The sequence below is a fragment of the Galendromus occidentalis genome, unplaced genomic scaffold (genome assembly GCF_000255335.2).
Source record: "Galendromus occidentalis unplaced genomic scaffold, Mocc_1.1 scf7180000077476, whole genome shotgun sequence".
NCBI classification, from domain to species: Eukaryota; Metazoa; Arthropoda; class Arachnida; order Mesostigmata; family Phytoseiidae; genus Galendromus; species Galendromus occidentalis.
The window spans coordinates 135809-201772 of record NW_003805464.1 but is presented as its reverse complement, the minus strand read 5'-3'; the positions used below and the strand labels follow the sequence as shown (position 1 = coordinate 201772).

General features: G+C 52.1%; 6 protein-coding genes across 6 annotated transcripts; 4 read left to right on the top strand and 2 right to left on the bottom strand.

Moving 5' to 3' along the window:
- Nucleotides 1-6308: 6308 nt before the first annotated feature.
- Nucleotides 6309-7535, bottom strand: LOC100897403 (metalloendopeptidase OMA1, mitochondrial). The gene has a single exon (XM_003744996.3). The coding sequence runs from the start codon at nt 7533-7535 to the stop codon at nt 6309-6311; it is 1227 nt and encodes a 408-aa protein (XP_003745044.1).
- A 4224-nt stretch (nt 7536-11759) lies between these two features.
- On the top strand, nt 11760-24048 carry mask (multiple ankyrin repeats single KH domain). Its single transcript, XM_029111918.1, is given in 14 exon segments — nt 11760-11828; nt 15341-15523; nt 15689-15980; nt 16564-16875; nt 17031-17278; nt 17407-18421; nt 18542-19135; nt 19327-19787; nt 19976-21533; nt 21600-22597; nt 22599-22631; nt 22763-23168; nt 23402-23916; nt 24019-24048. Coding segments are annotated over 14 exon segments (6714 nt in total).
- Nucleotides 24049-26025: 1977 nt separating this feature from the next.
- LOC100903995 (uncharacterized) lies at nt 26026-27686 on the top strand. Its single transcript, XM_018640208.1, has 4 exons — nt 26026-26380; nt 26526-26733; nt 26841-26985; nt 27188-27686. Exons 1-4 carry the CDS (start codon nt 26107-26109, stop codon nt 27266-27268), a joined length of 708 nt encoding a protein of 235 aa, XP_018495724.1. The 5' UTR covers nt 26026-26106; the 3' UTR covers nt 27269-27686.
- Nucleotides 27687-29715: 2029 nt separating this feature from the next.
- Nucleotides 29716-37877, top strand: LOC100909369 (synaptopodin-2). The gene is made up of 13 exons (XM_029111917.1): nt 29716-29811; nt 30649-30797; nt 32083-32477; nt 32603-32787; nt 34794-34974; nt 35160-35342; nt 35529-35620; nt 35839-36006; nt 36491-36651; nt 36758-36876; nt 36979-37146; nt 37232-37476; nt 37725-37877. The coding sequence occupies exons 1-13, from the start codon at nt 29716-29718 to the stop codon at nt 37875-37877; spliced, it is 2295 nt and encodes a 764-aa protein (XP_028967750.1).
- Nucleotides 37878-41097: 3220 nt separating this feature from the next.
- LOC108864466 (probable low affinity copper uptake protein 2) lies at nt 41098-42348 on the top strand. Its single transcript, XM_018640176.1, has 3 exons — nt 41098-41230; nt 41481-41697; nt 41935-42348. Exons 1-3 carry the CDS (start codon nt 41098-41100, stop codon nt 42191-42193), a joined length of 609 nt encoding a protein of 202 aa, XP_018495692.1. The 3' UTR covers nt 42194-42348.
- Nucleotides 42349-42626: 278 nt separating this feature from the next.
- On the bottom strand, nt 42627-45740 carry LOC100909226 (organic cation transporter protein). Its single transcript, XM_003744993.2, has 9 exons — nt 45351-45740; nt 44997-45252; nt 44730-44898; nt 44462-44618; nt 44261-44346; nt 43835-44049; nt 43546-43727; nt 43254-43393; nt 42627-42757 (listed from the first exon to the last, which is right to left on the bottom strand). The coding sequence occupies exons 1-9, from the start codon at nt 45630-45632 to the stop codon at nt 42712-42714; spliced, it is 1533 nt and encodes a 510-aa protein (XP_003745041.1). The 5' UTR covers nt 45633-45740; the 3' UTR covers nt 42627-42711.
- Nucleotides 45741-65964: the final 20224 nt, after the last annotated feature.

The following is a 65964-nucleotide window of genomic DNA, read 5'->3' as shown; positions in this document are numbered from 1 at the left end:
GCGTTGGAAAGAAAATCAATGTTCGAATCGTAAGCTCTTCATTTCGTAGGAATCTGCACGGAGGGAATCACGGCGGTCACTGTCCGAAGGGGGAAGGGTCTCCCCGATGTGAAATCATTTTCATCCACAGAGCTCCTGTTGGTAGAGACGGGAGAAGAGTACACTCCCAGCAACTAGGAGATGCCGATCACCGGAGGAGAAGAGGGGCTCCGTAAAAAAAGCGTTTGGCAAGTTCAAGCTCATGAATGAGAATGGTTTCCTTCTACAGAAAGAGCCAAAATCCGTCTGGGAATCAATCGAGTTCCGCGAGGTTTCCCTACAAGGAACTCTCGGGGAAAAAATGAAATTATTCCGTATCTTAGGAAAAACATGATATCCCCGGTTATAGCGGAGAGCTCTGGGAATCCGATGGACAAGTCATTCGGCATAGACTTCATGAGAGCGGGAGCGAGGTGATTCGCTGAACGCTGTTGGACTCTGACTTCCTCCTCTAGTTCACTCTCCATAGCTTCTTTCTGACAACTTCATCGAGCCGTCTCATTACGATGAGACCAGGAGTCGCACGAAACACGGGAGGAGGTTTTGTTTTGAGGTGGGCACGTGTCCTGCTTTCCACACTCGCCTGCTCTCTCTATTCATCCTCTTTTTCTCGATCGACTGAACTATGCTATGACCAGCGAAGCAACTTAGCGAGCAACCGAAACCTCTCACTCCCACCGTGGAAAGGAAAAAAAGAATGGATCGAATGAATAGCTGCCTCTCTGTAGTTGTCCGAGCCGCCGACTCGACAGCCTTCCCGACTGGTTGAAGTGCAGACGGCGGGACATCTTCACTGCACCCGACATCTTCATTGACCGACCCATTCGGTCTTTTGCTTGTCCTATGTTGCAGGCTCCGAGACCCGGCCACGGAGCAGTGGTGAGTTTTCGGAGACACGACATTAGGAATCTTTTCTTTTTCAAGTTCGGAAAGCTATTCTAAGGCCTCCCTCACGTTCGTCAATTCACAGTCCGGAGGTGCCGGCAACGAGTCGGGCAGACCCCTCAGGGCGGATGTTCCTGCGAGGATTCATCGAGTGATTCGACGGAGAAGATACCCTTCCAATATTTATGGACTCGGATAATTGGGATCACGTTACAGATGTGCCCTCTCGGGCATGAGGAAAACTGTCGCCCCGTAGGGGTCCTACCTCTCGCAAACATCTCAGAGACCTCACGATGGCCAATCTCTGTCGGGGGGCAGGAGTGGGCGTCGCCCCATCTGCCCACCTATTCTCCGCTCTTCTGTGTCGATCTCTCCTCCCGTCCCCCCCCAAGCCCCTTAACAATGTCGGATAAGCTCCAGTGTACGCCGTATGTCTCTGGATGTGTATGTGCATGTCATTCTTTCGCGGAGACTCCGATGTTCGACGATCTGGAGGCTGGGCGACCGACCGGCACACATGCTCCGCTGCCTTGGGACAACTCTGGCACTCGTCTACGACAACCACCAGGGGACTTCTCCTCCTCTGCCAACCATCCGCCCGCCCGCCTGCTAACTCGTGTGTCTTTCAGCAGTTGTTCCCACCACTTGGTCCGACGACTGCCGCAGCGGAGCATCTCTCATCGCAGCGGGGGACAGAGTCAAGAGCTCCTCTCCTGCCGCTCTCCTCTTCAATATATTAACAAAATCTTCTGTCTTTTATCTACCCAACAATGAGTGGACTCGTGTCGCTTGCGTAAGCGTGAGCACTCACTCAGTCAGTCGCAACCGGCTGCAATCATGATTCTGCCGCTGTACAAACGATTCTGTGGCTGACTGCAGGATCGAGCAGTGGATGAGGATTCCCATCGATGCCACAACGGGTCTCTCCACACAGAAGCGGGAATACTGTCCGAGGGCTTTCGATCCTTCTAAAAGTTCGGAACTCATTTCGCATATACCACGGCGCATGGGGGCGGTGTGCTGCCCCATTCCCGGCAAATCTCTAGGGAGATATTTTCTCGTGGATTCTCTAGAAACTCGTGCCATTCCCTCGGAGAATCTTTGTTTCGGCACAGGAGAACAAGCTACTGCTTTCACGAAAAATCACCCGTCTTCTGCTCTGGAAGGGGGGAGCACAGACTCCGACGACTCCTTTGCCGATAGATGACAGATCCTGAGCCCTCTTCTCCTCAGCGAACTAACAAGGGTTCTCCCCCGCTCACAGGGCTGTTGCCATGGCAGCAGGGGGGCATAATCTCTCTTACCAGTGAGGCCGTACTTGCCCTGCCTGGCCGCCTGCCTGCTCGCTGCTGGGTAGCCTAACTCCGGTCTGCTCGCCTTGCCCCGACTGCGTTGCTGAGATCAGACAGCAGAACAGGGAGACGAACGGAAGGAGGAAGAAAGAGCCGAGGAACAACTGCCAACTCAAGGAACCCTCAAACAATCGCTTCCTCGGAACTTTCTCGTTTTCTCACTTTCGAGTCGAGCACACAGCGGTACGAAATGGTCGGGAACCCTCCAAAAGAGCTCGTTCCGGAGCGAGATTTACAATGTTGAATAGACTCCATTCTTCAATCGGGGATCGTATCCGTCGAGCGTGAGCCGTCCGTAAGGGACAATTATGAGGCGTGGTACCGGCATGATTTTTCTCCGTCATGGTTCCGAGGTAAACGGTCGAATAGGTGCTCCCATACCATGAACTCGGAGTTCGGGTTGATAATTTCTCAGGGTTGGGATGGGCGGACTTACTCGAAATCATTTCTACTCGCTGTCATTGAGCCTCGGTCCTGCAAGCGAATCAGTACCCTCAAATGAGCCTCATCGATAATTATCTCTATCGAAGATGGCGAAGCATCACCATTGTAGGAGAATGCAATCCCAAGCACATGAGCGGAAAGTAGAGCGACTAAATCACTCTTGCGGTGGCCAAAAGTGGGCGTTCGTTGAGAGTTGAGACTTAGTGTGTGATAGCCGGTCCCTCGATTTATACGGATACACCCACTGTAGGCGTGAGGACTTCTGATCCTCGAGGCGAGAACAAATCTATACGAGCACATCATTAGCCTCGCCCGAATTTCGCCCTGAATTTATACTGTCTGTCCATAAACAGCCATGCAGAGTCCGATACCGATATCTACACACATGCAGTCAAATCGGCCCTCCTCTGGGTTTCGGTTCTCGCGTTCGTCGATAGAGGAAAAAACGTAGGAATCACATCGGGGTGCTCCGCTCATTCGAGTCGGACGGAGTCGAAATGTCGTCGATGAGCCGATAAGACCGGCATCGAGAGCCGGGGAACGCTCGATGATGTTCGTGAATTGTGCTGATGCGTTCGACGATCCCAGCGTCCCGAGGGTCCCAGATTCCCAGCCAAAAAGATTCCCTCGATGGCCTCAGGTGATGATCATTAGCGGCGCAAGCCATTTTTTTCGGGAAGCTCGAATTTTCCGAATATCGCATCCGAATCAGGAAGTCAAAGCGCTCGGAGGCCCAGAGATTTCTTTTTCATGAGGCTATAGCCATTCGTACACTAGAAAGTATTTGTCGATTTGTTTGCGTTCAGATGTTGATGACAGCTATAAGCTGGAACAGTCCCAAGTCCCAATCATAAACGAGGATTCCTCCAATCCGGGTGCATGCTAGTGGTCTTTCTAAGCGCTTGTGCGCGATTCACGCTTTCTCGTTGGCCCGAGAAATTCAAGACGGCATCGTCGACAGCAGCAGCAGCAGTCTGAATACTCCAAAACCGATGGAATGTATGACCTGAAGGAAAAGCTAAGCTTCCCGATTCCAGAATCCTGAGGAGCTATAGCTTCTGGAACTTCCTGCCGGCGCCGCCACTGCTGATGATACTCCGATTATCATTGGAATATTTATTATAATCATTCCGCTTCGATGATTTCCATCTCTTCCGTGATCACTTCCGAATCGGTGGGAATCGTGGGTTCTGTGAGCGCCGTTGTGCCAACAGTGCTCTCGGCGGCTGAAGTCGCAGCCGTCGTCACCGGAGGACCGAAGCCTATTTGCCTGAAACGAGATGTTTCAGCCGCGAGAATCAAGATAATCGACCATCTTTGGGTGATTCCGCAAACTGGATAAGAAACCTCGACACTAACCTGCACCGTACGAGGGGCTTGCAGAGCCCATTGCGAAGAAAGGTCCTGCGGCCGAGGCGGACTTTGAGTTTACACCTGTGGGGACGTACCTTCGCGATTCTGATTCCATTGTCCTGTAAGCTGGTGTCCGCACAGGGAACCTCGACCTAATACGCGCCCAATGATAGGGGTGTTTGTTACTAGAAATCGAGATGAAAGACATGTTTCTTGACGGCGCCCTGAGATTTTTTCCGGGACCCGATCGCTGGTACTCACGAGAAGACGGTTTCCAACCCATTTGCTCCCCAGTATCCGAGCGAATTTCAGAGCTGCGGTCGTTCTCGCTGCAGGGCAGAATATCCGTTCGCGATCAGTCGGATGCGTATGGGTGAAAAGGAATGTCCCCGGAAGCTCGAAGAAGCCTCAAGGACTCGGTGACAGGGAATTTCATTCGACTCACCAGCTATATTCATCCATAATGCAGAGACTACGAGCAGCACAGCAAGGTTCATGTCCTTCCGGATAGTACAGACTGCGCTCGCGGGCCGATACGTCAGGGTTTCTGCCAATGGGAAAAGGGAATAAGCCAATCAGCTCTGGAAACGGCGACTGTTTGCGGCCACCCAACTACCATCATCGGCTGAAGGGTGCTTCGAAATGAAGCGCCCAGCTATCACGCAATCCCGAAATTTCAGAGCGGGCGCAACGAGGTTCGGAGCGGGCAACAACAAATCTGTCCAGTTGACTAGGAGCTCGATGTCCTCTAGATCGGCAGTGTCTGCGGTCACCAGACTATTTAATTCTTTCCTCGAAGAGGTCAAAAGCATGTTGAGCTCCGATGGCGCGAGCTATCGAGCAAGAGATAAGCTCCTGCGTGAGACTGGTCGCCGTATCGTCTGACTCCTTGAGATCAACCCTGGCTGGACTAAATGGCTAGGCTGCAGAACGATTAAGCCAGTCTGTTGGTTGCCAATCACCCTCTATTCTCACGGGCTCCTGTAATCTTTGGTTCATATGACTGGTAGCAGCTCACCTCTCTCACTCTGACCGATCCTTTTTCCCCCGGGTCGGGGGTCGACCGGACCATCCAGCTCCTTGGGGCAGAGATCGTAGAAGGATTTCTGAATTATGGAACTTGAGCAAGCGAAAGGGCGAGTCTGCTGTTATTTTCTCCCAGAACACCTACGAGGAAGGCAGCGCTCGAGTCGAAGACATGCCGTCGAAGCTCCGTTTCGCAGTTCGATCTGGGTAAACCTCAGGGCGAGTCCGGTGACGAAGAAATGACTCCGGGCTCAATTCATGCGTACCTAGTTGAGCCCGCCCTGATCCCTTCGAGGTTTCCAAGATTCGGAGACTGATCGGATTCGATTCGATGGCTACGCTCGATGGTCTTCGGACTGCCTACTGGCTTTTTTGGGGAAGCGGTGTTCCCTAAAAAGGGACGATTCTCGTCTTCATAGAAGCCAATGGTACGTGTGGCACGTGGCACGGTAGCGCGTCAATTAACGTTGAGGTGGGGTATGGGGAAAGAAGATCACAGGAGAAGCGCCGTGAGGTGACATGAAGGATCTGAACGACTCGTCGAGCGTTTCGGAAAGCCAGTTCGAGGTGTCCTCCTTGGTAGGACTGAAGATAAGTCGGCTCGTAGCGAGGGACGTCGATTCTCCTTCGGAGAGCGCCGCTCGCGTGGGCCGGAGATTCCTCGGAGACTTCAACGTTTCCGTGAGGCACTCGGATGATCCGCGTGTATGAGGGAGGGGGAGAACGCGTCAGCGGATGTGAAAAGCGGCGTGAAGCGAGTAAGTCCAAAAACAAGACATGCGAATGCTATGTGCGCACCTCAAACTTTATTGGAGGATTATCATGAAACGACCTAGTGAGTGGCTTATGTGCATGTCACATGAGCGTCAAGGGCTTGCTCACCATCGGTAAAATCTCCGAAACAGAAGAACGGCGAACACGGACGGGGGATATCACAAGCGAGTCGATCGACGGCTGAGTCCGACGGACATATCTGTTGATCCCTAATCCGAATCATTCATGCAGTATCTATTCCGATAGAATCTGTTTCCAGAGGACATTCCCACACGTCGAAGTTCCTTCATTCGCCCAATTGTGCTTGCTTGATGTTCTTTCGAGGCTCGATCGGCTCCCCTCTCCGGCTTGTGAATGAATCAACCAATCAAGCTTCGAACGCCGACTCCGTCTCACCAAACAAATCCTCTAAACTCTATTCGAAACCTAATGCTTTCACGGGCGACTGACCGGAATTAAAATAACACCTTCCCTGTTCGCTTCTCGCCACTTCTTCAGCGCTGTTATCTGATTTCTGAGATCTTCGACGGATAGTCGAGGATCCTTGCGAGGCAATGGTGGACATCGGCGATCGACTCGAGTGCTGAACGCAGTGTGCATCATCGCGTCGAGGGCTTCGGATCTTTTAGCGCTATCCGGGTGCGTTGACAAGAATTCTGGTAGCGGCTCTTCTCCCTGGAGTTCTCTCATGAGAGACATCTTCGCCCAAAAAGCACTGCTTTCACGAACGTCGAAACAGGCTTTAGCTGCTAGCTCCAGGCCAACGGAGTCCGCCTCGGTCTCGATCAGGCGCGAGTAGGGCAGCTCCAGAGTGAGAGCGCAAACTTTGTTGAATAGCCAGTGCGTAATTATGGCAACGATATCGGTTGGCATTATGGCCCAGATCGCCGCCAAGCCGATGATGACAAAAAGGTCCAAGAACGAGGTATACGACATCAATTCAGCGCCATGGTTGAGTACTGCGTGAGATATTTCGTGCGCTAAAACACAACCCAACTGATCGTCATTTTCGCAAACGCCCAACATCCCGAGGAAAACACAAATCTGTCCCGATGGACCAACGAACGCGTTCTCGGTCGGGCTATTGATCACGCAGACAGACCATTCCTTCGAAAAAATCTCCTCGATATCCTTGTTAGCGTCCAGGAGTCGTCTCGCGACCCTACTGACCCTTTTAACGTGCGGGTGCTTGCTAGGCAGGAGATGGTCTTTCACCAATTCGTATTGTGCGTCCCGGGTGACCTCATTCAGCTTCTTCTGTTGCTCTTCGTTGAATGCTATGAATCTCACGCGACCCGTGATCGGAGTTATCTGCAGATGGGTGTAGTAGTAGACTCCTAAGGCCACTCCGAAACCAGCGGTGGCCAGAGCGATCTTGGCTTTGTGCTCTCGGATTCTTCCCATGAAATGCCGTCGCTTGTCCGGGGGAAGAGACTTCCACCATAAGCGAAAACGACGACCACCGAACATGGCAAGCAGCTTCGCGGACTGCTTCACGATCATAATTGCGAAGGGATGGATGTGACGTTCGCTGGGAATTCTTATATCTAATGGTTGAAGGATGGGTCGACGCAAGTTGTTGTGCCGGAGTCCGGAAAACCCTCGACAAAGGATCGGATTCGTCGGAGCTTGTCTCAGGAGGGTCAGGGCGGGTGGTCGCATGTTTATAGCTGAAACAGCGACCGCGGCTGCTGCTCTCGAAAGCATCCTGAAAGTAGGAGTGGAATTCGGAATAGAATGGATAGCTTTGGAGAACAAACGCATCAGTGGCTGAGGCAAGGTACTCTACTACTATGGATGGTCCACCGGTTGTCATTTGAACCCCCAGATGATAATGATATGCCAATAGCAAAGTTTAATCAAGCACCGACACCAGTGTATAATTTTCTATTGAGACTGGTGTGTCATGTCGTCATGTCACATGGATAAGGGAATGTCTTGGCTCCCATGATTCCTAATCGCTATCGGTGAATCTCTCAGCAAGCAACTCGCACTGAACAAGCTACTCAGAGAAACCAGTTTTTCATCAGCTGCTGCAACCTTCGAAATTCGATTTCGACCGCTACCTTCAAGTTCAAAGGTCTCTACAGGTGAAGCACGATCGAACTTCTCTTCATCCGAAGACGATGTGGAGCGGAGACGTATGCCGGAGTCGGAGACCGAGAGATATCCAGCCCATAATCTCCAAGTTCACTTGAAAATTCACGGAACGGGTGAATTGATAGAAGTCCTCCTCCTCCGCCGGTTAGAATTTAGAATCAATTGGGCCGGGATCTACCCGAAAATTCCGGTATTGCCCATCATAGTTGGATTGTACCGGCGAGCTCTGCTATGAAAACGCGCGGCGCGCGAGCACCATATATACAGGGGGAGATGATCGGAGTTTTCTCAATTCGGAAGTCGATGGGAGAAGAGGGGTGGCACCTCGACCACCGTAGGTGAACGTGAATCTGATTTTCGAAATGCGACGGCTCTCGCGTTCATCCCGGTCTCGATAGCTTCTGGATTGGACCCTCAAGCCTCAAGCATAATACACATTACGGGAAAGTGAAGATTGTCGGTTGTGGCTCCTTGGTTGACGTCGTTGCAGTGATATTCGGACGGGACCCATTCAATGAACTCCTTCCTGGACCACCTCTCGCTAAGCGTTATCCTGTACTCTACCTCACGAAAAAAAAGACGTGAAAAAGGAATAGACTTCGGTCCCACGATATGCTAGGGACCCGTGCGCCTATCGGGGGCCGGCCGCCCAGGATTGCATCCTGGGCAAGTGGGACTGGGTTCCCGGCAGAACTCATACAGAGAGAGTCACAGAGAGTGTCGCCTCTCAGACCTCTCGAGCCCCTTGGGAAATAATCCTCTCGAAAGCATCCGCCGTTGCGAAAAGTCTCGTGAAGCACGCGGACAACATCGGAATGTATGATGTTCTGGTCGACGAAAGCTTTGATGGATCTACCTTGCTTCTGGTCCACATTGCGCGGAATCCCGATGGACTTCCAGCACCGGTGGCGTAGCGAGGGAGGGCGCAGGGTGCAGCAGGGCGCTCCGCCCCGGGTATCAGGTCTTCGGGGTCGGGGGCATTAGAACGCCGCATAGGAGTGCAATGAATTGAACTTCACTCCTATTGGATGAAGGCTCTTCTTGACTCCCCTCGCCGATTGTACAATTATCCATTCGAAATGGATAATTCCGGGAAAAAAAACAGGGAGCATCGAATCGAGGTGTGGGCCCGGAGCTCGAGGGATGCGCCCCGGGTACACCAAGGGAGGCTACGCCGCTGTCCAGTGCCGTCTCCTCGCAGGAGGGTTCACGAGGAGCGTCGGCGATCTGGGCACGGCGGGACAATCTGATCGATCAGTAGTCGTGAGCATCAAGTTGACCCTCGGTCTTCTGGGCATCTGCGAAGGAATTCTCTCTAGAGTCTGGAGTAATCGGAATATCTCCCACAGAGCCCCGGTAACACTTCGCCGCACTCCTATCGATCGCGAGCATCAATCTGACGCTCGACTCCTTCTCAGTCAAAATTAGGGGCCGCGGCATACATTTCACCATCATTCTAGTATTGACTCTCTGGAATCACCGCAGTTTTCTCGAAGACTTTGAATTGGAGGAAACTTCGGATCGAGGGTTGAGCTACCGCATCGCGCTACTTGGATCAGAATTTAGATCCTCATCTCGCGTGACGTACCACACTCGAGCCAAAGTTCAAAAATACCACTGCTTCATCTGGAAATGCAAGATATCATTCATGTATAGCGGCAAGGTGTATGAAGCCAGGAGATTGCACATACTCCTGTCCATCGGAGAGCGCTAGCTCTTCATACGTCGGAAAGCTGGATTTGACGGCGTGGGACGGAATATAATCCAGTTTAACCGCGATGAACCTGCGCTGCGGCCGATCCGACAGCAGGAGGTATCCGTATGTCGTTTAGGCAAATATCTTATTTCCTCAATCGGGATAATTATCTGGACTCGTCTGGGAAGAGGGGATAGACGTATGCTCCCGAATGGGCTCGCGCGCAAATTGGGGCGAACTCTCCCGAATGGAAAGTCCGCAGATGCCGTCAGGATACTGCGACAGTCGTCTGATCGAATCAAAACATATGTCCTATGCTCACTGGCAGATCTTCATCGAGTACAGCGGATTCTGGTAGTGCAACCTCCAGTTCCTGCGGGCTGAGGAGCTTATGGGATGAAAGAGCGGTAAGCGAGCCACCTGAAGATAACTGGATCCCTGATGAGCGAGCCGTATCCTTCACCCCGCATATGGAAATGAGCAGTTGTACACACATTTCATCTCATGACCATGGATTCCTACATTCTCTGCACGGTGTACCGCGTATCCAATGTCTTCGACGCGCGGACCCGAAATAGACGGTGGAAAATTCACGGGCTAGGTTGTCCGATGCTTCAGGATCGATGTCGTTATAGCACGAAGGAGTCTCAAGGGAAAGATTTCCCTACAGGCTCCCTCTTTATGGGGAAGGGTAGTTTCCGATCATCCATTGTGTCATCTTTCACTGAAGACTACGGAGCGAAAGAATCAATCGTCGATTGCCGGGCGAATCATGCGTACCGTATCAGACGTACCGCTCTCACGCGACCCTCAGCAATCGCGCGATCGGCGTGGGTCAAGAAATCATTTCTGACGTGCTCCCGGAATTGGATTCCTGCGGAGCGAACTTATGTATGTCCACTTGAGAGGCGCTGTGAGCAATTCGGAAAGGGAGACCTTGACGGAAACTTTCGACGGAAGGCTCGCGCTGGAGTCCGAATCCCATCGAGCATGGGGTGGATAGCGATAATTCCGAGAGTTATGATTCAATCGAGCGAAGTATACTGGTAAAATTTCTCTGATCGAGGAAGTTCCCCGCCCATACGGTGGTGTCGTTCGGCTGAGGGTGTGCGGCCGGAACGTCCGTTTGTAGGACTGTCGGAGCTCGAAAGTCGAGATGTCCTGCAGGAATGTCGGGATTTGTCAGCAGCAAAGGACTCTCGCTGGCGCGAACGAAACTGAATAAAAGTCTTGGGTGATTATGACCTTGTCGGAGCCCTCTGATTCGAAGGGAAACATTCCGTCTCGCAGAGACTCGCCGGAGATCACCACAGTCATCCCAACTTCGGGGATTTTCCCTCATTTAACAATGTTTTCAGCTAATTTCCACAGAGAAACTCTCAGAGCCTTCATACGATATGTAATATGACAAGATTCGTCGATATCATAAGACCCCTATGAATTATTTTGAAAGCGTCGCGCGCGCGTCTTCATCAAGCTTGGCTTGTCGAGTCGCGCCAGCGTTTGATTTTTCGATATAGCATTCAATAGAGTCTGGATAGTCTATATTACAACAAGTTTTGATTGATGACGTTGACGAAGGCGCCGCCGGTCAAAGTAAGTAGGCAGGGTAACTTCGTACGGAAACGCAGAAAAACTTGCAAAAGGGTTCACTGAACTTCGACCAGTGGAGACCCCCAGCGGAGCCGCTGAGAAACTGCGCAGTCCGAATGAATGCTTGCTTAGCGTTAGGGGAACTCGTTCGGTATTTAGTCAACACGTTCCGGAGGGATTCCGGAAAACCTCTAAGCTCCGGATAGACGCTATTGAAAAATCTGGCAGCACTACGAAACTCGATCGTACCTCTCGACTTGTCTTTTGCCCAGGAGAGACCCAAATCCGGAACGCCCCGTGCGTGGAACAGCGAGCGCATGTGTTAAGCGTGAACATATTTTGGATCGGTCGGGCATCTAGCATCGAGTAAATCGTGTATGGCGGCCCTATCCATGGTGTGGCCAGAATTGTTTGTGCGATATTTTTAGTGATTTTCGTTTATTAGTCGCCTGAAGATCAGTCGGCGACAGTCTCCTTCGGAGTATAGTCTATTCACAATGCAAGAACCCGCAATCAACGATCCGGATTGGGCTGAAGGCAGCTCGGATACCGAGGACGAAAGCGATGTAAGTCACCATCAAGCGAAACGCACCTCGGCCTGAAGTCCTGGAGGCCGTTACCGATCGCGTCGAGGAAAATATTCGTATTCGAACGGCGTCATTGGACTCGGCTCCTGGAAACTAGGCGCCGGAAGGTTCTGGCTTTTGTCAAAACGCCTTGGCCCCAGCAACCAACGACAGTCGTGATGCTGCGGCAGCAGCAGCAGCAGCAGCCGCTGCTCGCTGCTGTAGGCAACTTGATTGGCAGCACCACAGTAATGGCTGCTGATCTAGTAAGCGCTTTTCGATAGAACAGAGTGTGGCTGTTGGTCGAGGACTTCGTTTGGGACCGTCTTCCCACGGAGTTGGTCTCGGGAAACGACGGAGATCCCCGAGGGGTGCTCGGAATACCGCCTCGACAGCGGGCTGACCTCCTGCTGCAGCTTTACAGTGTTGATGGATCGTCATCGACAGACATGAATGTTGCAGATGTCCGCGTGACTTTCCAATGAGACAACGTGAGCGGGAGTTGCCAAACGCCGCTGCCAAGTATCTTGTGGGATATTTTTCTCATCATCGAGAGGGAGCTCGTTTCTCCCGAAGTCTCGATAAACGATGCTCGGCGTGCCAGCGAACGAAGAGGTTCTCGCTCGTTTCATATCAATTACAGTTACGCACGCGGCGGCACACCGGAACCGGGATGTTTAAAGATCTGGAATGTCATCCGGCAGTCCCCACCGACATCTCTGCCAGCCGCCGCGAGCTCCGGAATCGACGCTTGGGTTTGCGAGCGCGAGCTACTGCTGATGTGGAGTCGTGGCGTGCAAGCATGCCGCTGGCGAACGCCGACTCGAGACTCGATCGCGCTCCGTACTATCATTTTGATTCTCCGGCTCGGGTTGCTGGCATCTGATCGTCAATTGTACAGACTAGTGGGGAATTTTGAGTTTGGTGGTTTACGCTTCCGTTGACCGACGGGTCGCTTGCTAGTCGGGCGAACGGATCAGGCAGACGGCGCGCGTCAGTATTCGTTTCCTGCGCTCGTATAATTCTGCGTCACGAACACACGAATGCATTGAGTTGTAGTTGACGAAAACCCATTTTCCAGAATCGTTCATCCGCACTCCGACCGAAGGGTGGTCGGAGTGTTCCGTTTGGAAATTTTCCTCTCGATGTCGAAAAATCCCTCGGTCGTTGTGACTAACCAGCACTGATGGCAGACACGATCCGAACTTCTTGCGAACGTTCTTCGGAGTGAAAGAAAGACGTCGAAAGGGGAGCGTTGCGATTCTCCGAAGGATCGAATGCTCCGATCCCTCATTATCGACCACGGAATCCTCACGTTGTCGCGGCTCTGTTCCGCAGAATTCCGGCCCGTTACATACGTTCTGGATACGATGAAGGCTGCTCTCGAGGCTCCTCGCGTATGTACCTTGTTTTCTGCTATCGAACGGATTTGGCTCCGATCGAAATCGTAAAGGAAGCTGTGAAGAACTTTAACGATGCTCAGCCACTTTCTGGAGCTGTTCCTATTCAATAGTCGTCGACCAGAAGAAAATTGTCTGGCTCTGTATCCAGCATGGTTGATCGTTCGGTAGAGACGAATCTCGTTTGCTCTAGGGCTTCGAAAAGTGTCATATGAGTGATATCGAAAATATTCATTCATCTCCGAGGCATGGAACCACCGTTTGTAAATATCTCGGAAGCATCGCGGCTAGAGGCCCCCCTGATGGCGCGACCGGTGTCTATAGTGGAATGGATGTTGTTGTCGCGCGCGGAGAGTTGTTTTTCTCCTCGAGGAGATGATTGCCGGTCGCGCGGCGTTCTCTCTAAATATCGATCTGATTGACAGTGATGAATTGAGTTACACTTGTCCCGATCGGATCGATCTTGGCTCTTTGATTGCCTGTTGAACCCGTGCGCGAGTTTCGCTACGATCCTCGTTCGGTCGGTCGCTTTCTTGATCGCCCCGACAGCAATTCATTCGGAGTCATCTGCGCGGTTCGCACCTGCTCTTCTCGAATAAATTCCAAGTGAATGTCAGGAAACCGATGACTTCTTCTGACTCGATCGGTGCTACGGATTGGGAAGACCAAACAACCCTGTAACTTGCGTATAATTCGTCAAGGAATCAGAGTCATCCTTCGCGGAATGTCGGCCGCCGGTCAGTCGAAAGCCACTCTGGCCATGTTTTGGCTTGAAACGATCATTCGGGTGGAAGCTTGTCTGGGCTGAATGAGTATTGACGCCGGAAACATTCCCGCGAAGAGGTGAAGTTTGCCGCTGCTGGAGTAACCTACTTCTATCAATGGATTCCATCCGACCCGCTCGCCGCCAACGACATCCTAACGTCACAAACGCACAGACAAATACACTGGAATCTTACCCACGCTTGGATTGCATGGTGATCGCTCCTTTTTTCATTTCCTCCGCGCCCTGGGAAATGAGACGACGGGAATTTGATCCCAGTGATCATCTATTCGCGAATAAAATTCACCTATAATTCAGGCCCCTGGATTCCTATTCGTTTGTGATTTTTTCCCATGATCCCTTCACCGGATGCCTGCGTATGCCTCGAATCGTCCGGTCTTGGCAAGTGACTCCCTCCGATCTCTCATGCTGTAGAATCTCTCATGTTCCCCGTCTGGAGAACTGACGATCATCGTATATCGATTCGTCTCGAGATCCGGTGTTCAACATGCCCGTGATTCTTCTAGGAAAGTCGTTGTGAGTCTTACCGCGTGCGTCCAAACTATACGTTCGTTCTGCGAACGATCATTGAGCGGACCTGAGGCCTAGTATTTGCTATCCAAGCAGCAAGCCAGCCAGCCAGTCAATTGGTTTGGCAATCAATGATGAAACGGGTGAGAACCTGCGGAACATTGTCGGAGCCACTGCAGGTGCCTACACATAGAGTCAGTCGGTTCTTTGAGTTTTCTTCCTGAGCATCCATCCACACAGCCACTTTGTCCGTCAGTCAGTCGGTTAGTCGACTGCAGCGAAGACGGACAGACGTGCGGGCAAACGAGCAAACCAGGATCGAATAATTTGACATCGATGGGCCAGCCTCGCTCAATGGAATGAGCATCGACAAAGTTTTATAGTTCGGAAGATCCATGTCGCATCGGAACGATCAGTTAGTTTGTCTGCCCGTCCATCAATCGAAGATCGAGCTCCCTTGTGCAAGTCGATCGCTTTCGTCTGTTTTGACAGTCAATCAGAATGTCGATGAGGAAACGAGCGAGTTAGCAGCATTCGAAAGAAGGAGCGTTTCACACTCCTCGGAATCGTCGGATGACGATCCTGCGAAGCATTCACGCCAGAAGCGACGGCTCCGATCCCGATATCTCTCCATGTTGATGAGTTCTGATCGAAGCGCTGTGGGCGACACTTTGGAGGAAGTGTTTCTGAGTACAGCGCACGTGACATCGAGTCGGTCGAAGTGTGATCTGGCCGAAACACCAAGGCGGAAGTATTGAGATAGCTTTGAATGCGGAGGCAGAAAATTCTTCATGGAATCGTGTTTTGGTCAATTGCAGGGAGACGTCAGCTCCGCAGACACGATCCCCATCAGTATTCCTCCCAAGTTCCTTCTCTCGGAATCTTCCTCATCTCTAAACGATGAGTTACCTCCCGTCAGCATGGACCCTGACACGCAGGCGCGTCTCGAGGTCCTCCTGAGCGCAACAGGATTATCAAAGTTCTCTTTGGAAGCTAAACAGGTAAGCGTCTCTTGCGGACGAGCATTCGAGCTGAGATCCCATGCAGGAATCGTCGGATCCATCCAGGAATCCCTTACGGGAGAGCTCTGGCTCTTGTCGCCTTGTCTATTGATATATTCCGTCCTTCGAACGATCCCCGGAATGACTCGACCTGTTCGATTTCAGTTCAATGATCCTGAGGTTCTCCGGAAGCTCACAACCACCGTCAGTTCGGCCTTGGACGAGGCCGCAGCTGCACTGTCCCGGATGAAAGCTGAACAGGCCCAATCTGGGCACCAACAGCAGCAGCAGCAACATCCTCAGCACCAACAGCCGCAGCCACAGCCGTCGCAAAACGGTCCGAGTGGTGCAGCTGCCGCAGCTGCCTCCCGCGCGGTCGAGGCGAGCTCAGCCCCAGGAATCCCGTCTCAGCCCTCATCTCCACTGCAGCAGACGTCATCGAGTAGCCCTCAAAGCAGCCATAGTCAAACAAGTTGCGTATCGAGACGACGAAGATATACTCGTATAACCGAGCGCCCAATGCTCCCCTAGGGCTATACACGGGCGGGAAGCGGGAGGTCGAACGAATACGGGAAGGAACGCGAGCGGAGAATACCCCAAAAAAAAACAAAAAAAACAAAAAACGCGAAAAGCAGAAAAAGATGCTCGCGGAGCATCACGGAAAAAAAATCACTCATACCGCGAGACGTCCAGCGTGGCACGTCTCTTTCTCAATCTTGGTTTTTTTGTCATCATATCCATCATATCTTAATCTCCCCATACCTTACTCCTTACTTTAAACGACATCTACGATAGAGGTCGAATACGAGCAATTAGCGGAATAAACCCTGATCAAAATTGAAAAAAAAAGAGAGAGACTGAACGAGAGAGCGAAGAGAAAAGAGCCGGCATTCTTGAGAGCGGTGAACCGGCTCCGTCGCTCGAACTGCGTGGGGAGTGCGAATGGGACGGATGGCAGCCGAAGAGTGCTTGGGTCTGAATTTTGAAGCAGGGTAGGTAGATGTTTTCGATTCCTAACTGTTCTAAACCTTGCACTTCAGCAACACCGTCGAGTCCTTCGCGGAGCTTGGTGCACGCATGCATGGGCGGAGATACGATGGCGGTCAAGCGACTATTGGATATGGGTCGAGATGTGAATCAAATCACGGAGCAGGGCGAATCTCTTCTCAGCTTAGCTTGTGCGTCAGGATATTACGAATTGGCGCAGTTGTTGTTGGTGATGCGAGCGAACATTGAAGAAACCGGAATGAAAGACACTACGCCTCTGATGGAAGCAGCCAATTCGGGGCATTGTGAAATTGTGAGGTTGCTCTTGGCGCACGGTGCCGATGTTAATGCCAAGACGAACCAAAGTAAGTCCCGACTTCGCTCTTTCGCGACCTCCGCGATTTATCTCTCAGTGTCCTCGCGCTGGCTCCCGAAGAGCCGTAACCTCGAGGTCGGTGAATCGTTTCCCGGCGTCCGCGTGTCGAGTTCTGAAATCTCAAAAACATCCGTGGCGTTTCAGATAACACCGCGCTGATGTTCGCGTGTTGCAACGGTTTCGAAGACGTTGTACAGGTCCTCCTCGAAGCGGGTGCCAATCCCGAGACGCACAACGAAAGCGGTCATACCCCTCTGATGGAAGCGGCTTCCGACGGCAAAGTCGGGGTAGCGAGACTGCTGGTCGCACACGGCGCTCAGATAAACTCCCATTCCAACGAGTTCAAGGAGAGTGCGTTGACGCTCGCCAGCTATAAGGGTCACCTGGAAATGGTGAGTTTCCGGTCGGAGAATCTCCGTGAGACGCGGATGGATTTGCGCATTGTATTCTTGCGCTCTAGGGGGAGGTTTCCCGTTCAATTCCTCCGGATCGGGAAGAGCTCACGATTCCTTTCGTTCAGGTCCGTTTCTTGCTGGAGGCTGGCGCAGATCAGGAACACAAAACCGAAGAGATGCACACGGCTCTCATGGAGGCGTCGATGGACGGCCACGTGGACGTCGCTCGCTTGTTGCTCGATTTCGGTGCTCAGGTCAACATGCCCCAGGACTCGTTCGAGAGTCCTCTGACCCTCGCGGCGTGCGGCGGTCATGTCAAGCTCGCCCAGTTGTTGATCGAGCGCGGTGCCAACATCGAAGAAGTCAACGATGAAGGATACACGCCTCTCATGGAAGCTGCTCGTGAAGGGCACGAGGATGTCGTATCTCTGCTGTTGAAGCACGGCGCCGACGTCAACGTTCAAACGGCCGACACCGAGGAGACGGCGTTGATCTTGGCCTGCTGCGGGGGCTACCTGGGCGTGATCGATTTGCTCATCAAGGCCGGAGCTCATCTGGAACTGGGAGGATCGACAGCGTTGATGGAAGCCGCTCAAGAAGGTCATCTCGAAGTCGTTCGGGTCCTGATCGGTGCCGGTGCCAACGTGAGCGCCTGTACGGAGACTGGGAACACGGCGCTCGGTTACGCGTGCGAGAACGGCCACACCGACGTTGCGGATCTTCTGCTGCAGGCGGGAGCTGTTCTCGAGCACGAAAGCGAAGGAGGCCGAACTCCGTTGATGAAGGCCGCGTTGGCTGGAAACGATTGCACGGTGAAGTTCCTTCTGTCGAAGGGTGCCGACCCGAACAAGAAGACGCCGTCAAACGACCACACGGCGCTGTCGCTCGCGTGCGCCGGCGGTCACACCGAGGTCGTCCGGGTGCTTCTCGACGCCAACGCCAATCCATCGCATCGACTCAAAGACAACTCCTCGATGCTGATCGAAGCGGCCAAGGGGGGTTTCGCAGCAACCGTACAACTGCTACTCGAGTACCGAAAGAAAGGTTCGAGCCCACCACCTCCACCACCGCCCATGTTGCCCCAGGCGAGCGGCACCACCGGCGCGTCGCACGCCACCGGCCCCACCTCGATCATCGAAGGTGCCTGTCAACACCAGCAGCTCGCCCACGACGCCACGGCATCTGCGGCAGCGGCGGCAGCAGCAGCTGCGACGACGACGGCGGTGGCGACCTCAGCAGCTGCGATCCCGCCCCCGGCAGCCGGCGCCGCGCCAGCCGCAGCGTGCGCGGCTCCCGGCAACGTTGCCTTGACCACCACGGCGGTAGCCGACCACCTCAATCGGGATGCGGATTTCCGAGCTGGTTTCGAATGCTTCACCTCAATGATCGCTCAATCGGCGTCAGGCGATGAAGGTCACCTCCGAAGTAAACAACACATTCTGGATGAGTTGCATAAGGTAGAACGCGAACTGCAGGAGCAGGTGCAGAAAACTTGTAGTAAAACCAACAAGCAAGGCTTCCTCACCTCTCTCGTCAGTGACGTCGTCAGCGGAACCGCTAATTATGTGACTCAGGAGCCGGAAGCCGGCGGCAGCGGCGCCTCGAACGGCGCGCTTGCGAAATCCATCCAGGACGATGAAGTGACTTCTGCGATGGCCCCGAGTCCGAGCGATTTATTGGCCATCGATGTCGAGTGGCAAACCGACTCTAACCACGATACGGCACTCACCCTCGCATGCACCGGAGGTCACAAGGACCTCGTTGCGTTGTTACTCAACAAAGGTGGGAACATCGAACACCGAGACAAGAAAGGTTTCACGCCATTGATGCTTGCAGCCACCGCTGGTCATTTTGGTGCGTATCCGCGTTTTCCTCCGCTTGATAATCACCGATTATAATTATTTCTCATTTATTCTTCATCACTCGATCATCGTCGATGATCGATTAATGCTTCCTATCGATCTCCTCTCAGTTCAAGAGTCAATCTCTCGGGGGAGGGGGGTCGTCGCGCACATTCCGCTCTAACGAAAGCCTCTCGTCCTCAGCTATTGTTGAAATTCTCCTGGACAGCGGCGCCCAGATGGAGGCGCAGTCAGAGCGCACGAAAGACACTGCCTTATCATTGGCCTGCTCTGGAGGACGTCTCGAGGTCGTTGAGATCCTCCTTAACCATCAAGCCAACCGTGAGCACCGCAACGTTAGTGATTACACCCCGCTTTCGCTGGCTGCCAGCGGAGGCTACGTGAACATCATCGAACTCTTGTTGCACCATGGAGCTGAGATCAACTCCCGAACCGGATCGAAGCTCGGAATCAGCCCGCTGATGCTAGCTGCGATGAACGGTCACACATCGGCAGTCCGTCTGCTCCTCAACCAGGGTTCTGATATCAATGCCCAGATCGAAACCAACCGGAATACCGCTCTCACCCTTGCGTGTTTCCAAGGCCGTCATGAGGTCGTGTCGCTATTGCTCGACCGCAAAGCAAACGTAGAACACCGCGCTAAGGTTCGTATCCGAGATCGTCGCCGACCCGATCGATCACGAACGTCTTGTGTCGAGCCGCTTTCTTTTTTTTTCACTCATCTGGCATAATTCGATCATAAATTCTCCCGGATATAAATTTTCGCATTCCCCCGGACATAAATCCGCCCTTTCCTTGTGTCAAAGGTCTAACTCTTCTCCTTCCCCACCAGACTGGATTGACTCCGCTGATGGAGGCCGCGTCCGGAGGCTACGTCGATGTGGGAAAAGTCCTGCTGGAGAAAGGAGCGGACGTCAACGCTCCCCCAGTGCCTTCCTCTCGCGATACGGCGCTCACCATCGCCGCAGACAAGGGCCACTTGCGTTTCGTCGAACTTCTCCTCGAGCACGCAGCGTCCGTCGACGTTCGCAACAAGAAGGGCAACTCGCCTCTTTGGCTAGCGTGTAACGGTGGACACCTGGACGTCGTGCAGAAGTTGGTCGCAGCCAAAGCCGACATCGATTCGACCGACAACCGAAAAGTCTCCTGTCTCATGGCAGCCTTCCGTAAGGGCCATCAGAAAGTCGTCAAGTGGATGGTGAAACACGTCGCCCAGTTTCCCTCCGACCAGGAGATGACTCGCTACACTCAAACGCAGAACGACAAGGAACTGCTCAAGAAGTGCCAAGTGTGCATGGACATCATCCACCAGGCGAAGGAGCGTCAACAACTTGAAGCGGAACGGAACGCGGACTCGCTGCTCAAGGCGCTGGAAGAGGAGAAGACCCGCGAGGAACAGAGGAAGGCCGCTGCCGCCCGCAGGAGAGAGAAGAAGCGACAGAAGAAAAAGGCCAAGCAGGCGACCTCGAAGGACGACGACGAAGACGAAGAGGACGCGATCGCAGAAAACAACAGCTACAGTCCCCAACCGACCGAAACCCGACCCCCGACGATCGACGAGATCTCCAACGCCGGTGGCAGCCCGACGTGCATTGTACCCCAACGGAGGAGCAACCACGCCAACCCCACCCCTCCCAAGAGCCCGTCACCAACACCTGTCATCCGAGTCGTTGAGAAAGCACCACCAACGTCGACCCCACTGCCCGCAGGGCGTCCCGGAAGGAAGGAGCGGAAAATGCTCGAGCGGAATCGGAACGCGGAGCCGACTCCCGTTCAGAAGTCGTTCCCAGCACCATCGGTCGGAGCTATAGCACAACAGAACCTGAAATCGAATCCGAGCGCGGAATCGCAGGCATCGATCGTTTTCGGGACGGCACCACCACCTCCGGCCAGTGTATCGGTTCAGAAGAACCTTCGAGTTTCCGATTCGAACGGAGCTCCGCCGCTCCAACACCAGAAGGAGGAACAACCATTCGAGCCCGTATCTGTGAACCGACAACGCAACAGAGTCTCTCCGAAGTCCCAGTCGTCCGGCCAGGGAACCCGAGAGGAAGGTTGGAAAGAGGTGACCAGGCGAATCAAGAAAGTAGCCGTTCCCGCCTCCGCCATCTCGAGAGTCATAGGTCGCGGAGGATGCAACATCAACGCGATCCGAGAGGTTTCGGGCGCCTACATCGAAGTTGAGAAACAGAACTCCAAAGTTGGCCCCTGCGAGCGAACCGTCATCATCCGCGGATCGACCGAGTCCACCAAACAAGCAACGAATCTGATCGCCGGACTGTCCGACGACCCCGACGCCGATCTGCTCGACGTGGTGCACAAGTGCGGTCTGGCCACGGCGGCGACCAAGAAAATCGTTCAGAACCACCTCAAGAGCGCCGGAGGGGGAGGTGGAGGGGGAGGTGCTAAAGCTCCAGCGACGAACCCATCCGGGAACGTTACGTCGGCGTCGATAGCCCCCTCTCAAGCTTCCTACTCCATTCCGTCGTCAGCACCTAAGACCAAGGTCATTGTCCAACCCGCTCCTCCGCCCGCCCAACCAGCGTGGAGTCTCCCTGTAAACTCTGTTCTCAAGTCGCAGTCTCCGGCGCCCGTGACGGCGGAGCCCAAAATCAAGAAGAACCCCGACCACTCGACACTGTCGAACCCATCAGCGGCGGCAGGGGCGTCTTCGACCTCCGGAGCTAGCTCGGCAAACCAACAACAGGGACCCGTAGCTCCGCCGACGTCCTCGTCGCTAAAGTCTTCCTCGGCGCCCAACATCCACCAACAACCGCCTCAACAACAACAACTCGTTGTCAAGAACAAAGCGCCCTCGCCATCGCCCGTGATCGTTGCTCAATCCCAGGCGGAGACGTCGAAGCCCATTTCGAAATCCCAACCCTCGGCTTCGCCGACCCCGCAGCCCCTCGGCGCTCGCTGGCAACAGGTCTGGTCCGGGGCCGACAACAAGAGCTGGGCCGTCAACGGGGGCTCCCAGCAAGAACGCCGCTTCCCTTCTCTGATGAACAGCTCGACGGTTCAGCAGTCTTCGCAGGTTATCGTTGTCCCGAGCGATTCTCCAGCGCCCTCGCCCCGTGCCGTCTCTTCGCCCGCGTCGATATCCCCGCGCAGCGAAGAAGAAATGCTCACCAAAGCACCAGTCTTCAACCGAGCGTCGACTTCGATCACGTCGACTTCCGTACATGCATCGCCCACTAATTTTCGCCACCTCCAACATCAGCAACACCACCAGCAGCAGCAACACCAACAACAGCATTCGGTGGTTGCGAGCACGATGTCTGCTCCGTGTACTCCCCCATTCGGTTCGACGAGCGGTCCCTCTTCGCCCACACCAGCCATCACGATCGACTTCAACATGGCCAACAACAACAACAACACCAGTACCAGCAACAACAATCTGAGTAATAATCTCATTATGGGTAATTCCTCGAACGGTAGTAGCACCCCCATCGTCGGCGGCAACCTGGGCGGCAGCAACAACAGCAGTAGCAGCAACAATGGCAGCAGCAGCAGCAACAACAACAGCCTCATCAAGAACAACAACATCAGTAATCTAAGCCTTTCGGGATCCTCGAATACCGGTTCTTCAGGTGTCATCAACGGTCATTCGATACAGTCCCTCATCGATTTGAGTGAAGCTACTGGTGCGGTCGCGGCTCAACTCGGAGTTGCCCCACCTCCAGGCAGTGCTTCCAACGCGTACAAATACGGCGGCCCTCTAGAGAGCAGCAGCAGCGGCAGCAGCAGCCACACTCTCGACGTGGGAACCGGACTTGGTAATGTTGTTGGAACCTCGATGTACTCGAATAATAATATCCACCCGCATCACCACCAGCCGTCTCACATGACAACCCTGAACAACCTCGCCAACCAAATGGGCTACCACTCCCATCAAAGTTCCCATCAAGACATGAATGGAGCCGCAAACCATCTTTCAACGTCCACGGCTGCTTTGAACGGACCATCGGCTTCCCTAAGCCAACAGCACCATCTCGATCGCCAACTTCATCCCCTACCAATCGGTAAGTCGAGCGCACCGCTCTCAGTCGCTTTGCCGGATATATATCACGATCTCTCGCAGTCTTTGGTGTCCGAGTTTTCACTTCTGCGTTTCCCCGTCTACCTCCTGCACGAAGAAAGAGGACCTCGTTAATTTCGAAGATAAATCATCAAAGTTATCGAGCCGAGTTCCCCCGAATCGACTCGCCCCGTCGACGACGAATTCCCAGCTAACTCGATCGTTTTCTTCGGCCAGGTACGGAACGCGCTCAGCAGCGAAAAACGTCTGCGATGCCATCGAACCAGATGTGGAGTATGCAAGGCAATCTCCCACCCATGTCCGACAGCGATCGCCACTGGTATCCCAATGCCGGGGGGAGTTTCGATCCGTTGAACGCCGGTGGAGAGTACCTGCTCAGATCTCTGAGCGGTGGCGTGTCCTCGCATTCGATTCCGAACGAATCACTCATGAATCCGTTGGCAGCGGCGGCGGCGGCGGCAGCAGCGGCGGCCGGCTTGCAACAGCAGCCGGACATGTATCACCACCTTGGCCACCCCATGAGCGGCGGTCTTGGGACCTCGGGAGGCCTGGGCAGTATTTTGCCAAACCACAATGGCGGATTGGCGGCTGGACAAGGAGGTTACATGTTCGGAGGGGATCCTTGGAGTGCGCAGCACTCTCAGGCGCCGCCGTTGCACCAACAGCAGACGCAGCATCCGCCTCCCCACTCCAACCACAAGCCAACTATACCCAACTACAACGCGAGCAAGGTTCGTCGATGTTTCACATTGTGCTGTTCGCCATGTAACAAGTTCGGAACATCCTCGCGCTTCGCTTCGTTGGTCTAACTCTGTGTGTTTTCCTCGTTGCAGTGGAGCTGGCTACAGGGAGGACCGCAGTAGAAAGCAGCAGTGGCGACGTACGCATTCAATAATGTCTGAGAACGAGAATTTATATGATGGACTGGATGTTGAAGGTCAAACCGTTCAGTAGAGGGACCCTTCGACAGTGAAATTTTAGGTTGAAAACAGGCGATACATTGTTCCTTCTCAAAATGGTTTCACGGATTCAGTCTTTTCCAACTACAGTCGCGGAACGCATGGGCGTGGGCGACCCCGTTTCGTGGCGCAAAAAAAAATTATTATGACTGGATCTTATATTTACACGTTCAAAGGTGTAATATACGAAACGAGAATAAAGGGCGTTATGTTAATTGCAATGACCGAATTTCGGCTCGAGCACTCTTTATACGGACCTCAATTCAAAATATGACGAGAAGCAGCGATATATCCCGTCAATGTCGATCGAGATATGAGAGCGGACGGACTAACATTTGGATTTATTTGATCTTCTCATATGCACATCATGAAAACATCAATATCTGACTTCAATGAACGGGCGATCTACATCCAGCACGATGGGGTAGGGGGGGGGTAGGGTCTTTTTGCATATTCGAGAGGTAAAAATTTTCAAGGTGGAAAATTCCGGGTCTTTGCGATACAGACGGGGCAAACATTCCTTCCCCCAGGAAAACCGCTCCAGCGCACCTGAACGGAGACGCTCCAATCGACTATTTTCTTCCCGTCAGAGTTGAGCTCACGGATCGTCGCCCCTCCCATGAGCGAATCTATTTTCGGAGCCATAACATCGGAGGCCGGTGAGACAGCTAGCGGCCGGCGGCCCGCGGGTCACCCGCCGCGCATGGCGTCGTGAATCGAATCAACGTGTTTATGGCTTCCGCCTCAAGTCATCGGGAGCGCGGTGATATCTGACATCCTAGAATTTAGACAGCTGATCAGATGCCCACCGATGCCCATGAAGTCTCGTGTGGAGCCGGGCTGGACGATTCGGTTTGAATTGAGGCGCAGGAGACTCTCAAGCCAGTAATACTCTGGTGCACTACTCCTAGCAATCGAGAGCTTCGCTCGAGTGCAGGTTCCGCCTACGATGTTCTTCTAATCGATCAAGAAGCAAGCCACCCCGAGTCATCTCGAATTCCTATCGGAGCACATCGCAAATCCAGAACATCGACGGATTCGTTTTTTGAGTCACAATCCACAATAGAGCCGCATCCTTATCCTCAGTCGAAGATTTTGACTGTGCTCCATGTCATCGAGATCGTCGAGAGAGGAAGGGCATCTCAGGATTCATTCATGGGAGAGAGCTTTTGGATTTCGACAGCCACCGTCATCGGCAGCCCTTCCGAAGAAATGGTGGAGCTGAGCCCGCAGTGGAATACGGGAGCACCAAGCTGTGAACTGGAACCCGATCCAGCTTTCAAGAACCGGGCCGAGGTGGAGTTTAGTGATTTTCCCGGTGTACTCGACGCCAGAGTGTCTTTCGCGCGGTATAATCCCATTTCAATACGGCGCATGGGCTGAATATTTTCCTACACGTGTCGTTCGCATTCATTCTCGTTCGGAATGTGGTTTGTGATTCAAGTTGTTGTGTGTGCACCAAGTCTGTCGCGCGACCGTACCGATCTTCGAACGTGCTCTGAATTCCCGCGCGATCCGGAGCAGTAATACAAACATATCGCCATCCCTACGGAACAGGTGAAGACGAAGTTGACACGTGAACGGGAATCGTTTCAAGTCTGCTCGGAGGCTCGAGTTCGGCTTCTATCCATTCGTTCGTGAGAGGAGTCAACGGTTTTCTCGCCTCGATCTCTCTTCGTTCGGGGAGCAATCGATACGATCGCTCCCAACAGTCGTTAAGCATAATATTTCCTCGATGCGTTCCGAGTCCCGAACCTCATCGTCAACCGAACGTCCTTGTTCTCGACTCAGAGCTCAGTTTTCACTCGGTCGTAGTTTCTATCAATGCTCAGAAATCATGTACCACTTGTCGATATCGTGAGGCTTTCTCACCGATCCCTGTTCGATACTCGCTCGCAAATTGCCACGGTCTCAACTTGGTCAAGAGGCCATATTCTCGCTTGCTGCATCATCCAGCGCATCATGCGGAAAATTGCGAATTTTGTATCGCTCCTGCCCAATGACCTTCTCCATGCTCTATCAGACAGATTCATTCCTCCCTTCCAGATGGATCAAAAACGTAATTGGGTCTTGCACCGCCCCCACAGCGTCGACAGACTCCAAAGAGTCGACGCGGGAGCTCGAATGTCTCTGTACAAAGGACTTGAGACCATCTTGCAAACGAAACCGGAACCCACTGAAACGACGAGTCGAACCTCAGTCAAGATCTCGCTAAATTCGACCTACGAAGACTCCGGTGAGGGGAAAAACTACGAAGCGCGCAACTGGACCTGATGACGGGCTCACTTTTCTCTCGCATCGTATATTATTCTCCGCATTGCTCGATGAGTAAACAAAGAAGATTTCCCTGAGTCCCTCTAATACGCTCGGAATATTTGCAGCCTTGGGTGTTTCTCTGGATGGCGAGACACTCAACTCTCCCTCGGTGAAGCGTGAATCCATCGAGTCGATCACAAGTTCCGATGAAGATCTAGTCCCAGCCGTGGGCGTTGGAGAAAACCTGGAAGAGCTGAAGTTACCCATGATCATCAAGGAGAACGGCTTAGCTAGGGATGAATCCGATTCGAGTGACTTGGAACAAGCCGAGGCGTGAGTGAAGAAAGTCCTTGACGCGATTCTGCTCCCGAGAGTCTAGACAACGGAATCGGGGACACTGATATCGACAGCTGGATTTAAGGATGAATTCGATTCCCCAGGTTTCATGCAGCTCTTGGGCCAGAAATCGACGTCATACGGCAACAAATAGCCAGCATTATCAACGAAGGATTCGTACTGTTCCCGCTGGAGCTCGTCTCTCAATTATACCTTCGATATGGACGTCGGCTGCCGCTGCTGAACGAGGTGACGCGAGCTTCCTCACCGTGTTATCATGTCCTTGATAAGTTTCCTCGCTCTGCATCTTGCGGGAACGCTCGAATCGAGATCAATTCAATTAAACTCCGAAGACTTTTCAGCTATGAAGGGGAAAAGGGTGGGCTTGCATTCGCGATAGACATAGTTACAGTGTACATAATTCACAGTGGTATATCCTTCTCCTTCGCAGGAATTCTCCACCGATAGTCTCCTCAATTGGCTCAAACGCATCTCGTGCCTGAAACTCGATAATCTCATCCTCGGTGTATGATCCGAACGCGAATCGTGAAATTTTTGTGAGAGAGAGGAACCGGGAGTCCTCGGCGACCTGAGCCCTGCGAACGATTTGACTCGTCGGCAGAAATCCCATCCCTCTATCCCAGAATCTGATGGTATCCAAATTTTAGCGAGGAGTGTCCTCGTGTGGTGAAATATCATGCCAGACATTGTACTGATCGACGTCCGATCATTCGAAATAACCGAACCATTCATCGACTACGCTGATCTAGCAATCGATAGAAAAGTCGCGCTCAACTCCTGGCTGGTTCCTGTTGAGATTCGGGCTGTTGCCGCTGGCCTTCCCCAAATTTTGTAATATATAAGAGTTCAGTTAGCTGGAGGCGTGGTCAACGCATGGAGCAAAACGCCGTGATGAGGATGGAAAAGTTTTATTCCCAAATAAAAAATGATTTCAGCTTTCGGGAATTTTGATTTGTTCCCGGAATTCCCTCCCTCTCGCAGACATCGGAGATTTTTTGCGCTGACCAAGCCAGGTGCAACAAGTCGACCCTATGCTCGAGCGTGGGAAGAGCCGGTAGAGCTGATGGGATTCGAGGAAACCGATGGTACTCAGCCAGTTCAAGATTTCGGTTGTGAGGAACGGGAATGATCGGGTTGCACTCGATCCGAAAAACTTGAGGGTTAGGTACGCGGATTTGGAACCGAATCACGGAGTTCTTCGATTGACACGGAACGATTGAATCGAACAAGGTAGTCACAGTTTCCGGGGGAAGCGGGCCCACTCCACAGCTGCTTACCTTTGTTAAGGACGTAGAGCAACGAGGTCGAGGAAATTTCTCGAGTTTTCGGAGTTTCTCCGGAGTTTGAGATTCTCGATGTATCTCACCGGAGTGGAGCTGTTTTACGCCGCGCCGAAATCCATCGCTCTATCGACGCAGCCTCGGCAAACACCAGAAGCATCGCATCGGATCTTGCAGAGGTTCCGAGCATCGGGTAGAGCAACACGCGGCCGGAGTAGAAATAGGTCAGGTGGATCCGCCTAATGATCCTCCTAATTGCGGCTCGTAGATCACCCCTGGCCCAGACCTCCGTGCGGCGAATGTCTCCAGGACCGTTGAGTAATCGAGTGCAAGTATAATTCACACAAAGCAATCGGCGAAATTCTGCATGGATTATGCAGGCTAACCTCGTAAGCGATAAATTGCTTTCATCGGCGCAATCTTCGCGTCGATTATTATTTATCTCTCCCAAACAATCTATGGATCCAATTCACGATTGGACATGCTCATTGTCAGCCGTGAACCAATTCACTTTTTTGCCGATTATCCACGAGGCGATGAAGCGAGTCACGGCGGCTCAGATTACTTCATTTGTCGAGGAGATTGGTCTGCTATCGGACAATCAATTAGGCTCATGACGAGGCTGCGAGCAAGGCTCCTCCGAGCTCACTGAATCGCTGATGCCTCACAGAGGCCTGCATTGCATCGTTGCGTTTTTTATGACTCCAGCAGAGGCTCCCGAGCGTACTGCCTCGAGCACGTTCCGAATAAACGAGTGGAATTCACCAGTATTCTCACGACCCTCAGGAAAATACCCCAGGGAAAAGCCCTGAGTCAGGCTGCCCATTTCCATGATCCACTCACTCAGTTTCCTTTTTTCACGAAGACCGCCCCGCCCCTCTGTTGAACCCCTCTGCCTAGCATCTTTCCATTGTTCTTCACCTGCATATTGTGACCGCAACCCCCCTTTGACCCGTCGTATAGGACAGGTTTGCGCGGTGCTGGGCTGCTTTTGTTCTCTGACCGCATCAAAACCTCATCCAGCGAAGCCCCCGGTCCCTTATTTCTGCTTCTCATTCAATTCACTGCCACGGGATGGCGGGACGATATTCGAGAAACAGTTTTTTGTATTCCCCGCTACCGATTCCAGCCATGTCGACTGACTCACCGCAGACAGTTTTGCTCACAGACGCCCGCCTGGTGAAAGAATTAAAAAATTCGCGCAACCAGCGCGCGACCTTTGATAGTAGAGATGGGTTCTGCTGGTGAGATGAAGATCAGGCTCGCCAATGATTCCTTTCAGATCGGAGAGTTGTTGGTTTCGGAGCTGGCTGCCGCGGGGCTGCCAGTCCCCGAGTCTTAGCCTCAACCGACTCGGCACTAAACAGGGTCGCTTGCCAGGCCTGACCCAGCGCTCTAGACTGGGTGCGGCGTTCGAGCACGGAGTTCTCGCCAGATTCGCTGGAAAGTCATCAGGAATTGAAATTGAAGAATCTGAATTTCCTCGGACACTCGTTGAAAATATCACTTCTAGGAAAATCTCGTGCGGCGTGGACCGCAACGAAGCAAAATCGGTAGGGAGGTCGAGCTTCCGCCGATGGAAATCACTCCACCTATTCCGAGTCTGAGAGTTGACCTCCTCGCCAGTCGCCGACATTTTCCAGCTCGAAACCGGTGTCCGCGCGGTGCCCGCTTCGGAATGGCTGCGGTAACGATTCAGCTAACGGGAGGACCTCCTTGGGGTTTCCGGCTCCACGGCGGACGTGGGCAGAGTATTCCCCTCACGGTGGCGAAAGTAAGCTTGAATGAACGAGTGCTCGATAGATTGTGCGACACCGGGCTCGACTTCGACGACGAAAGTCAGTCAGGCTATGCAAACATTTCCGCATTTCTCAGCCGGAGAAGTGAAGTCTGTGGGTGTTTCCGACGTGAGAACCTGTGATGATTGATGAGTTCAAAGCAAACGCAGCAAGTTGCAGAAACCTTGGGAGTGGTAATGCTTGAATCTCCAGACTGGGAACGTCCAAAGTACCTGGGACTCGTAGAATATCCGAGCGTGTTCCTTAAGTTCGAGATGGTTGCCTCTGACCGCGTTCCTTTGGATCCCTTGCGGGAGTCTCCCACGCGACGGATCTTACACCGACTCCCACATTCTCCTGAGGCTCGAGAGTGGAGATCGTGAGGTCTCGGGTGCGACAATTCCTAGCGGGAGCACCGAGCGCTGTGTGCCCCTAAATTGCGGGCTGCCATAAACTACGGCCCCTATCGACCGTGGGAGTTCACAAGCGGTATCGCTGTTCACGGGCGTTGGTTTTTAGAGGAAAATGCCGCTTCCCAAAGTGTGAGCAGGTCTAGGAAGCGCGAGGCAGATGCTTTTCCGGGTTCAATCTCCCCGGAAGATTTCGAACAAATCTCCTCCCAAAAGTATAAACCACCGCGGGGAGGACTCGACCTCTTACAACGTGGAAACTTCCATCGCTTGCGACGTTACGCATCGCGAGGATACGCCGCAGGCTCGATGCTGTCGGTCGGGGAGTCGAATGCATGGAGTTGAAATTCCTCCGTCGAAAAGGGAGAGATCTGATGTGCCCGCGACTGTGTCGAGACAACTGAGCTCTTGTTCTCTGTTTAGGTGAGGCGCAAGAGCAAGTCTTACGGCCACCTGGTTGAAGGAGACGAGATCCTGAGTATAGGTGGGAAAAGTGTGGAAGGTCTCAGTCATGATGAAGCGATGGCATTAGTGGACTCGCACGCGGATCAGCTCGATCTTTCTCTGAGAAGGTAAGAACCTGCACTGCATGCCATGCTCACCGCATGTCGATCCGATCGTTCCCACGCATATGCATGATAGATCAGAATCTTATTGTTGGATTGAGCATTCGCTTGGAGTATTCCGGCAATACACAGATCATTTCGTCCGAGTACGAGAAATCGCGTTTTTAGACTTCGGCATCGAGGGCAGTTCCTTTCGTGGTCGGAGATATCGGGAGTGCCCACTGAGGGATACTCTCGCAATTTCCTTCATGGGGTGTCGTTCGATTCATCGCTGTTACCTCAAATGACCGGACTTCGGCAATTGCCTGAAGGCTGGCGACAGAGAGCTTTTGCATCTGTACGGCTAACGCGTGATATAGGTGCAAGACCTGATATGAATCATAACGAAGCCGTCCACCTAGGTGTATCCACATGTACGCATTGTGCATGCGAGATTGAACATCATTGAACAAATTGCGCGCAGTGCCTCGTCTTCGAGCTTACGGGAGGTTTTCAGAGATAGGTAGATCCGCAGGCCAGGTTTCTTATCGCGGTTTCGTTGCTCGGGAGCGGCTGGGACCTCTAGAAACAGGTCTCAGAATGAAACGGGATTCTTTATGGATGAAATCCTCATTCTAGGATGGTACTAGCTTTTCCCGCTGTCTCAGTGTTTTAGTGAGAAGAAATCTTCTAGTAGAGAAGAAAATCCCTGTTTTTGAACATCGTCCCTTACATGAAGCTTATAAGACGGGGGATATTTTGGGAAGTCAGCACGTTGCGGTCTCGATTGCCCACCAGCGGTCACATTCGGAATTACTCCAATGGTATCATTTCCTTCATTGGGTCAGTTTCGTCCACCGAGACGACTCCCTTTTTTCCTCTTGCTGCCGGTGTCTCTACCATTCGGCCAACTAGCTTGATGGTCGGTCGCTCAGCCGCACACACGCTTGCTTAAACGCACACTCACAAGGCGCGTAGACAGACTCGTTCTTGTTTTGAGACTTAAGCGCGGGGAACATAGGCCACGGGGCCAAGCCGCTCATAGCGCGAACATTGTTCCGGCTTTGGGTGTAAGTCAGGACTCTCCGGAAGGTTCGCCAGTCTCATGCTAGCTCACGCTTGGATACACAATTCCCAAAGCGTCGAGGAAGATCTCCGCTTCCGTTGACGTGACTGGAATGAAAGCGATGCTCCGGGGTAGATGGCTCCCATCTGTCCGAACTCTCCCCTTTTACGATGTGGTCCCCCGTAGAGCTCCATGGAAGGGTAGCGTTTTTCAGTGACTGTAACGTCATTACGCATTCATTTCCAGGTCGGGAAATCCGCCGCCGATAGCCGAATCAATAACTACGGACTCGAGCCGCGCCGCTACGGCAGCCGGCGCCTCATCGATCACTTCCAGCCATTCTCCATTCCAAGAGTCGACTGACCGCGAAAATCACAATGTATCCGCATCGATCGATGCCGCCCTTCTGAAAACGTATTCGAGTCCCGTTGGCACCGGTACTCCGAGAAATCAACAAACCGGAGGCTCAGTAGAGAGCACCGTCGGCCGCGAAACTCTATCCCAAACGCAATCATCGAGCCACTCCTCAGCCATGGATATCAAAACCGAACGAAAAATCAACGAAGGCTCTACGACCGTCAATATATCCGGAGCGAAATTCGATCTCGGTAGGTGGATTTTCACGCCCACCCTGTTTCTTGGTATTCGATGCCGCATCTGATCGCCCCCCGTACGATATAATAATAATAAAGTATATTATAGTTCTGTATCGGAGAAATTACACATCGATAGTGAGGGGGATAATGATGGAATGAATCAAATTCAGGATCAGATTTCAATTCAAACGCGACCAACGCCTCGAACCCCTTCGCTGGAATGGAACGAATTCTCGAGAGCGAAACCAAATCATCAAAGGAAAATATCCCCGGCGGTGAAGTGAACCGACTCGAAACTCGAGAAACGAAAATAGTTGACGGAGCATACGTCCAAAGCCACACGACCATGTCTCAGGTAGGCCCACATGAACCCAAATGATATTTCCCGTCAGACACGGGACAAGAAACTACTCGGATTAGAGGTCAGAACCCGTGTTTCCGGGAATGTAGCAGTCGTTCACACGGCGTAGGACTGGACAGTCCAACAATATACTCGGAAGGAATCCTCCTCGAAATTTCGAGCGGATGGCATGTAATTATTCGAGGGTGCGCTATCGTGCTGGGAGCAAGACCTCCTACGCGGGTTCCGGCGTCGGTTCCAGCGATTTCCTTGACGGTTGGCGCGAACTTCGCTGATAGCGTGAGAAGCTCCGAATGATTTTTCTTGAGAAATTTTGCGTAGTTTCTCCAGAGTACCGGTCTGGGAAAAGTCTAATTGACTCTTCCCGCTTGGGCTGCGCTAGAGCGTTCTCGTTCCCGTCGAGAGTGCGCGATTCTCCGTACTCGGCCCTGATTCGCCGAATGGTAAACAATCTATGCTCAGCGGAAATGTAAAAGCGGACCGCAGGCTCACCGAGATCCGCATCCCGCTCTCTATTCACAACAATGAGCCCGAGCTGATCGTTGGCCAACTTGGGTAATAAATAGTTGCGACACTGAATCGAATTCGAATCACCAGCCGAGTCGATCCAGGCCGGCGAATTCGTTCCGAGCCTTGAAGTCAGAAACGGATGCCACTGGCCTACTCAGCTGTGCAACGAGAAAGCTTCGGCGCTAGAGAACATGAACGAGAATTTTTCCTGGGTGATTCAGCACGTCCGCGCTCTCGCCCAGGCGTATTTCTTCTCTTGAACAAGGCCTCGGCCAGCTCAGTCAGACAGGCCCGTGCTCTTCAACGAACGAGTAAGTAATATTCCGTTTGCATGTTTTCACGACGATAAAACTCTAGAGGCTCGTTCTCGTTCGTATCGTTTGGCGCGTCTCGATCCGCGAGAACCCTCGCTGATATCGAGATGAGGCCTCAGACATGCCCCCATCCCCCCTTGGCCGGATAAGTAATAACACGGCAGTTGAGAGCATCATATACAGATAATGTTCGCTTGCAGACAATGCCGCTCGTACCGCACACCCAGCTCACACGCAGAGCGCATATCGATCCGCTGCTATCGCGCCATGACGATTTTGCGGCGGAAGTGCAGAGGGATTTTAATAGGGCCCGTCGGCAGATGGACCGCGACATAACGGCAGCGGTTATTTCGCCGCGGTTCGAGGCTGCGCGAGGACTCAGTTACACAAGCTCGTATCCGCACAACTCTCTTGCCTCGACGTCGTCTACTTCTTCGAGCCATGATGTATCCAGGGTGCGTAGAACATCAATCAACTCCATTAGATCAGAACTTCCAGATGCTGTATCGGCATCAGAGCGCAGACAGTTTCAGGACCTGAGCGTCTCGGATTTGAAAGAGGAGTTCCTATGTGGATGTGAGGAATCGTTTCCGACCGGGACCATTTTCTCCTGACCGCGCATTTCTTGTTTTCCAGAAGAGCGAGTCCGAGAGCAAGCATTCCTACGAGAGCAGTTCCACCAGAAACAGACGCTACTGACAGGCTGATCGTTTCAGGAGCCTGTAGCGTTTCAATAATTTTGACATAATAAAAATTCCTTGGAAAACAATCGTGTCGATAATTGTCTAGAGCAGAGAAACGCTTCGTATAGCTCGGATGGCTTACCAGTGGAAGAATTTAGTCGGTCAGCCTTGGCCTTATCGAGGCCCGCTAACGCTACCCAATGTGGGTGGCATTGGTAGAAGTATGTATGTCGAGCGGCGCCGTGTATCTTTCTGAGTTCTGGAGTAGCGGGAAGCGGCGGAAATATACCGCCATGAGGATGTTACTAAAGAACTAAACAAGGAGCTAGTCAGAGCTTCCGATCTGACGTTTCAGAAATCGCTATGGAATCTGACGCTAACATTGTTTCAAGTTTCAGGACTCGTGAGATCTGATGTTGAGTTTTGGAATGAAGCCGTTTTGGAGATCCTCGGTTGAAATTGAACGACAATTTGATCCTCTTCTTTTTCCTAGATGTCGAGCACGACTTCAACGACTGGACCTCTGAGCATCTCGTGTGGACCGCAGTCGACCTTGGACGAAACGATCTTCGTTAGTCCAACCGGGAAACCCATCAAAGAACGATACTATAAACCGCTATCCGAAGAGCAACAGAAGGAAATCGACGATATAATGGCACCGATTCTGAGCAAAAGTACGAAACGAATCTATGCTAGAGTCTGAGCCTAAAAGGCCTCACGTACTTTTTTTCCTAAGCGTTAGTTTCCACTCGGATGCGTCTCAATTATTTTTATAACTTTCACAGGAGGGGGTCCCTTGTCTCTGCGGGCTCTCGCACGATTTTTCCTCGCTAATTGAGGCATAAATTATTTCCTGCAGAAAAAGTTTTCACTTCATCCTCCTTCTACGTGGACGAAAATTGCACCTACCCCACCGTCGAAGAGCAGGTTGGCATGGCAAGAAAAATCGCAGAGTCCCTGTCCAGCGACACGAACAAGCAGTCGAAGGGAGCGAACATGTTCTTCCGGCGAGTCAAACGGAGCCACAAGTGGGTTCATCAGGGTGAGTACTGTGCACGAGATATTCCGGGGCGTATTCTTTCTTCATATACTCCATAGCCATGTACACTTCGATTTCGATCTATGGCCTACATCGCTACGAGTCTGATTGAGGAAATTCTCGCGAGTGGTCCCTGCAACGAATCCAGGTTGCCGTTCCTCGTGTGTCAATCAAAGTTTCCTCTAGCAGCGCCCGGAGTTTCTGAATCCGAATACACGGAAAGCGAAGATTGTTCAACAGTCCCTGATCCCGACAAGTTCCCTGGAGTCAAGATTTCCAAGGTGAATGTTTGGATAGTCTTTGATAATCAAAGCTCTTAATTCACGGCTCTGATCGCCTCGACCGCAACTCTCGAACCCCACCAGCTCCACCGCGCATGCTCCAAATCCCCATGCTCACCCCATTCCGGGCGGCGAAGGAACCCCATCATTGCCGATGGAAGCTTTAGAATGAGACGAGGGTCTTTTTTGCTCCCAACTGAGCTCCATTCGTTTTTAAGGAACCACCGAAGCTGAAGCTACTCATGGCTCCTTCTGTTCCGAAAGATCAATGGGATAAGCCCGCACAAGACCTGACCGTGAGCCCCGAAGTCTGTCTGGATATTGTGAAGGGTCTCAACTCACCGAGCGGGAAGGGAGCCCAAATGTTCGCGAAGCGCAAGAAGAAGGTTCGTTAGCGTTCCAGTCGTCGGAATTTCGGGCCGTGCCCCAAAAATGCCGGATTAGAGTTGAGAGGAACACCTCGGTTTCTGCTTCTCAGACCCGAAATCCCTTGATTTTCGCTCCTGAGTGGACGATTCATGGAGTTTAGAATATGCAAATATCGTTTGTGAGAGGAGGAGTCTGGCTCGGGACGACTACTCCGAGCTCTATGGAATTTCATTCGGAATGAGGAGCAGCATTTAGGTCCGTCTTCCTCGTGGAGCTGGGGTTAATTTTCGGTCCCCGGCCGGCTCCGGGAAGGTAGATGCGAGTTTCGCCGACGGGGACAAGGATGATGGAGCCCAGGAAGAACATTCCTGTACTTATGAGAAACAAGTCTAGCTCTGTTGCGAGGATCAAGTATTAACTTGTTACATCGTGAGAAACCCTCTCGCTATTTTTTTCCGTGTGGCCGGACGGGCGGGATAAAATTCACCCTTGATCCTGCAGTCCGAGGATTGGATAGTGGACGTCGACAAACTCAGAGCACAGCTTGGCGACAAATGGCCTGAGAAGGAGAAAGAGAATGAAACTCAATGCCCGAGCTTCCCGCCAAAGCCCCCGCCGAAACCTTATGTCCAGGCACCGCGTGTCAGAACGCCCGCGGACAGGTAAGCGTGAAATGATTCTCTGTGGGCGGTGTGTCTATCGGAGAAAGTTATAGAAAGCTCGTTCCTCTGTATCGAGAAACTGCGAGTCTTTCCGTTCCGCCTACAGGTACCTTGAGCGAATATCACAGCCGACGCGACTGCGTCTCATCAAAAGCCCGTGGGAAGCCGCGTCTGAGAGTCCTGTAGGAGCTGTGGACGCAGCTTTCCAGACCATAAACGGATCAGGTGAATGAGACGGACCGAGCATCCCATTGTCCTGCGGAATTCGAAGATCTCATATTCTTTCGAGCTCAGTCCCGAGTCAAAAATGTCTTCTAATCTGAACAGCGCCGTGTGTTAAGGCCTGTGTGGAGACGAGAACTCCACTGAGTCCTCTACCGGTGGCCGACGTTCCTTGCGTACCGCTCGCCGGCGGCGCAAACGATACTCTGAGAGCTCGTTTGCCCCGCGGCTGGGGCTCCACGCAAAACGTATGCGTGACTATGAAGAAACCAGGTGAGCGGGTTTCCATTGTCGCCGCCTTCCCTTCGCATTGCTAAATCTGGAGAGGTAAAATAAATTCCGAATTCCTTGCACATAGAACCTCCACCGCCTCCTCCGAGACCGAAAACGATCCGTCCGCAAAGGTACGCTTCCAGTGCGGCCTCCCGACCGCGGGGGGAGGCCCCCGTGCCACTTCTCCCGTTCGAATGCGAAGCTCTGCCGCCTCCCCAATTTTTCAATGCTTTGGGCGAGCCTTTAGGAGATTATCCCAGCTTCCCGATGCCGAACCAGGAGAATGTGCCAGCGCAGGCCGACCAAGCACGGCTGTTCAACCCGTACGACGTGAGTGTTCTGGTGCCATTGGCGCGATTGTTGCGAATAAAAACTAACTGTTTTTCGGCGCGTCACCTCTCACGCAGAGCGGAGGCGATCGATTTGGAAAACGCTCCTCGCCAAACTTTTTCCTCTTTTCGACGCTTCGGGAAGCATGACGCGAGTCACAGTCGAAAATGAATTTCCACCAATCGGAGCGTAGAAGACTTATGAGATGTCGAGAAGGAATACTAACGTTCCAATGAATTTCATTCCAGCGCCAGAATTTCAACTCGGCTCCCCGCGGATTCGGTTACGGTTCCAGGCGGAAGACATTTTCGCTCGGTGCGTCTGTGAATAGCAGAATATCAGCGATCGGATCCAAACATTATGAGGAGCCGAATAGGAAGAAGCAGAAAGTCGTGCGTTGACCGCAATAGATGCACAATAGAACAAAGTTCAGAGATCGCGCCAAAAGCACGGAAAACATTTTTCACACGCATTCTGACCGTTGCTGCGGCGCGTCGGTGGCTCGATCCGACCGTCGGCATCGTTGGCAGCGCGTCAGCTGATCGGACGTCACTTAATCCGAACGGAGCAGCGATTTCGGATTCGCACCCATTTCCCTCTCGGTCTTTATTTATTGCAAAGCTCATTCTTGGTTCACTAAATCTATTCGTTGAGCCACATTTTGTTCTCTGCTCGCGATCGTTCTGCAACACTACGGCATCGCTCCATTCGACAATGACACTGATGGTCATGACGCTGATGATGGAATCGCTGATTTCGTTTCGGCTACATGGATGATTTCGTAGGAGATGACTCCGAAAACCAACCTGACTTGGCTCATTGTCGGATGGCTATGTTGAATTCCCCCGCCGGGCCGCAGTACGACCACCTTAAGCAAACATTGCCGTCACCTCACAAGCCGCGTTCTACTCCATTGAAATTCACTGTGTTCCGGAAATTCGAGCGACGGCCTGACCGTGCAGAGTCGTCAAACTAGAGTCATTCAGGAGACACCGGAGTCCGATTGAATTCGCGTTCGCCCAGGAATACTTTCGTGGCAAGGATTCAACGCAAACTGTTCCTTTTCTACCCATCTGTCCGTCGAGGTTGTTGTTGTAAATAACTTACGCAAGCGTCTTTTCAATATGACCGAGGTCCGCTCATCCCTGAGCCAAAAATCACTTTTACTTTCTCAACAAGACAATAAAGTTATCTCTCAAGTGATTGCATTCCAAAGTCTCGTGAAAAGTCCTCTCCCACCACCCAGAGCGTCGATTCCCGAACATTCTGGATCTTCAGTGCCGGGGTTGAGGCAGCGAACAAAGATAGTGAACTTTGCCGTCCATGGAGGGAATCAAGCGGACAATCGACGATATTCGGAATTTATGCGCTTTTCCGGGCTTTTCTCTCCCCTGGCTATCTAATCAAGGGACACATCACTGGATGAAAGGGTCAGCGCGAGGTCTTGCTGGGGCTCCCAAAACGAGCCGTGGGTTTCCAGGCTCGATCCCTTGTTCAGGCCGTCCCGCTGGCACACCTATCGATACGTTCATGCCCGCAGTCGAGGAACGGGAATCAATCTTTCGGCGTTCCCACGGTTTTCCACCATGTACCAGTTCACTCGATTGCATGCATCATCATCAGCATTCTAGTGGCCGGTAACCGGCCGGCAAGCCAACAACCCACCCACTCGTCTCACTCATCTGCCGGGAAAAGAGGATTTTCTCAGTTTAGGGTCGGCGAACGGTGGCAGCAGCAGCAGAAGACGCGGCACCGTTGTTCGCTGCTTCTTTCGCTCGAGAAGCTCGTTGCTGCTTTCCGCAGGTACTTGTCGAACGGTGGCAGCGACGCTTGCTGGAGCAGCTCCTCAGAATCTTCTTCAATAACTTCACTCTCCCCAAGATGGCGTAGACTGTCGCCGTCCCCGACCAGACTGGTCCGGAGCGACTGGGTCAGCTGCGATAGAATCGTCAGCTAGGGCAGCTTTTGATCAGCTCGTCGTCCCGTGCATTCTGAGATCGAAGTTTCAGCAGCTGGTTTCTCCGTTCGCGACGGCTCGATTCTGTGAATAGCGCCTGCTCGCTGAGATCTGGATTTGCGTCGCAAGCTCAGCAAACGTGAATGAGGGAAACGACTCGAGATTGAGGTGAGAGCTCAGAATATTTCGGAGAACTTTCTAGCGGGGAGACTCCAGCCCGGCCCCGAGCCTCGGACGCCTGTGACTAGGTAATCTGAGCTTTCGGTCAAGCCGGTCCCATAGCTCAGAGTTTGCGATCTCAGATCCGGGCCAGCAGATCGGAGTTTCAAATCAGTGTCTTCACTGATTGGTAAACACTGCCCGTAGTGCAGATATTGGAACACGCGTTGACCGTGGCCGCCGGAATTGTGTCAGCTGATCGGCCAAAGTTCATCACCCACTGCAGAATCGCTCCGCTGACACAGCTTCGGTCGGGACTTCGAGGAAACCATATGTATAGGCCACAGAAAGCAATTGTTCGGTCTTGAAGAATCAAGATGCTGTTCTGGATACCGGCTGTGGATCACGGTGATTGTACTTTCGCATGAGTTTCCGGCCATGAGCTCGAGAACGGCAGTGGTTTGGAGCTCTTACGGGATATCTTAGGTTCGGAGGATCTGTTGGAAACAAAGGATCGGGGAAGGCGTCGACTTCCCCGTTCGTCGACTCGGCGGAGATCCCTCCTTTTGTTTGATCCTTCGGTCGTTGCTTTCTCTATGTCGCTGCTGGCGACGGTCTTTTGTTCCGACTCTTCGTAACTGTTAGTCCGCGGGCGTTGTCCCTTTTTTTCCTGCTTTGTTTTCGCTCGAATGCATTTTCCAAGGCAGAGGCTTGCACGGAAATCATGACGGACACCCACAGACAAATTGACAGCAAATGGTGAGATGAATCATCAGGTCGCTAAAGCCTTTTTCCCGTTCGCTTCCTGATGCTATGTAGTCGATTGAGCCCAGCGGAAGGATCATTTCTCCGGGGAGTCAGATTGAGCTCTACTGTGTCACGTTAAGGGAAATCCTGTCGCCGCACCCCTGAATGGGATTCGTTCAACAAACCGAAACAGCCGTCGAACTCTGGAGATCAGAGATCGAGTCCCCGGCTGATTCCGAAATCGAAAGCGATTGACGCCTCGCATAAAACTCAGAAGAGCTCATCCGAGCCATGAAGACGCGTAGGATCGCGAATCGCACCGAGGGGAACAGAAATTCAAGAATTAAGTTCATTCAAGTATCCGGATGTTGCAGTCGATTCCCTTCCGCACTCGTGCTAGCCCACAGCTGTTGCGGATATTATTGCGGAGTTCGAGATCGTGATCACCGAGTAGGTAATCAAGACCGGTTCCTTGTTTTGACTCCCGAAAGCCTGCGGTCTGCCCGGCCTGCCATGCCGAGTTCCGGTTTAGAAGCGCGATGGCGACATGCAAGTTCACTGGGCGTAACATGAGATTGCGGCCGACGACGACGAATCAACTAGGGGAGTGCACTGCATCCCTTCCTGAAATTATTTGCGTGAATAAATCACATCAGACCAAGCGATTCTGATTCGCTCGGATAATCTAGAAAAGGAATCTTGCAGAAATGCCGATAAGGGGGGTGAGATAAAATCTAGATCGATCTTTTCAGATGGAGATGGAGGGTTCGGAAAATGAACTTCTGGAGGGAGCGGATGAAACCTCCGGATATTCAATGGCTTTCGATATACACCACTTCGCAAATCACCTCCACCAATTGTCAAAAGGAATCACGCTCTCGTCTGTGGTCGGTGAGTAAGCCAGCTATCTACCTAGCTGGCTGATTAGCTGGCTAGCTTACTTAGATATGGAAATTTTCTCCTTCGACCAATGGATTGGCTACCTCGTTGTGGAGCAACAACAGCTAATTAGAGGAGTGAACAAGATTGTCGCCGATGACTTCCGGACGGACAAATCTATGCGCAACATGAGCCCGTTCATAGCAACGACGACGCAACGCAAGAACTCGCCGCTTACGCGATTAACCATCCACTCCGGCAGGTATGAGCTGTCTCTGCTTAGGCGTAGCGGCCTTCAGTGCGCTCTACGAGAGCATCATCGTCTCGAGACAGTACCTTCGCGAGGTACGTCAGCGAACCAAAGAAAGTGTCTACGTTCGATCCCGTCGCTGCAAACTCGAGAAAAGAGCTTTGCCCACAACAAGCAACGACCTGGTTTGCGGGCGTCATCGCATTAATGTCGACAAAATCTGGTACAGGTGGGTTGACTCGACGCTATCATGCTGAAATCAGTCCGATCACTTCGATATCTGCCTGCTACAGCCGCCGCCTTCGTCTTATTGGCCATCGTGGTGGTGGTGGTCGTCGTCGTCGACGTCGTCGTCAGATCCCGAGACGAAGTCAGTGAAATCACTTACGCTGGCTGCTGCGGCGTCGGCAACAATAGTCCAGTTTTGAAAAAACTGAAACTAGGTCGTTCCATTTTATTTCCACAGAATTCGTTTCCATCTGATTCAGACGTTTCTGCATATCCTGCAAGTGATCCTGGGATTTCTCGTGATGGGAATTATTCTCCGATACTCGGGCTGGATCGCAGTGACCGTGCTGCTGCTGTCGGGAGTCGGTCATTACCTAATCGGCGTTGTGGTCTTTCGTAAACCTCTTCCAACTTTGCCCACTTCACTCGAACACTCGCGTGACTGGTTCGCAAAGCTGATCAAGGAGCACCAGGAACTTACCTCAAAGATCTCCTAGCTTAGAATCTACTGACAATCGCGTACCTGACCAGATATTTCTCCGCGAATCCGGATTAGTTTTCGAGCGGTCGCTCCTATTTCATGGAAAACAACGAGCAGCCGCAATCGAGCGCGTCGCAGCAACGTTTTCTCACCATCGAGAAGACACACATAATCGTTCAAACGTGAAGAGTTTTTTCCTCTTCAATATCTGCCTCTCGAGCATTTTTTAACGTACGACTTTCTTTGTCCTGAAGTCCTTTTCTGCTCTCTGTCTTTGATTAGTCGGGATGAGAACTGAGCGCTCGCTCTGGTCGGAGGTTGCAATCTATCTCGAGACGATAGATATTCAATAGCCTCCGGATTGCCTACATGATATCATACTGTGATGAAATACTGTATACAAGAATAAATTGTGCAATTTGATAATCACACCTGATCCCTCAGAAGGTTTCCTCATTGACACTGTTCCGTGTCTTTCGTTTATTCACATAGCCACACATTCGTTTCAACATTCATTCCGGAGCAACGCAGGAACTAGGATGGAGGCAGAAGGGACTTTCCTTTCGAAGCTGATGATTGTCTGAAAGAATCGGTTTCCAATGAAACAGAGCAAATCGTTCAAACTCACTGAATCGCGGCGAAGACGTTCCTATTCCAAATCGCCGTCGAGGCGGGGCGAGGGTGAAGCGCCAATTTCCGTCGAGGGATTCCCGCAAATATTATGTAGGTTTCTCTTGATGTCCGATCCGAGCCTGTCAATATTCCCGATCCGCGCCTTTCGAGGAAAGCCGGCTAACGCTCAAACGAGAGCAGATTGCGACGTTGGTATGATGATATTGATTCATTTTTCGTCCACTCGAAGCCCTCAGATTTATGACGAAAATCACTGCTGCGTCTCAGTACCGGCTATCGTACGAGCGGTTCCTCTTCTGCCACTACTTGAGTCGTTTCTGTCGTCATCGTGCTTGCAGTACCATCCAACTGTGACTTTCTGATCGCAGCGCGTAGTGCCAGCCGACGGCAGAAGAAACGGAGCCAACGTTCGATGAACGGGACTGCAAATGAGAGCAACTCACCGTGTCATCTGCTTGGCTTCGTAAAACGTGTCGGGCAGTTTTTTGCCAAACGTTTCAGGCAGGAGGAGTGAAAGAAGCAGCGCCACTATGCACAAAGATATTGTTACACAGATAGGCACCCACGGAGCCGTTGCGATACCCTGCAAGAATGGAATAATTTCAGTTCGCGTTGCTTCCTGGAAATTATGCGTAGGACGTCGCGTTCCGATCTCTCGTTCCGGGGAACCGATTAATCGTTCGGGGGGGGGGGGGGAAGTATCGCGAAACCCCCGGAAGGGGTGCACGCACGTACGATTTGTTTGAGAAACGGCGCAGCCATCGCCCCGACTCTGGACGCCATTGCGGAAGTGCCGAGTGCGACCGAACGTACTTTCGTCGGGAAGCACTCAGACACGTGGACGAGCAGACCATTGAACAGGAACATCGATGCCATCTTGCCGAGGTTCGCCAGGACCATCCGCATCATGACGGAATCTATGATTTCGTTCAGTAAAGGGTAATGTTCAATGGACGACGGGTCAAGAAATCATCGTCGAAAACGCGGATTGTTCTCTCCTGGCGTTCCGAAAAGATTGACTCGCCTTCGGTTGAAAAGAGCAGAGCGATGCCGGAGAAGATCGCTAGAAGATATGACCATAAATAAACGGGCTTTCGTCGAAACGTTCTCACAACCCACCACGAGGCTGCCGTGGTCGGTATTTCAAGTAGCGCCATGTAGACGACACCCATATAAGGATCGCTGCCGATATCCACTATGAAATACATCATGTGGTAATACAGGAGAATAATGACAGCGCTGGGAAAGAGAGAAATCATGATTCTTAGGGAATCGTTATCAAACATCATTATTGTCGCCTGGGATCTTGCTCTAAATCAGACACCGCTTCGTAAAAGATGCGGGGTCGGGGAGCTCTCTTATTGACAAGGAACAAAACAAAATTCGAGCGTCGGTTCCGAGCCCCGAGGGTATCAGTTTCTACTTTGTCCGAGCCGGCGCCGAAACTCACTATTGACCCCAACAGGAAATCGAGAGCTTGCAGATAGTCCAGCCGCGGACAAGGTCAATTAGTGTTCCTTTGCGCGATCTTTTCTCCTAAAAGCGAAGACATGCAAACTAAGGCGTTCGATTATCTCAGGTATTCAAGTTTCAAGCGGATGGACTGCGCGGACTGGGCTTAGTTCACTGGAAGCACAGCGCCGCTACCCACCAGCATCAACGACGTTTTGGACTCTTCCATGATGGCGTCGATATCGACGTCTTCGTCCCGATCGATTCCATTTCGTTTCACGATCTTCGCCAGCAAGGCTCGGCACTCATCGTATTTGCCCGCGGATAGCAACCATTTCGGAGATTCGTCCACGAGGCTTGAAACGATTCATTGGTCGAATCAATTAGAGTGGGGCGCGCAACTCGATGGAAACGCGTTTAGAATCTCATGCATTACTTCTTCGTTCCTTACTGTAGAAAATACGAACCACGCGAGGACGACGAAAATGAACTCGGGTAATATTATAATCCTTTGAATCAGAACCCAGTCTCTCACGTGATAGGTGATGATGGGTATTATCAGAAGACCAAGACACCAACCAAAGTCCTGGCCTACCGTGACCATAGCCCGATGAGTCGCCCCGACCGATTCAGTGTCTGTGAAGTATGTATATCGCGTGACATCATCGGATTCCCGCTCAAATAGCGCCGCAGGATGGAGCGACACGGGCTCACAAGGATCGCATCGTACTCACAGAGTGCGCTGCTGGCCCTCTTCCCACCGTGACCCGTTGCCATAACGAGCCGGAGGAAACAGAACATCCAGAAATTCGTCGTATACGAAATGCCGAAACCGCAAGTAATTATGACGAAGAGAGAAGCGAGGTAGCTCGTCCTCCGTCCGTACCAGTCCGATAGGTGCGAGAACACGAAGCATCCGATCAGGGCACCGAACATTATTGTGCTCTGAGCCGTAGCTAGCATCCAATCCTGATCACAAACTGCATTCCACTGCAAGAGATGACACCGACCAGATCGATGACTTAATACACAGGTACATGACCTATAGTTTCTCATCGACTCGAAGCAATGTATCACCGCCCACCCACCTGTTCCAACAGCGTACTCTCATGCTCGGTGTGATCGTATTCCCATTCGTGACACTTCTGGGTAGAGTTGTCCTTCCAGAACTCGCACCGGAGATCGACACCTTCGTTCAATTTCATCCAGAGCGAGTCGTTGATGTTGGGCGGCGGCTTGCACCAATAACTCATTCTTGGAGCCATGTAGCTCAAACTCATCACGAAAAAACCGTACGGAATCGAGGATGTGAGTGCTAAGAGAACCACCGGAATATGCCATGGGCCTAATTTATCGAGTACCCGCTCCATTTCGCGGAGTCGTTGGTTCCAACTTGAGCTGCTTCCTCAATCGGGCACTTTGATCGCGTATCGCTCCGCCGAGTAAGCGAGATCGCTCTATCGAGATGAGGTCCGGAACGACACGAGAAACTGTCAACTGCTCGAGGACGTTGTCAACACCTTTATGGACGATTCCTTTGACAGAACGTCCTGTGTGACGTTCCGGCTATAAAAACGCTGCAAGAAAGAGTAAGATGAGCATGCGCTCGCAAGTGATCGGGCGAGCGGGTATATGAGTAGCTTCGCGGAATCGTGCAGAGTCCGCATCGAAATCGGAAACAACGGACAACAGAGAATCTCTGACGGTCTTTATTTCGATCAGGAATATCGGGGGGGCATCCAGGTGTACGACAGGCTAGCGGAATACTTCCAGGGCGAGTCAAACGCAAACCGCAGTGAGACTCACAGGAGCCCTTACAGAAACCCATAATTAGCGGCTAATTGCCTTCCAACTCGTAGCGGGGCGCTAAGCGACGTTCGTTCTTCGAAGCGAGAGCTCTAAAAGGAGTCGTAATTGCAGGAAAAGAGGAAACATCGACAAAGGATGGACCTTGATAGATGCTCACAATAACTCGAGCCCAGTCATACCCGCCTCGGATCGAATTATTCTACCCTGGGCGCTCCTGTATTGGAGGTTTTTTCGCAACAGGAGCATATTCATGAAACCTCGTGAACTATCGAGCTTACTCCCCTTTAGCGGTGAAGAATACCCCTTTCTCTGAGGACACAGTCGCCCTGGAATATCAAGCATTCTCAGCTCTGCGTCATTCATGAAGTGAGAGTAGACTGAGTCCTCGTCTCATCGAAGCATCCCGGGCATGGGGGTTCCTGCTACAATGACACGGTCAGACCCAGACCCAAGTTTCCTGACCCATGATCTGATGAATCAATCGAGCCCTGCGAGAGTCTGTTTCGCCTCCGCCCGCGGGAAAATTCTCGGAGTACAGCCGAAAGAATTTCAGCCTTGCTGCTATTCGAGGTACGACTAGGGAGTCTCGACATCGAGTCTTTCATGGGAGAATCGCTCCGATACGGAGATATACCGCTCGCATCTCCATGAGTAAACCCGATCCCATTATCGATGTGGAGCGAAGCGTTCGCCCCGCCCTCCCACAAGGAAGCGAGGAGGATAAATAAAATCCGAGAGCCTCGATTTAAGAAACCTCAGGGATAAAACTCTATCGTCAAGGAGAGCCTTTCCCGAAGCGCGTTCCAGCGCGAGGCTGGATTTCCAATCATAGACAACCGATCAGATGTCATTCCCAGGCATAGACGGGGTTCCAAAGCGTTCTAGGGCATGAGATTATTCTACTTTTGCTGCCCCCGGATGTCCACTCACAAAGCCACATCACGTTCCAGTGCGGAGATTTTCGATTTCCACCCTTCTCGTGGCCCGCGGGAGGTTCTCGATCGGCGGTTTGTCCCGTTACGACAACATCGATGCAGGAATATAGCGGGCAGCATCAGCCCTACTCGACTACGTCCGTTTCGGAGCTCATCTTTCGAATTAAAAGACGAGATCTAGTTCTAGGGCACGTTCATTGCCCGCTCCCGTGTGTTGCTCCACACTCTGTCAAAGTGCGAGAGTCTGCGACAGAGTGTACTTTGATTGCGGAATCTAGACGCATATCTTTCCCGGTGTTCTCAATGGGCCTACTAGGATGGAACGAGTCATCTCGACTGGCTCAGAGCTCATCCGCGACTTCGTGGAAGGAAGATTTCATCTCTCCGACATTGTCTCTATTTCCGAATATCGGGCATTCCAGAAGGAAGCTGAAGGAGAACTCCCAGGACACTTTCTCAAATAGCAACCGTAATGGAGCGAGCAATGAATTCGAGCCCCGGGGCGTCGTCCGCTCGAAAAATACTGTGGAAGAGGTTCCGTGAATCGACGGAAATGTTTGCACCCGAGTTCAGTGTCGTGTCGTCGAAAAAGATTGTGGAATCGAGTACGATTCCGGGGTTAATGGCTCCACCAGGTTCCCGAGTGGGATGACAATCTCTGGAATACTTGCAAGTTGCTCGCTTCGGCGGGCTCCCTCCCCCGTAGCTCGCACCATCATCATTCCCCGGCCGCGTTTCTTCTCGAAGTTTCATCCCTCAGCGTACTCTCTCGTTCCGGTAAGCACCGGCCGGCGACAGCGTGATCTGACAATGAGACGAGGAAATTCGCACAATTCGCTCCTTCGTGACGAGAGATCTCCGCTAAGTCGATTCAGCACGACGGAGAAATATGGAAGGGGGAAGATATCGTGGCGGAGTCAAGGAGCGAGGGTGTCGAGAAACGGGGTTTCTTTTGCCCAGCTCAGCGTTCTGGTCAGAGGTCGTTCTGGAAGGTGCGTCAAGTGCACCAATGATCCATCAGCATCAATGATGAAGAGAAATAATTACAGAAGCGCTTTTCCCTGTAGACACTTTATTCGACAACGAGGCAGAAGGAACCTGGAGGTTCCAAGCGCCGTCCCTATCTGCATGAACTAGAATCGGTCTTCCTCCAACTCGAGCTGTCCATCATGGTCAGCCTGGGAGTTCTCGAAAGGGTTTCTCAGACGTCGAAACGTGAGTTTCAATTAACGCGCAAGAAAAACAAGCGCCAGCGGATGAGCTACGCAAACTAGGAGCACGAACTCCGCGACCAAATACTTCCTCATGACACCGTCAACCATGAGCGGTTCTTGGACAGCTCTCTGCGGTTTTTGCCACGAGCGAGGATGGAAAATGCGTGGGAATAACGCCATCGGATTCCGTTTCGGACTTTTCTTGTCGCGCTTCGATGTTTTCTGAAATGGAACGCTTGAATCTAGTCCAGGTTACCAATCGTAGCCACTTGGTACAGTCTATTATGATTTATGATTCAAAAAAGAAGTCGGTGTTCGAGGAATTTCAATGCGGTGCTGGGGAACTTATCGAAAGACACATGGTCAGGAGCTTGAGAGTCCTCACGAGATGGTTTAGCCCAATCGAGGACCGAGGCGAGACGGGGCGGCTTTTCCGAGGTACGCCACGAAGCGAGACCGGGTCTCGAGACTCATAGCAAATAGATGAGTGGTCGGAAATCCTCGAGGGAGACAATCTTTCCATAACGGTGGCGGGAGCATAATTCCTGCGTCGGACTTTGGAATCGACGTCTGTCCTCAGGCCATAGCCGAAATTATCCGTCGCCGAGCTCCGACGAAGCTCTCAGCGGAGTTTAGCGAAGCAAAATTAAACTCAGGATTATGCCGGCATGCTGAGAGCGTTCCCCTGTTGATGCCGAGTTTGAGCATCGCGACGATTAGCAGGAGTCATCTTTTGATGACCTGGGACCGCTACGTCAAACGCGCGTCAATACGACGAAGAATGCGATCGAATCCGAGCTGGGAGTAGCAGTGGACAAGATCAGCGTCAAGGAGCAAGATGAATGATTTCCATCGCGTATGTATGACCATGCAGGAGATTCGTTCCAACGTCGCTCCAAAGTCCTCCGAAGCGCACTGGCTTCATTTCGCAAATATCGAGCGCCATCCTCGCCGCTGGCCAGCGCGCCGATCACTCCGAAGTTCAGACCCAAACCAAGTTGACGTGACCCTCATACCTTGAGGGCATTTCGAAATTTTCTATAGTTGACTTTCTCCGCTCATCTATGCGAGCGTCAGCTATACGTCGCTGGATTCTCTACACCATGCTCTCGCTCTCCATCGGCCGAATATCGGCCTCGACCAGGGATCATGTAGACATGGACTACAGCGTCGGGAACATCATACCTCAGTCGGAGATATCACTCGAAGCACACACAAGCAAGGCTTCCCTGATCTCCTGACTCCCGTTCGAGCCACATACCTGATTGAAGAAATGCTTCTGTCGGGATACGATCCGCTTCGGCCCTTTTCCGTCTCGTTTCATCAAGTGATTGGCTCGCTGCACCAGAACACATTCCACGGTGCTCGCGAAGACATTCAACATACAAAGCATTACGAATGAATCACACGCCTGTGAAGTGAATTTGGGTCATTTGTCGCTCAGAAGCTCCGATTGATTCGCTCGACCTGGTTTCGGGTAGCCCCTCTCTGAATCTGCGTTTTGCGAAGCCGAAATTCATTCATATTAGGTGTATGAGACCCGAGTAGCTGGAATCACGAGAATCAGATTTGAAGAACTCAAGGCGAAGATCATGTCCGCATAACCGACCTAGTTCCTGCATAGCGATCTGGCAGCGAATCCTGTTCATTGCCGCTCTGCTCCGGGTTGACGAACACAACAAACATGGAATCTTCGTGGGCTCCCACAGAAAACGTGATGGGTAGCGGAAGCGCTTCCTGCGCGTTATGAGATCTGACATCTTGTCAGAGTCGAACAACAGGGCTGAAGCTCCTGGGGCTCGCAACTCCATTCACGTGGTGTTCGCTAGATGGTTGAACGCGAGTTTCTAGCGTTCATTTCGCGATAATCGAAAAAAGCGATAACGTGTTTTGAGCTAAGTCTGTGTGTGGGAGTCTCAGGAAAAATACACCCTTCGCTCCTGATCGTTGAAGCCTACGGAGACTTGTGAGGAAGAGCAACAGTCGACCGAAAAAACCCGCCCGAAGGAAATGCACTTTTTCGTCGCGGAGAAACTCATTTTCCGAATGCTCCGAAATGCTATCCTCGGGAGACCAGAAAAACAATCCTCGCTGGCTGGATCGACGGAGCTTTTCCCGTTGATCGACCGTCGACGATACGTTTCATATCTAACATTACAGAAAACTGAGAGATCTCCCAGATCGGGAAAGCACTTAAGCATAGATGTTCGACCGAATGAAAACTTGAGGTTCGCCACCAAGTTCGACGGCGAATCCAATTTCCTCCCGGTTTGGCCTGTTTGAGAATGTCCTCTGAGCTCTTTTCCATTGCATGATATCCTCGAGAGGGCTGAGAGGACCTCGAATCTCGCCAATGAGCTCACGGAGGGTGAGCGCGAGGGGAATCACGATTGTCGATCCGGTTTTTCCTGTGTAGCTGTAGCTCGATTTTGCTCTCAAGCGCTAGAAACAGTCTTATTCGAGCCGCGAAACTCCAGGAATCACGCTCTATGCCAAATCATCGATTTCAGTGAGACCTATCGAGAGGCTCGATGGATGAGGCACGCATCTCATCATTACATTTGTATCTGAGCCGCGGATTCGCCTTGATAGCGCGCCGAGGAGCTGAAATCGGAGAGTCCACCAAGGGAGCTGTGAGGGCTTCGGGTGAGGAGCTCCATTCATTGCATAGCTTCAGAGTGAATGTTTTTATGCTTTCACTCGAAGCAGTCTATATATGGATGCGTGACTCTCCTATTCCCCTCTCTCCGCCACCAGCAGGATCGAAATGCGTCTGATTGCGCGGCCGGGAGCTCAAAGGAGCGCTTGAATCGACTGAGCTCCGGTTCGGGCCCCACAAACGGGATTAGGACCTTGCGCAGGCTGGATTGGGAGCCGAATCGAATGAAAATCCACCTTTCGCAGCTTCCGAGCTTCGGATGCCTGTTCGGTGTGATCGTTTTCCAGGAGTTTTTTTCAGACTGGAAACGAATCCGCTCTCGTTAGTTTTTAAGCTCGACCGGCGAGAACGGTGAGGCAATCCCGCTACCGTCTTCTAGAAAGCGCTTCGAGGTGAATTCGGCTCCCTCTGTCGGTTCGAGGAACGAGGATAATGGCGGAAAGAAGTTCACCCGACCCCATCCCGAATACGATAGAAAGGAAGAGCCTCGGCATTCAGAGTCGACGTCTGCTGCTCTGCTCCGATTACCCATCAACTGTCCGCGGACCTATCGGAGCTCCGGATGGCGGGAGAGATTTCCGAAAGTTCCTCTTCACCGGAACAGCCAAAGAAATGCAGTCAGCGGAGCGCTGCTTATGGGTCCAAGGATCTTCCGGTTTCGAAGGTTTCATCCCGATACTGGTAATTACGTCCATCGAGCGTCCTCTCCGCGACCAAAATGACAATGAGCCAATGAATTCTCCCGAGCTTGCGCCAGCCATCGTTAGATAGTGCACCTCGCGATGCTCCATGAGGCCCATCAAGACCGACAAGGGGCTCGCTCAAGATTAAGCCGATTCGATCTCCCGATGGGAATGCATCCCAATCGGATCTGGATTTCCGTAATGTAGACTTTCTACGTGGAGAATCCACGTAGGAGTCCACATCCACCAAGGATCTAGGTGTCCTCATCCGCCCCAACCTCGACTTCAATGATCATATCTGTCAGTTGGTTCGTTCATCGCAATCGCTGGTAAACTCGATCTTCCGATGTCTCGTCATCAAGCTGCCCGACCTATACATTCGACTCTTCAACTCGCTGATTCTGCCTCGACTCCTTTACTGCTCGCCGGTGGGGAATCCTTCCCTCGCACATCTTCGGAAGATCATCAACGGCGTTCAGGATTATTTCCGGGAGCGGCTCCGTCTGCGATGTTCGTATCAGGACTGGGATCCCGTTCCGTTTCGGATGTGCTGGATGAGTTTGATCTCCGTGTTCTTTGCCAGCTTTATAGGGCGGACCTGCTAGACCTATTCTTCGATATCAGGGCCAACGATCGTCGAAGCAGATGCACTGTCATGCCGAAGTTTGTTGCCAAATCAGAACGTATCAATTGCCTCATTGCGTGGCGGATATCAAAGTTCGCTCACTCTCAGGGCCCCCCTAGATTTCTTTTGTTACATGCTCTCAGTAAACAATGAAATGTGATGTTTTTCTTTCGTTTTTCCCCTTTACAATAAAAGAGCTATTCAATTCAATGTGCATTCGTCTTATTCTCCTGATGAGGCGGACTCCCTCGAAATCGGTTCCCTGCATAAGCCTCCGCTGAATCACACGTCGAGTCTCGGGCAACACTGAAAACCGGCTCTCCCCGGGGGTCGAGCAGCGGAGCTCACCGTGACTAGAGGAAGTTGTGGCAACTGAGTGCGATAGGTGCTCATCTGCGTGAACATGGCCAAGAGGGTTATGGTCGTCATATTGATTCTCGACGCGATGGCCTGAGAACTCATCCAAAATGCCGCAAACGCAGTGATGACATTCCCCAGGAACGGGATGTACGTGTTTAGTATTTGGTAGAAAACGTTCCGGCGGAACCTGAGCACGAAACTGACGCCGCGAGCTTTGAATTCAGCGTAAACTGCAACGAAAGTTTCACCATTATTGAGTTCTGAGAACTCGAAGGAGATGCCCCGAGGAGCGCTCTCCTCGGACATGAGGAAATAAGTACATAGCGTACGCACTTGATAGATTCCGAGTGAGGAATAAGGAATTCATCATTCGAGATATGGATTGGGTTAGAGGTCTAAGATGGACGGCAGGGATGCGCTTTAGTTTCCTGAACTAGGTACTCACTCGGGTCCGACCAACGATCTCGGAGTTCTGGAAAGTACTCGTATCCCAAAGAATATTGCAGGGACAGCAGCCCGGGGTCGATTCTGAGAGCGTTCCGGGTTGCGTCTTCCGGAAAATACCTCCAGTAGAAACCAACGTTCTTCTCGGGGTAAATGACTGCGGAAAGAAACTCGGTTCTGAAGATTTAGGGACGAGTTTTTAATTCGAATGCGTCGCTCCTCAATTCAGCGAGGACTCTTGCCCGTCGCAGCGGGGAAGACACTCACAGCTTCTGATGTTTATCGGGCATACTTGCGTATCCACGGGAAACCAGATGAAATCCATCACGCATCTGATTGCCGTTGATAATCTGAGGCAAAAACGTCGAGAGGGCCTCTGAGATTAGCCTCGGAAATACTGACAGGGCAGCAGAATCTGGTATGTTTATCTTTGAGTCGTCGACGCTGCTTGGGCGAAACTTCTCTTCCGGGGGCCGTGAGCGCGGGCGGGGAGGCGCATCGAATCGCATCGACTAGCTACAGTACGTACTTGATCCTGGTCTTGAATTCGCATCCATTCTCCAAGCGCATCATTCTGAGGTTTTTTGTCGGATTAACCTCCGACGGCATCACGACCGAGCTCGCTTGGTCGAAGTATAGGTCTGGATACCAGAACTCGTCCATCTGGAACCGCCAGTTCCAATTATTATTATTCACTCGGTCCTTGCCTCCTAGCCAGAGCAAAATTGGGCAAGATTCTCCGCGAGAGTTTCCCACTGCGGAAAAATAGAGGGGAGCTGATGAAGGCGGGAATTCTCGCTCCTGCGGAGTCCCGGAGCTCCCGGAAACCAAGGGAGCCATCAGATCGCTCCGCATAGTGGGAATGGCATTGCTCCGCACCGTTCCCTGAACGTGTTATTCACCTGGTCTGGCGGGATGGTCGCGGTCTCGTTCGCGGCCTCTGGAGCACTAATGGACAATGCTCTCATGCGGTCGCGATCGAGCTTGCATATTTCCTCGTTTACGGTCCAATTCATTATGAGGAGTAACTCCATGCCGAATTCCTGCGGGAGATGAATAAGACAGTGAGAAATTCCACACCTGACTCAAGTCGTCGCTTTCGCTCCCTCGGCCGGTGGAAAACACTTGTTTTATGTCGATGGTGAACTCCATCGACAACTTCGCATCCCGCCTACCGCAGTCGGGGCATACCTTCCCTGCCCCGAAGAGCGTCTATGCGCTTGGAGTGAGGTCGATCTTGTCCCCAAAAGCTATCTGAACTTCCTGATAGATTTTGACCGCCGGATGTGAGATTGGTAGCTTGTAGCCTTGTGGTAAGCTCCTGAGCTGGTCGCGATGGTCGCGCTGAGGTTCCGACGCGTACCGTTCCTCCGCTCGTCCCAAGTAAGCCGATTGGTATGTCTGAACGCGACCGCGGCAGAAGCGGAACGTTTTTATCATAATTAAAGGGATTACACGGAAGGAGTGTTCTATGCCTGATGAATATTGCAGGCTTACATCGACCAGGAAGGAGCTTCAGCATAGCTCCAGGATGTGAATTTCAACTGAATTCACCTTGAGAGGCAAAATCCACGGCGAGCATCGCATCTGGTGACGTGGAATTTCACGACAGGTACTCAAGGGTCCGGGGCCCTTACATCGCATCGGAGGCAAGGAGGCTAGAGCGAAACACGGGAGTGGGGAGCTGGTATCTCATATCGAAATAGTCTCTCTGGTCGTAGGGGAACTCGGGAGCGTCTCGGCTCGAGTAGACGTCGCTCTGTGATTCGAAGGACCGCATTCTGATGCGCGGTGGATGCGCATTCGGGAGCGACCGGAGAACCTCTTTTCCTCTCTGAGCGCAGGACGATCTTCCCATGCACCGACCTTTGGTGGCGAGCACTCCTTGCTGTTCTTGGGAAAGGAAGGTCGCCCGAATCATCTGGGGCGGCTTGCTGGTGTTCGATCATCGTCATAAAAGCTGTCTCAATCGAGCGAATCTTCCCGAGCACAAACCAAGTGTGGGGAGTCCTCTTCGAAGAGACACATTTGTGAATGTAACCAGGCGGAAATGATCGGAGAGACCGCGGATATTGTCCACAGAGTAAATGAGGAAGTCTTGGTTGTAACTTATGGAATGCCCACAAGAGAATGCCGAGGCTTCGCGTGAGCTTTGTCGTAGAACGCCATACTTCCGCGTAAAGTCGTTGGCGGATGACCCGAGAGCAGCCCGCGGAGAGACTTCGGGGCCTTTTGTCCGGGAGAGGGACGAAAGGACTGATGTTGGTATGAAACCCGGGACAGCGCAGCCGTTATGAAAACGGGAAACGTCGCACCAGACTGCGCGATATAAACGAGATGAGCTCCACATATAGAAAGAGCGTATTTTCAGAGAAAGGTCTCTGAACGAACAATCCAATGTTCTCGATCTTATTTTTAAACTCATTCCCCCTGAAATTGGTATGTCGTATTTCCCCGGCTTTCGGTCGTGGAACGATTGGGACAGGATCAGCGACGAATGAAAATGAATCTGAGCAGGGACCGAGGCGTATGCGAATTCCTCGGGATCAGGAAATTCCATCACTTACACGGGGAGAGTGTTAGGCGATTCACTCGTTGGAGTCTTCCCCCTCCCCTCATTTCCCCGCGATTGCGAACCTTTGTGAAGCGTACCCAAAACACTACGATCTGGTAGTGAAATGGAATCTACGAATTCTGAAGAGAGCCATGCCCCTACGGATTCGGGTTAGAGGGGAAGGTTCGTGCCCCGGAGTTGTGAGGATCGCGTGGAGCGACCCGTCCCCGAGTGCGAGGTTTTATTCGGACTGATCGTTGTCGAGGGCCCGATTGAAATACGGGCCCAGAACGAGCTTCAAATGCGAGTTCGTGGTCTGATCCATGGCATCAGGCAGAAATTATTCTCTCTGTAGCTCGGAACCATCAGAAACAGTCTCTGCGCTCGAATGATAAATGTTGATATCGAAATCGAGATAGAAGAGCTCGCAGAGTATAGGCTGCCGTCACAGCAATTACAACCAGATGTCCCGCTGTTGTGAGCAATCCGCGGTACTTTCGCGGAAACTTTCGGATCGATCGCGCCGGCGCGGTGCCTTGGCGTCTATCTTCCGGCGGAAACAATATCGTCATCCGAGGTCTTCACCGGGACCGATGTCATCAAGCCCAAGGCTGCGAACGTTTTCATGAGTCTACAACGCTCCGCGAGAAGCCAAGCTGATATGTTCCCAGGATAAAGTGTCCGAGGAAGAGCCTCGGAGTGATTTGGAGGCGCTCAGAGCAATTCCCCAAGTAATGAAGTCAATTCCCGGAATCCAGGCATAATTTGACGAGATCTGCATTTGCTCGCCATTGTCGAGTCTGCAGGGAATGCCACGGTCGTCGGAGATCGGAATTTCAATCGAACGCGACGGACTTCGTACGAAATCGGCTTTCAGGGTTCCTTTTCTGCAGCGTGGCGGCCTCCCGTTGCTTAGCTCCTGCCCCGTAGGGACTGCTGTCCTGTATTCATCCCCTCCGGATCGTTTCACAGGACTCTCATCACAATCATCGTCCCTCTGCTGTGGTTCCGCGTCGGCGGTGCCTGGTTTCGACGGCCCAACGTTACGCGTAGAAAAATCGATTCAGGTCATGCTGTCGACAGTGGCCTAATGACGTCGATGGTCGATCCTCTTGGAAATTGACGGGATCTTCGAGTCAAGGATTCGCTTGGGAGGCATTCACCAATCTGGCTCGAGTAAGTGCTCGAAGGGCCTCGAATTCAAGAAGAAACTTTCCGAGCATAACTGATGTGAATTCGATGGAGCCGTTCTCTGTATGCCGCGGGGGAGCACTCTCCAACGTTTTGTTGAGATGGCGGAGGCTATGCATGCAAACGGCTAGAGACTCTGGGACGACTCCGACTCACGGAGAAAACGGCAAAACTAACAAGATCTCGACTCTGCGAGAAGAGCTGTCCAGCGATTCGGATCTAAAGTTTCGTCGAGGCCTTTTCCTGTCCTCGCTTTCGGCGGCGCATCGCTAACTCAACAACCACACCGGGGAGGAACATATTCGAATTTATCAGAGGAGGCCGATAAGAAACCGCCGAGCGCTATCCAGCCAGGTAGCCGCTCAGTCTCGGCATCCGGTTTGTCACAACGATCCCCACGTAGACTTTCTCCGCTACGCGGAACACTATCTAGATTGCTTCCGGATCTCTCTCCATCTCAGTCCATAAATGGAGCTCGGAAGGGGTACGGTAGTCCAGAGTCGTCCGGAAATTCGTCCTCACGAACATCTCTTTTGTAGCTGCTGTTCGTCTTCACTTATGGGCCCAAATGACGCCTGTCCCTCCGAATTTGATCATTGACCTTGGTTACCTTCATATTGGCGAAACCGGCTCATCCCATGTCGACTCGAGAACTATCCGCTGCCGAATGACCGGAATACGTAGGAGAAAGCTTCGCGGGCCCTCCTCGCTGGACCTATTGCCAAATAGATCTGACCAGTGAATAGAAGAATCAGGTACCTTCCCATCCATCCGAACACCTACGGCTTCCAGGAGGAGCGTTGCAACGCGTCTAGTCAGCCGTGTACGGAGAACTTTACACAGTCCGGGAACTTTTCAAAACGCGGAAATTGAGAAAAACCTCTCACAGCTCAGCTGCTCTATGAAAAGAGTGATTCTTGAATTCAATCGGCGGGAGACTTCACTCAAATCACCAGGCCTGAGAGTCGAAATTCCGGAGTGGAAACAGCTCCGTGAGAATCAGCAGAATTCTTCAAATCAATGAACGTGGCCATCGGGTGGCTGTAAGTGATGCTCAACAGACTTACTGGACGTCACCTCGGAGTTCAGATAGCGTGCACACGCATAGGAGGGAACATCTTATTGACTTCACGACCTGTTGCTTATCGCGGCGAGCAGTCGATGGCGAAGCAAATCAGTCACTCACCTCGCGAAAGTTAATTTATTATTCCCACGTGGAGGGCATGGCCTCACGCGCTCCCCGAAGCCGAAGGGAGCGATAGCGAGTTCGGAAGCTCGGATCGATTGATTATCCTGACGATTGCACGCAAGGATGCAACCTCGCGCTATCGCCTCAATTCAGGATGAAGCATCCTCGTGCCGAACGCTGACTGGTCAATCGAGCGAGGAGTGGGCTCCGCTGGTGGGCCGTGCGTACGAAGTGGTGGTCCGCGAGCTTTGCGCCATCTTGAACGTCATTTTGATTCGGTACCATTGTCGATGAATCTCGAAACGACACTCGCAGAGAGCTCGAATCGATTGTTCCAATGAGGTAGTCGGATGCTGTGTGTCTCGATGTACGGGGTGAATCACTCGATGCAGTGCAGAGTGTATAAATTGCAGAGCCGAGGCTGAGCGAGCACCTTCATCGAAGCGCTGATTCGCTGAACAAACTTGTCGTTTGTTAAGGAGTCGCGCTCCTCTTCGCGATTCGGGAGCCATCCGAGCGGCACCGAGCTCTCAGAGGCATTTCGGAGCACTTTCCGATACATTGTCTCGAATAGTCGCTCTGCAGGAGCCTTGTCTTCGTGATCCCGTTAAAGTCTCATCAGTGAAATCTCCATCAAAGCCCCATCTGTCTATTGGCAGATGTCTACTGCAGTCAGTGGCAAGATCAATGCTCTCGTCGAGGAGGGGGAGACTCCCTGCTCGATTTTCCATGCGGTCGACGATATTTTCCATCGGAAAGGACATCGATCGCGTGGACCACTGAACTCAATCGCGGTCGCGGGGCTTCTCTCATGAGTTACCCGCGGCCCGCCGCGTTTCAATAGACGCGCCGAGAAAGCGAGGAGGCGCTGTTCTCGGAATGAGGTCCGAGCCTCTCGATAGCTCTAGCCTGCAGAAGTCATGCAGAAGCCGTCGAGCCCGTCTCCGTGGAGGGTCCGGAGTACACGGTACTCAGAACGCCACCGTTGTTCGAGTAATTTGTGTGTCCCTCCAAGCGTTTCCACTCGAGTCGTTCGACCCTGTCTCACCGTCCAACCAGAGAGTTCGAAAATGACCGGAGTTCGACAAAACGAGTGGGATGAATTCCTCAGTCGGAAAAAACACTGTGGATTTCTAAACCGACCAGTGGCACCGTCTCGGGAGCGGAACATCGGGATTCCGAACTGCAGAAGAACGCCAATGGGCTGGTCGGAATATCGGGGACCCGGGACAAGTTTGACGAATCGATCCAGCGGTATCGAAGACCTACGGTATCGGACTAGGAGTCGATTGCTCTCCGGACAACTCTCGAAGTGAAAGTGTAAGGGACTCACCTGTTTGAACATATCCAATTCACCAAGTCCCATGATTGTTACGATGATATCAATACGAGTTTGACCTGGAAAATCTTAGCTAAAGATGCGGAAGCGACCCATATCCGTCTCGGATTCTGCGTACGTGCGACGTCTCATTCAGTCGGATATTCGAGGGTTTCTCAATTCGTTCGCTGCTTGCGTCACGCTCCGACTGGTGGGCATCGAGAACCACCTCCTACGTATCCAGCATTCGGCTCCCGAGAGATGCTCTACTTTCGATGAGGAAGCACGCAGAGAAGAAACCATAGAATTATTCCACTCGCTTGCTTGCTTGCTTGTGGGGAACGCTCGGTGTCTGACAGGCGATACTTTACGAGCCGTTCGGCCTGTGGCGGACTTCATCAAATAATGATCAGCAACCCCTCTTCATGAGACAGCGTCATCCCATCCGAGTGCCAGCTTGTTCTGTGCATATAAGAACTTTCCACAGAGTTTCGAATTAGCGATGACAAGCTTCTGATCCTCCAAGCCGCCGGACACAAACATCCATCAACTAATGACTGTATCAGCCGCGATCTAGGTCTATCTGGTGTTGAACGCTTGTTATTATTCGCGATCTGAGGATACGAACCGTCGCTCTGCGCAGGATTCAAGTCCCTGGAAAGCGGGAGACGGACACTATGAATTTGGGCTCCGAGACAGCCTGACGGGAAACTGAGGAGCTCCGGGGGCCATCTATCAAGATCATCCTCCCTTCAAATGATACGCACCCCGCAGCCGAAGAGCACCCTTTGACGAAAAGGAAGAACAATAACAGAGCGTGCAACATCTTGTCACGCGTCACGCCCTGCACACGTCCAGAGGAATACGAAAGTTGAGACAGCCTCGAAGTGATCGGCGAACATCGAACGCGCGATTCAGTACTAAGCGAATATTTGCGTGATGCGGGAGGGGGACGCATTTTTTTCCATCAAACACGGCGATGTTTGGCCCTTTCCTCCCCCTTCCCCACAGAGTCCGCGATGGATATCCCGTGTCTCGTTCAGGGAGAATGAGGTTGAGAACTTCCGGATTATTGGGCTCAGAGGATGAAATGTCTCATCGGCGGTCCCCATTCCCCAAATCCCAAATAAAATCCCCCGATTAGGGATGTCAGCGGTTCTAGAGCCGCGGTTCTGGAACCGCGAGAACCGCAGATTTTCTGCAACTCTAGAGCCGCAAGAACCGCTTCGGGCAGAAGCTGATGAACCGAATCGAGAGCGACATTTTCGTAACTATTGGTACGCAGACCTATAGATATATCGATCGTCCTCGACGTATCAGCCGGGGATCCTTCGCGGCGCGCAGAGCGAGGCTACGTGCACCCGAAGTGCGAAGAAATACGCTGGCGAGAGCGGGGGAAGGTGTTTGGCAGCTGCCTTTGTTTGTTGTGGGTCGTGGAGGCCGCCAGTGGTTCCCTGCTTGAGTGTGAGATTCAAGAATTTCATGCGGAATGTAGATGTTGCGAACAATTGCAAGTTCTGAGTTTGTGCGTTTCAAGGATGGAAATCGTGAATAAAGACGATCATCGTCTCCATCCCATAGCATCTCTTCCTTTCGGATTAGATAAGTACTGCGACTCGATTGCTCCGTGGACGGGGTTGAGGCCTCTCACTCCTCTATCTCCTCTTTTCGTGCCACAAGATTTTATCGGCTGTCCCGCCAACCTCGGTCCAGCCGGAGCGCGATTTCAGTATTGTTCGCCTGCTCTTAAGAGAGAACCGCGCGAGGCTGAAACCGAGCACGCTGGACAGCATATTCATGCTGCGGAAAGCATACGAATACGAAGGCTTGTGAGAAGTGCGGAAGGGATCAAGTTCGAGCCGAGTAGTGTGGCTTGAATCATCATAAAATTCATTGAAAGAGACTTCATCCTAGGAGCGGTACATTTTGCTATTCATTCACGCACCGACATCTCCTCTGAGGGGGCAAGAGCGTCGAAAATTTGCAGAGAATCAATGGAAATCGATTGGTAGCGGAATCGCGGTTCTTTGCGGTTTTTAACCGCGGCTCTCCCGGCACGGTTCTCAGAGAAGTCTAAATAAGCGGTTCTTTGACATGCCTACCCCCGATGGATCGCTAAAGCTCCCCGAGCAGCGGATCAGGGAGACTCAAGGCTAGGCTATGTTTTTACATAAAACGACGCGGGAACCCTGAGCGGAGGTCTCCGGAGCCCTGTGAATGCAGAGTGATTTTCAGCGTGAATAAATCTTTATTTACAGGAGATCGGTTTCTCAAATACAAACATGAGGTGTTTACACACGAATCTTACAATCGGATGCGCCTGCCGAGATCCGACGAGACTGAGTCCCTCAACAACATGACGGGATACTTCTGCGTATATATATTCATGATCCATATAGGAGTTGCTCTTTTCGGCGCCTCGCGGATCGCGAATTATACTCATTACCGAATCAATCCCTGAGATCCCGCGGATGAACGCATTTCTTTCAAACAAACTCGTCGCCGTGTCCAATGATGGCTCACGTTGCATCGCACAGCCCGCCGGAACTCTCTGAAAATTCAGAGAAATTTAATTATTCGCTGAACGACTCTCCGTTCAGCAGTTCTCCGGTTACGGTCTATATATAGTGAAAAACCGTGCGTCCAGCTAAGCTGCACAATCAGCTTCGACAATGATGGCGCCGAGCTCAGCTCTTGTGAAGTTTTGGAAACTTCACAACATGCTGGGAGGAATTCCCTATTCAGTGTCCGAGAGGAAGCCCTCTGAATAGTCAGCAGCGAGGTGTCGACACGGACGACGATCGGATTAACGAGACACTTGAGCGTATGGAGATTCTCGGAGAAATTCCCAGGAAGGGCGAACTCGAATTCAATTCTTTCACAGTTAAGCAGGACCAGAACGAGGGGAGATAGATGCTGCGAGGACAGAACTCCGGAGAACGAGCACGAAGCGTCTCCCTGTCGGCGTCGTTCCTGTGTCCTTTCGAGAAGAGAGGACTCCAGTATTCCAATTTTGTATCCTGAGAGGATCGGACTTCTCACTCCATTTACTGGACTTGTCCTCTTACCTCGCATTTCGAACTTTCGCTCAATAACAATATCTGGAAATCCTTCATTGTCACATTCCTCGCGGCGGTATCCATCGTTGGAGAGCTGGATTCTTGGATCGACACGAGTGCCGTGCTCGTCGCATAGTCCCAAGACTCTCGTCTTGTGCGGCTTTGGACCGACAAGGATACGTGACAGATTCCAGACGGACGAGATTCGAGCCACAAACTTTCGTGTCCTGTCCACCCTAAACGACTCCACAAGTCTGATGCGATAACCAAGCGCCAAAATCTTTCTTCTCAGAGGTGCACCTTAACGTAACTCCGTGACGTCGTGAGTCTGCGTCAATCTCAAGGAGATACATAGGAGCACTAGAACCGACACTCAGCCCCCTCGCCTCACGCCATATCAGGCTCGTCGTTGACTTTTCGAATTCGGCAAGATATCCGAAGAGGTTCCTCAGGCTCGTCAAACCCTTCCTCGAACACTCCGTGACCATCGATTTCCGAACGACATCGGAATGAGATCGGGCTAAGAACCAGCTGAGGCTGAGACATCGATATCACGATATTGATACTCTCCCACGACCACGCATGCTCGAGCATTACTCGAGCATTCAAGCTGATGGGCTGATACATTGAATATCGATATTCCACGTTCATAATTCTACTCGCTAGCTCGGAATCCAATGATCATTTGCTCCGCGAGCTTTGGCTAGCTTGTTTTCCGCCTCCCACGCTCTCTGACTCCTACATGAAGCTTCCTCCCGGCGAATCTCCCAGCGAACAACTTGCAAGGAAAATTTCGAGAGTGCCGACGTCATTCGCTGTACAATCGCCATATCATACAAGCATTGAACGGATCCTACTTTGAGACTGCTCACTTCGACTATTCGCATCTATTGTTTTCGTTCAGCTTTCTCTCAGGTCAATCCTCATAATCATGATGTTTCATTACATGAGGACGCACCCAGAGGGTCCCTTACCGTGACATGAATCATGCGTTTCACGAATCACTATTTCATCGGTGCCATGCGATGGTTAGGAAATGACGTCGAAATCGAAGGGGAAACCTCGAGAGAAGCTGCGCGCTGTTATCTGACATTCAAACCATCGATGGAAGCCGGGTGACATCGCTTGCGAAGCAGCAGAATCTCCCTCGATCGAGGACAAGATACGAAAAGCGATTTTTTCCTAAGGAGCTGGAACGTGCTCTTCGGATGGATGGAATCTCTAATCGGAGTTCGCCAGGAACTCGGAAACAAAGTAATACCTTAAAGATGATGTTACCTTCTGAAGTTGCGGTTCATGAAGCAATACGTAATTGGATTGCAACAAGATGAGCAGTACGCTAGGAGATGGAAGAGCGATACACCCCGGCTGCCTAAGGGCGACAGGTGTGCTGGCGATATCGAGTTGACCGTATTGATAACGTAAATCGGTGTCCAACAAATGAAAAACTCAATTACCTGTGGCGAGGGAAAATCGTTGTGGTCGCTTGTAAGCTTCGACAGTGGGGTAAAGCTCGAGGTAGGAGCGATTCTTTCATGCCACTTACCACAACAAACATCATACGGATGACTCGGTTGCGAACTGCCATCCGATGCTCGTAGGTGTTGGTCCGCATAAATCGGATCATCTCTTTGGCTGACGAGCTGACCTCGCTGCCGTTTAGAGCCGTTGTGGGCCTAGATCGAAAACGTGTTATGCAATATTCGGGGCGGTATAAGCCCCTGCAGTAGCATTCCCCGGAAATTATCACCCGACGCTGTTGCTTCTCATGGATGCAACGTTGTTATGGGAAATGATTCTCTACGTAGACCCGGTGTACGGCTTGAAAAATCTCGGCAATGCGCTGATTCGGTGAAGCACATATTTCATCGGATGGCTTTCTCGAGACTCGAGACTCGCCCCGATTCGGGACAACACGATTCCGACGCGACGTGCGTCTGTTTTTGATTTTCGCTACCGCTCGTCGATCGACGACCCAGTCGCAACCGTTCCAATGTGACCCCATACCCGCCGGCGGGAAAATACGTGAGAGAGTCTCGAGAGGGGAAAATCAGAATCTGAACCGTGAGAGGGGCTCTCGGGGGCCGGATTCGTGTAGCTTGTACGTCTGTCGCTATAAATCTCCATTTTCCCCGAGTCGTGTTCCCTTTCATCGATTCGAGGCCTCGAACTCTCTCTGGAATACTCTCCCACGCTGTTGTTCTACATTCGGGGTTTGGGAACTTGCCATTTCTGATTGGTTAACTCCGTCGTTGCCAGAGGCTCCGAGTTTTCTTCTACTCGGCTCCACTTCACTATGAGACGCGGCTCCCGGTCAATAACTTCCTGACTGGTTTTATCGCTGAGCACAGCACATCCACTGGTGCCAGCGATCACGATTTCCGACATGTGATCTGAAAACGGGAGAGAAGTCGTTCCCGGAATCGGTGTTTTCGGGAATAGTCGTGCGGGTTCACCTGGAGAATTCGCTTCATACACCACCTACTCATGTGGATGGGCTTCTCTTCAGTCAGTCCTCTCTTGAGCATCCAACAGATGTTTCCATAGGCGAAACTCATCGCAATCATCGGCAATGCAAATAACATAAGGTCCAATCCGATGTTGAATGCATACTCCTTGTATTTATCCGTCCACATCTGCAATGTGCTCTTGCTCGTTACGCAGGAAACGCCTGTACTCTCGAGTGGTTGTGGATCGGAGTGTTTCTGCTTCAGTTGTTTCAATAACAACCCGCTACGTACACACAATGTCTTGGCGATTTTCAGAGCCGGCGAGAAGCACACCTGGCTTCCTCGGACTCATGAATTAGGAATCACGCAAAACGCCAGCTAACACAAGCACATCTTGGGGGGACACCTGCGGCGAAGGTCCTAATGCGGACTCTGTTTACCGCCGGCGCCGCTCTGCACGAGAAGTTTCTGCGGGGCGAATTTCACTCACCTCACGGCACTTCTGCCTTCCGGTTTCCCCGACCGGTCTCAGTTCACTAAGCAGGAAAGTTGGTGACATCGTTGCGAGAGCAACAATCCAGATTATCAATGTTATTAGCAACGCATGCCGCGACGCAAACGAGCTCCCGTGTTGCGACAGAGGACTGCAGACGGCCAAGTACCGCTCTACTGAAATAACCACCAACGTCCACACGCTTACGGCAACAGTGACTCCTGCAAAGAATCAAGACCTTGATTTTTCTCCGCTGTTCCATGAACTTTTTTCGCTGAACAGGAACGGCAGAAGGATCCCCCGACTGCGCAGTCAGATGGCGTGGTCTTGTCGATGCGTCAAGGAACTCGAAAAACTCCTCTCCCCTCGAGCGACGCTCGGAAACTCTTTCGCCAAGTTTCTCGGTTCCGCGATGATTCTCAGACGCAATTCTTGGTCCGGAACTCGATTCCCTCATCGTGACACACTTCTCTTTCTCTTCAACCGGTGGTGAATTTGTTCTTTGTTCGGGCCACGACGGGAACTGCGTACTGATCTCCCGCAAGGAGAAAAGTATAAAAATGGGTCGGCTACCGATGGAAACCAACCTAGCGGGTGAGAACAGGATTGATCACAAGAACCACGGCGGTGAGCAGCGTGCCACAAGGAAAACCGAGGCCTTGATGTTTCCGCTACTCTTGCCGCCTCCCGATGACAATCGTGTCCCGATCGTTCCTCCC

What these genes read in the sequence shown, in the direction of transcription:
- LOC100897403 (XM_003744996.3), bottom strand. Translation starts at nt 7,535, where the DNA reads ATGCGACCACCCGCCCTGACCCTCCTGAGACAAGCTCCGACGAATCCG.
- LOC100903995 (XM_018640208.1), top strand. Translation starts at nt 26,107, where the DNA reads ATGCGGAAAATTGCGAATTTTGTATCGCTCCTGCCCAATGACCTTCTC. An exon ending in GACTTGGAACAAGCCGAGGC is followed by an intron (nt 26,734 to 26,840) that starts GTGAGTGAAGAA and finishes TCGATTCCCCAG; the next exon opens with GTTTCATGCAGCTCTTGGGC. An exon ending in GGCTGCCGCTGCTGAACGAG is followed by an intron (nt 26,986 to 27,187) that starts GTGACGCGAGCT and finishes TCTCCTTCGCAG; the next exon opens with GAATTCTCCACCGATAGTCT.
- LOC100909369 (XM_029111917.1), top strand. Translation starts at nt 29,716, where the DNA reads ATGGCTGCGGTAACGATTCAGCTAACGGGAGGACCTCCTTGGGGTTTC. An exon ending in TTCCCCTCACGGTGGCGAAA is followed by an intron (nt 29,812 to 30,648) that starts GTAAGCTTGAAT and finishes TTCTCTGTTTAG; the next exon opens with GTGAGGCGCAAGAGCAAGTC. An exon ending in GCCACACGACCATGTCTCAG is followed by an intron (nt 32,788 to 34,793) that starts GTAGGCCCACAT and finishes TCTTTTTCCTAG; the next exon opens with ATGTCGAGCACGACTTCAAC.
- LOC108864466 (XM_018640176.1), top strand. Translation starts at nt 41,098, where the DNA reads ATGGAGGGTTCGGAAAATGAACTTCTGGAGGGAGCGGATGAAACCTCC. An exon ending in CACGCTCTCGTCTGTGGTCG is followed by an intron (nt 41,231 to 41,480) that starts GTGAGTAAGCCA and finishes CCACTCCGGCAG; the next exon opens with GTATGAGCTGTCTCTGCTTA. An exon ending in GTCGACAAAATCTGGTACAG is followed by an intron (nt 41,698 to 41,934) that starts GTGGGTTGACTC and finishes TTATTTCCACAG; the next exon opens with AATTCGTTTCCATCTGATTC.
- LOC100909226 (XM_003744993.2), bottom strand. Translation starts at nt 45,632, where the DNA reads ATGGAGCGGGTACTCGATAAATTAGGCCCATGGCATATTCCGGTGGTT. An exon ending in AGAGTACGCTGTTGGAACAG is followed by an intron (nt 45,253 to 45,350) that starts GTGGGTGGGCGG and finishes CATCTCTTGCAG; the next exon opens with TGGAATGCAGTTTGTGATCA. An exon ending in ATTTCCTGTTGGGGTCAATA is followed by an intron (nt 44,050 to 44,260) that starts GTGAGTTTCGGC and finishes TCTCTTTCCCAG; the next exon opens with CGCTGTCATTATTCTCCTGT.